Source organism: the organism of the source record quoted next, unplaced genomic scaffold (assembly GCF_019419815.1).
Source record: "Pyrus x bretschneideri cultivar Hongxiangsu unplaced genomic scaffold, Pyrus_bretschneideri_v1 Contig36, whole genome shotgun sequence".
Lineage (NCBI taxonomy): Eukaryota > Viridiplantae > Streptophyta > Magnoliopsida > Rosales > Rosaceae > Pyrus > Pyrus x bretschneideri.
Window position 1 is genome coordinate 3,304,028 of NW_025999679.1, and position 71,294 is coordinate 3,375,321.

At 37.6% G+C, this 71,294-nt stretch overlaps 4 protein-coding genes and 2 long non-coding RNA genes across 10 annotated transcripts; 5 read left to right on the forward strand and 1 right to left on the reverse strand.

The window, feature by feature from the left end:
• Positions 1-2,153: 2,153 nt before the first annotated feature.
• LOC103950455 (protein CHLOROPLAST IMPORT APPARATUS 2-like) lies at positions 2,154-5,140 on the forward strand. The gene is made up of 3 exons (XM_009361664.3): positions 2,154-3,254; positions 4,046-4,201; positions 4,827-5,140. The coding sequence occupies exons 1-3, from the start codon at positions 2,169-2,171 to the stop codon at positions 4,884-4,886; spliced, it is 1,302 nt and encodes a 433-aa protein (XP_009359939.2). The 5' UTR covers positions 2,154-2,168; the 3' UTR covers positions 4,887-5,140.
• A 6,725-nt stretch (positions 5,141-11,865) lies between these two features.
• On the forward strand, positions 11,866-14,141 carry LOC125468069. Its single transcript, XR_007261056.1, has 3 exons — positions 11,866-11,944; positions 12,832-12,990; positions 13,095-14,141. It is a non-coding gene; the product is annotated as an uncharacterized LOC125468069 (long non-coding RNA).
• Positions 14,142-14,212: 71 nt separating this feature from the next.
• Positions 14,213-15,349, forward strand: LOC103950453. Its single transcript, XR_007261055.1, has 3 exons — positions 14,213-14,730; positions 14,947-15,032; positions 15,184-15,349. It is a non-coding gene; the product is annotated as an uncharacterized LOC103950453 (long non-coding RNA).
• A 1,341-nt stretch (positions 15,350-16,690) lies between these two features.
• LOC103950454 lies at positions 16,691-23,915 on the forward strand. Of its 5 annotated transcripts, none has more exons than XM_048591919.1 (9): positions 16,691-16,859; positions 18,266-18,442; positions 19,959-20,107; positions 20,227-21,284; positions 21,759-21,819; positions 21,919-22,025; positions 22,709-22,799; positions 23,224-23,271; positions 23,717-23,915. In XM_048591919.1, exons 4-9 carry the CDS (start codon positions 20,227-20,229, stop codon positions 23,819-23,821), a joined length of 1,470 nt encoding a protein of 489 aa, XP_048447876.1. In that variant the 5' UTR covers positions 16,691-16,859; positions 18,266-18,442; positions 19,959-20,107; the 3' UTR covers positions 23,822-23,915. The 5 variants fall into 5 exon arrangements, with proteins under 5 accessions (XP_048447876.1, XP_048447877.1, XP_048447878.1 ...); XM_048591920.1 differs by having other exon boundaries at positions 18,294-18,442; XM_048591921.1 differs by having other exon boundaries at positions 18,299-18,442.
• A 1,099-nt stretch (positions 23,916-25,014) lies between these two features.
• Positions 25,015-30,654, reverse strand: LOC103950451 (pathogenesis-related homeodomain protein). The gene is made up of 11 exons (XM_009361657.3): positions 30,321-30,654; positions 29,342-29,869; positions 28,724-28,889; positions 28,426-28,549; positions 28,210-28,322; positions 27,829-28,101; positions 27,163-27,393; positions 26,908-26,997; positions 26,551-26,601; positions 26,043-26,297; positions 25,015-25,342 (listed from the first exon to the last, which is right to left on the reverse strand). The coding sequence occupies exons 2-11, from the start codon at positions 29,866-29,868 to the stop codon at positions 25,061-25,063; spliced, it is 2,112 nt and encodes a 703-aa protein (XP_009359932.2). The 5' UTR covers position 29,869; positions 30,321-30,654; the 3' UTR covers positions 25,015-25,060.
• Positions 30,655-50,211: 19,557 nt separating this feature from the next.
• LOC103950452 (putative clathrin assembly protein At5g57200) lies at positions 50,212-54,534 on the forward strand. Its single transcript, XM_018648242.2, has 15 exons — positions 50,212-50,456; positions 50,589-50,658; positions 50,987-51,084; positions 51,256-51,394; positions 51,486-51,613; positions 51,716-51,808; positions 51,948-51,998; positions 52,096-52,161; positions 52,271-52,336; positions 52,424-52,504; positions 52,587-52,664; positions 52,836-53,012; positions 53,109-53,184; positions 53,298-53,416; positions 53,914-54,534. Exons 1-15 carry the CDS (start codon positions 50,367-50,369, stop codon positions 54,325-54,327), a joined length of 1,746 nt encoding a protein of 581 aa, XP_018503758.2. The 5' UTR covers positions 50,212-50,366; the 3' UTR covers positions 54,328-54,534.
• The last annotated feature ends 16,760 nt before the right edge of the window (positions 54,535-71,294 follow it).

The window sequence follows — 71,294 nt, forward strand, 5'->3', positions numbered from 1 at the left end:
AAAACTCAAAGTTTTCAAATTATTTTTATTAGTTTTCCTTACTCTGCTTTCTATATAATTGAAGACTGAAAAATGAAAACAAATTTGTTATCGAACTTTCTTTTATGAATATTAGATTTGGTGTTTGTGGGTGCTTTTTTTTTTTGTTTTGTTTTAATCAGCTTCAGAAAATCTTTTTAAGTTGTTCAATGATTGGGTTGTTGTTGCTTCTATTATTATTATTTAATCATGTATAGAAATTGTGATAATTGGGCAAACTTTTAATCAAAAAATAAAGCTGTGGTTGCATGTGATCCATCTCATATAAACACAAGTTGAGTGGGAAGACTCCAAATAAATTCAATTCTTATGTTTTCTCATTTGAATTAAAGGAATTCCTACCAAGCCGTAGAAACAAAAGAAGAAAAAAAAAACAATCATAAATACAAATTGTAATTATGCATTATTAGAATTAAGCAATTTTTTTTCCCCCAAAAACTAACTAAAATAATAAATGTTACATAATTTTTGTTTTCTTTAGGTAAAACGATATCTTTATTGAAATTAACCCTTAAGAGGCCAAATTATGGATGAATACAGCCCTAATGAAATCTGAGGGTTCCTCGAACCATACTTTTGAGTCATCACTATGTAAATTGGACTTAGATAAACAGTGAGCTACTCCGTTACAACTATGAGGAATATACAAAATCGTATACCTTGAGAGACTGAGACATCCAATCCTAGACATCCTTAGCTATAAATCCAAGACTCGAGAGATCCCCAAGGTATTTCATCTGTAACCATTTGAACAACGCATTTTGTTTTACCCAAACCACTTGAACAAAGTTAAGGTCAGAAGAAATTAAGTTTCATCTATGAATTTATTTAGTTATCGAAATAAAAAAGTTATGATAAAATCAAAACAAATTGTATTTTATCTTCTAGAAAATAAAAGAAGCATGAATTTAATTGATGTGACATTAGCAAGATAAAAGGGAACATTTTTTCTCACCATCTTAAACTTTGATGTATGTTTACCATGCACCTAATCATTTTTCGATTGTTGTTTTACTTAACATTGGTTAACTTTTTTCATAATTTAAAAAGTAACATTTAATATAAAATTTAAGTAAAGTTAAATAAATAACACATAATAAATAATTAGATTAGAAATATAATGAACGTACACTCTAATTATGGTTGCGAGCAAAATGCACTCAAGATAAAATGATTGAAACGGTAAAAAGGTCGCGAGAAAATTAGAAGGAAAAAAGGCAGAAAAAAAGAAAAAGGGTCCCACAGGCAGAACTGCTGAAGCTGAGCATTGTCTCTTCCTGTGTCTCATCTCCATCACTCATACATGGGCACTTCCCCGTCTCACAGTGCCCCTCTGGCCTCTTTACTCTTTAGAGAGAGAGAGAGAGAGAAGAGGAGAGAGCGACATAGAATCTGTCTCTTCATATGCTTGTGCTATATTTACAGGCCTCCCAACGGTTCTTTACTTCTTTTTATTTGGTCCGCCTCGTCACCTACTCTCCAAAAACTCCACCTCTTCTCTCTCTCCCCTCAATCTTTCTGTTTTTGGTGCTGAATTTCCACAGCATATACAGTATTCGATTTTCTTTATTGGGTAACTATCCTCTCTGGGATATTTCCATTCCTTTTCTCCATCTGCCAAGACCCAGTTACTATTTCCCTTGATAGATTAGTCACTTGGGTTTTCTTCTCTCTCTAGGGTTTTGGGACACTTCTTTATCAAGGGAAAATAGAAACATACTATGAACTTTTTGGGGTTTCGTTTCTTGGGTTTTTCTGAAACAACTTTCAACATTTTTCCCATCAAATTTTAATTCCTTTGCTCCAATTTTGCAACTCCAGAAAAAAAAAAAAGCCCGTTTCTCAGGTGTTCTTTCTTTTTTAATCACACAAAAACTGCTTGGCCTTTTCCCACTTTTCATTTCAAAAAAAAAAAAAAAAAAAAACCATTTCTTCTACTTTTAGGGTTTAGGGTTTTGTACCTTTTCAAGTTCCTCTCTGTCCTTTTAAAGCAAGGATTTTAGCAACTTGAATTTCAACAATTCCATGACTTCATCTCACCTGTTGTGCATGCTCTTCAATCCAACAGCCTGAGTTTTGTGTTTCTAAATTCTCCGTCTTCGCCTTTGGTTCCTCGGAATCATCAAAAGATGTCTTCGTGTCTAAGAGGCGGCGGAAGAACCTATGCCTTCGAGCTTGACATAGTCAAATCGCCGTCCACATCAACCTTCACCTCCACCTCTTCTCCGTCCTCAACTCTCTCGGAATCCAGCAACTCCGGCCTCGCAATATCGACGAGAAAACCTCGTACCCCTCGAAAACGGCCAAACCAAACATACAACGAAGCCGCCGCATTGCTCTCCACAGCGTACCCCAACATCTTCTCTTCCAAGAACTTCACAAATCCCAGAAAATTCACTAAACCCCACGACTCTTTCTTCGACCAATCCACAGAATTGCTCCTGCCCTTCAGAGTCATCGAAGCCGAAAATGCCGGGTTCTTGCTCCACCTCCCAATCCGGGAAAAACCCAGTTCCCAATTCGAGCCCAAGTCCCTGAATTCGTTCGAGAAACCGTGCCGGAGTCCCGGGGAATTCGATTCCCAGCCGAATTGCAATTCCGATTCCATGGAGTTGTGCGACGTGTACAATTTTCAAGAGGAAGACTTCGATGCGGAGTCGATTCTCGACGAGGAAATTGAAGAGGGGATTGATAGCATCATGGGAAGTATGAGTGTGAACATGGACTTGGAGGATGAGTCTACAAATGGAGGTGCGCAAATGAATAATTCAAATCCGAACTGGAATTCCTGTTATGGGTACCCAATGGGGCTCGGATTTGGCGGGAAATTCGAATTCGGGTTCGGGTCGAGAAGAGGAGTGAAGCCGTTGAGGCACGTCGATAATGGGAACTGGTGGAGTTTTCCCACCGTCGATGTTCTCGAAATCTCGCCCAGATTCAACAAATCTCAGTCGTGTTCCGCCCCGGCTCCAGCCGCGGCCACAGCCGGGAAGAAGAAGAAGAAGAAGGTGGAGAAGCTGTCGGTGTTGGAAACGAGAACCGCGGCGGAATTGCCGAAGGAGGCGAATCCGATTCCGAAGTCCCCGGCGGAGGAGGAGCCCGGGCTGATGCTAAAACTGGACTACGACGACGTTTTGAATGCTTGGTCGGACAAAGCGTCGCCGTTTTCGGAGGAAATGCCGGGATCTGATGCAGCGGCGGGGAATGATGTATCTGTACGTTTCTCATCTCCTGCCAGGGAATCGAATTCCGGGAAAACTTAAACGTGTTCAAAGTCCGGAGCTTGAAAAATAAAATATAAAAAAAAAAATCAGTTCCCCTGTTTTTTGTCAGTCTATTAAAGTCGGTGTGCAATTTCTTTTGGGCGTTAATTTATTTTCTGTTACCATTTTTGGTTTGATATTTTTTTTTGTTCATTTTTTGCCCGTTCCGTTTTTAGTATTTGTTTTTACTTCACTTATTTTTTCTTAATGTACATGATATCGTTGTTAAAAAAAATATATCTCAATTTCATTATCCTTAAAACTTCACTTACAAAAATTTTGGGAGAACAGTTGTTTAAATTATTCTTCTGACTAATATTATCTTACGTGATACTGTAATTGTAATGAGTCGTATAATTGCATTTGCTAAAAGAAATTCTGAATCCTGACTTAACAATTTTTAAGCTCAAATGACAGAGAAGTCACTTGTATTTTTGCCAATCCGATCGCTTTGCCGTAAGTGCCAAAGTATTTATTAGTCTAAAACAAAGCATAAATTTAATTTTTAATTTACAATTCATTACTTTTTTTTAATCTTTTGGGTCAAAATCAAAGTATTTTTTGTGGTTTTTCTTTTTGGACACAATCATAAATATTTATTATTTTATTGAAGGCGGTATTGGTTATTTTCTAGGGCCATAATCTATTGGGAAGTCAAGAATGTACAATAGAATGACAGAATTGTCCTTGTATTTTTGTCTATAACTTATTATTTTGTTGATCATTGGGTTTGTTTTGGGCAGGCCAGGTTGGCGCATATTGATTTATTCTCGGATGTCGGAGGACTGAGGGAGGCTAGCGTGTTGCGCTACAAGGAGAAACGTCGTACCCGTCTCTACTCTAAAAAGATCAGATACCAAGTCAGAAAAGCCAATGCCGATCGACGACCTAGAATGAAGGTACATTTTTTCTTCTAAAACATTCTTGTTTTTTTTTTCTTTTTTCTTTTTCTACAAGTAATAATAATATATACTAATTTATCTAGACGACGTGGAAAGAGATTTGAATGTGGGTGCAAATGGTGAAGCACACTAATATAGTAGATTTAGCACCGAATTAATGAATTTGAGTCCAAAATAAACGAAAAAGAAAAATAAAGATGTCATGATTCTTACTTTACAACATGTTTCTCATGATTAGTATTTATGTTTTCTTCTCTTTTTTCCCCTCCCAAACCTTCTCTCCATTCTCTCATTCTTGTTAGTAAAAACTTACTTGACAAGTAACTAAAGATCAATGTACACACCATCTTATTAACAAATAGAAGTTCAATTGAGAAACAAATTAGATCGGCCAGACAGAATAACAAAAACTTATTTTGATACAAGTGAGATATTCTATTTTAATCTAATTCGAACTTCGGGGAGAAAGATTTTAACTTGTAAGAGTGCACGTTCCGTTCTAAATAATATGAATACACTCACATCTGCAACACCAAGCCTCATTTTAGTTATACTTGTTCCCTATCATAGAAACTATATTTTTGTTTCAGGGACTGATGTTGGTTTCTTTATTTTGTTTCAGGGAAGATTTGTTAGAAGGCCACATTCTAGCACAAACGTTCAAAGACAAAAGGAAATATGATGATTTTCCCCTTGGATCATGGCCATAGGACACTTTCTGGCCCCCTCTTTCTCTTTCTACCCTTTTCCCTTTGTTTTGTTAATTAATTAAGTAATTAGTTCTCCTGTTTTGTTAATTATTTTGACTTTTATGTTTCTCACACTAGCAAAGAAGCCAAAGAGATGAAGACTAGACTAGTTACTTTTTAATGGGTAAAGAGATTTTGTTGTAGGAGGCCCAAGTAGCACATAAATCAAGTTATTTTAGTTGAAATTATTTTGGGTTGTTATCTTCGATGATAGAGTTTTGGTTTTTATATGCGTATTCATATTTCTATTGAAAAGTTAGATTTGCATTCCAACTATTTTTACAAATGACTCATAATCAATCCGTATAGTTTTACTAACTAGATCTCACGTTTGTGGTATTTCTCTTCTAATATTGTCATGTTGGCTTCTCAATGAAATGAGGAGGAGTTTCTCCTCAAGTTATGAAATTTTATGAAGTGAAGGAAGGCCAACCTCGTTTGTTGTAATCACGTGCACTATTTTGGTTTCAATTGCCATCCTGCATTCCACTCACAATTATCTTAGCTTTTAATATTCAAAATGCACAATGGTTTGCTAATTAGAGCAAGATATATTTCTCTATCGTGTTAATCTAGCCATAAAAATACACTAACATATAATGACCTTAATTAAAAGCAAATCTATCATTATAAAATATAGTTTTTAGGGATAAAATATAGTTCTTTGGGATAAAATAAGTAGTACAATTCATCGCTCATCAAGTGACTTAATATGTCTCAAAATATGTAGCTACTGCCTGTTTGTTTAATTACAGAAGTTTGGTTGTGAGGTTAAGTAGCACATAATGGAGTTATTTTTGTTGTAGTTTACTTGGGTTGCTCTCTTGTATATAATGGTTTCGGTTTTCATATGCGTATAATCTTTGTTTTGGAAAACTAGATCTCGAACCTTCACATTTCAACTGTTTTACATACCTCTTGTAGTGAATCCTAATATGTTTACTAACTAACTCGTAAGTGGTACCTCTCATTCAATTTGAAAACAATTGTGAAAGTTTGAATTGTCTTTCTCTACTCTAGGTGTTTAAGGCCCAATATGAGGTGGATTATAGTGCAAGACAGCTAGGTGCACTCTCTACACTGTTTGGTTTATCATAAAAATTCATGTTCCCTATGTTTTGTTTTTTTTTTTTTTGAACAAATGATAATATCTACACTAAGGGGTGGGGGAGTGGGCTAAGTCTCACACTGGGCTTGTAAGACCCCACATCTCCCAGGGGAGTGGATCCTCTATGCCTTATATGTATATTCCCATCTTTATTTAGCACGAGGCCTTTTGGGAACTTATTGGCTTCGGGTTCCATTGAAACTCCAAAGTCAAGCGAGTTCGGGCGAGAGCAATCCTAGGATGGGTGACCTACTGGGAAGTTCTCGTGTGAGTTCCCAAAAACAAAACCGTGAGGGCGTGGTTGTGGCCCAAAGCAGACAATATTGTGCTACAGTGGAGTCGAGCCCGGGATGTGGTGGGCGCCTGGGCGGGGATATGACAATTTGTTATTAGAGCCAATCCTTAGCTGGAAGTGTGTCGACGAGGACGTCGGGCTGGCCAGAAGTGTGCCGACGAGGACGTCGGACCCCTAAGGGGGGTGGATTATAAGATCGCTCATCGCCCAGGGGAGTGGATCCTTTATGCCTTATATATATATATATATATATATATATATTTTCCCATCTCTACCTAGCACGAGGTCTTTTGGGAACTCAGTGGCTTTGGATTCCATCAAAACTCCGAAGTTAAGCGAGTTCGGGCGAGAGCATTCCCAGAATGGTGACCTACTGGGAAGTTCTCGTGTGAGTTCCCAAAAACAAAACCGTGATGGCGTGGTTAGGGCCTAAAGCAGACAATATTGTGCTACAGTGGAGTCGAGCCCGGGATGTGGTGGGCGCCTGGGCGGGGATATAACAATTTGGTATCAGAGCTAATCCCTAGCTGGAAGTGTGTCGACGAGGATGTCAGGCTGGCCAGAAGTGTGCCGACGAGGACGTCGGGCTGGCCGGAAGTGTGCCGACGAGGACGTCGGGCCCCTAAGGGGGTGGATTATAAGATCGCACATCGCCCAGGGGAGTGGATCCTCTATGCCTTATATATATATATTCCCATCTTTACCTAGCACGAGGCTTTTTGGGAACTCAGTGGCTTTAGGTTCCATCGAAACTCCGAAGTTAAGCGAGTTCGGGCGAGAGCATTCCCATAATGGGTGACCTAGTGGGAAGTTCTCGTGTGAGTTCCCATAAACAAAACCGTGATGGCATGGTCGGGGCCCAAAGCGGACAATATCGTGCTACGGTGGAGTTAAGCCTAAGATGTGGTGGAGGCCCAGGCCGAGATGTGACAGGGCTAGCCATAATAATGTGGTTGAAATTCGCTTTTGACGAGAATTGAACCTAAGACTTTTCACTTTCAAGTGAAAAAGAATACCATTAGACCGTAATACTAAGTAACATGTTCCCTATGTTTCTTTATAACAAAATTCCCTTCTATCGCTAGAATAATTTTTTCTCATTTTTTAAACATGAACTGGTTTTTGAAAAAAATTTCAAATTGTGTCTTTCCTAATTTTCAATTCCCCCATTTTTAATACAAAATTCTACAATTCCAATTTTTAATGGTCTGATCAAAACAATTTCAAGTCAGAAGCGGACCTGACTACAGATATTTTTTCATAAGTACAAGGACATTTAATTAAATCTTAAACTTTATTTTTTGTCCCTTCATGTGCAAAGGAGTAAAGCTCGACTCACCAATCGCCATAAAAAAGTTTAATCTACCTCGCATTATGACGTTGTTTCCCGTGAAACACGTCAATAAAATAATAAAATATAAATTTTTGACCGCATGATTTGAAGGGACGACATGGATTATATGGTTCGGATAAATCCGGATAGACAGATATCCATTTTAATAAAAGAACGAGACGATGCCACTTGGTGTCCTTCAAATTATTATCCTTTCTTCTTTTTCCCCTGCAATAGCAGTCAACACACTCATCAACTCCACAGTCCACTCCATTCACAGTAGCTCCATATCCACCTGGTACTCTTCTTCCTTTAATTGCTCTGTCAAATTTGTTTTATATTTTAATTTGAATTTCTTATTCGACTGGTAAATTTCAATTTCCCCTTGAATTTTTTATTGATTGTTAGATTGTTTAAATTTCGATTGACATAATTTGTTATTCAAATTGGGGGTTTTGCTGGGTTCCGGGGTTGTTGAGCTCAACGCCGTCATCGGGAATAAAATCGATGGACTTTACATATTCGTGTTCGAATTTTCAAGGGTAGTTTTGCATACAATCAATGCGCCTAGGGTTTCAAAGAAACAATTGTATTAAAAATAAAATGGACAAAATGCAAACAAGTGAACTAGGGATCAACCAAAAGCTCACTCAGCCCTCACTTAGTACCACAGTCTAGTGGTATCCATCTGATTTGTAAGTGACAGATCTTAGGTTCGATTCTCGCAAAAGCCGAATTTGAACCACATAATTATGAGGCTAAGCTCACCCCCCTAGTGTAGATAATATTGATTGTTCAAAAAAAAAAAAAAAAAAAAAAAGCTCAATCCATTCCATACAAAAGGGAACCAAAATCTTTAACTTTAATTGGAAGTACTTTTGCTTCTGAAATTTCCTTAGTTGGATCGTAGTAGAACTCCAACCTCTCAAACTCATGTATGCATTCTGGAGTATTCCTTTCCCCAAAACTAAGTTGATTATGTAATTACAGTATTTCGTTTATTTTTAAATTGCTTTTAAGATTTGTCTCCTTTTCCTCATTTTACAACAGATGGCATCTCTTGGAGAAGAGTTCCTTGACCATACCCTTGAATTTATGCGTCTTGCTATAGAATAGGTACTGTTGAGGCTGTAATTTTAAGTTTTGGATAGTAATCGGCGGACTAAATATAATATAGTAGGGTTGACCTGGTGTTTTTGTTTACCAGTGCCTATTAGTGTTGTTCTGGTTCCCATCTTTTAACAAAAATATGTGTTGCTGTTGATGGAAACGCTTTGTATCATTTGAATTCAATTGATGTGCATGTCGCTACTTTATTCCTTTTATGGTTATTTTTTGGGTGATTAATTTTTTCTATGCTTTATGGTATTTAACTTTTATATATGGTTATGCTTTCGTATTTGAAGGCAAATGAGGCCTTGGACAACCTCGAAGTTCCTGTTGGGTAAGATTTCCGATAATTGCATGAACTCTATTTGTCATGCTTTTAAGAGTCTTTATACCCTTGAGCTTTGTACTCACCTGTTTTCCCCCTTTGATCACATTGTTGTTATCTTGACTCTCTTTTCGATCTTGTCCTTTGAGGTATCCGACAATAGACTGAACTTAGCAAATAGAGTCTACAATACTTTTGGAAACCCTAGAACTAAGTCTTCTCTTCTTTTGGCTCCCTCTCTTTTTTCTCTTACCTTTTCAGCCCTTGTCGCATCCCATGTGTAAGTGTAGAGTGCAGTTTACACTCCTGTAATCTGATTAGGTCTCCTAATCTATTTGCGATAGGAAAACACACTTGCATTCTTATTCCGTTTCTGCTTTTAGGATTCCTAATCTAATTGCACATGACAACTTAATTCTCTCGTAATCCTTGTAGGACAAAAACTCTTTTAGGGTGCAATTTGCCTTAGCATTCATAATACAGTCCTAAACAAAATAGTACTCTAAAAATATCTTTGAACCTTCTTTTAGCAGCTCTGGAAATCTTCAAGAACCTTCACCTTGGCAAACTTCTTCTTGCCTCATTGCACCTCAAGTGAGGAGGCTCCACCTTAATCAATCAATAAGATGTCAAGAAATGCTTGATTGTTTTTGCCGGCACTTTCTTTTTAAGGAAATTTGAGGCATTGTTGTCATGCAAACCTTTTCAACCCAAATCTCCTTGGTCACCTTGAGTCTTCCTGCGTTAGTACTATACCCACTCCATAAAACACCCTAATTGTGATAATGTTGATCCCCCTATAGGACATGGCGAATCAACCCCCCATTAAAACTTTTCCGTTGTTGACCATCTTGTAGGTATCAAACCATTCTTTTACTACACACATATGAAATATGCTTCTGGTATCCAAAATCTAACTTGTGAAAGCCTTGGAGCCTAATGTTATACAATGAAGCTCCTCGTCACTCTCTTCTTCGGTGATTGCATTAGCTGAACCTGAGCTTCATTCCATCTTGGTTTTCTTCTCCTTCCAAATCTTGTTGTTCCTTTTCCATTGATCGGGAGAACCACATTCAAAGCAACCTTCCTTCTTCTTTTTTTTTCTTTTTCTTCTTGGATTTTGACCAACCCTTATTGCTATTCTTCTTTTCCTTCGTCTTTTCCCATCCCGTCCCCTCTCCTTTCCTAAGGCATTAGGGCCTTGAGAGCTTTCAATTATGTCATTCACTTTTGCATATGACTGAAGGGGCTTGAATTACGTCTTCAAGTTGTAGGGACTTCTTTCCAAACAATAAAGTTGTTCAAAAGTGCTTGTAAGACGAGGTAGATACCTTTGCAAGATGATAGTCATATCATCATCTTTGTAAGTTTCTTCGATCTTTCAAAGATTGGCTATGCAATTTTGGATCCTGCATACTTGATCTTCAACATCAACTCATTCTTCCAGTTGAAGCCCTAATAGTTCATCCTTGGGAAACAGTTTATTAGACACGGTTTTTGCCTATATAACTTTCTCCAACTTGTTCCATGCTTCCTTAGCAGTCATCGTTTCAGTGATGTTGGCTTGACTCATTTTGTGAGATGAATCTCGATGGAACTCTTAGCCTTCTTAAGAGTCTTCGTCCATGTTGCTTCTGTCATAGTCGTACCAAGGAGTGCATCATCCAACTCCTGCTGTATCAATATGCTCTTCATCATTCTTTGCCAATTAGTGAAGTCATCCTTGCCATCAAAATGTTATAACCTAAGCCTTAAGCTTTTTAGGTTTGTGGTCTCCTTTCCATTGGCCATTGCAGGAACACTTTGAACCAAGCTTTTGATATCAATTGTTGTTATTTTGACTCTCCTTTGGATCTTGTGATGTTTCCGACAATAGACTAAACTTAGCAAACAAAGAATAACTAGAAACACACAAGATTTATACTAGTTCTACCGAACTTTTGTCTACGTCTTCTTGTGATTTCTCTAGGTAAAGAAACCACGACTTCATTGATTAATAATAGAGTATACAATACTTTTGCAAACCCTAGAACTAATGCTTTTCTTCTCTTGGTTGTCTCTTTGTTTTATGCTAGCTTTTCAACCCTTGCCGCACTCTATCTATAAGTACATGGTGCGGTTTACATTCTTATAATCTGATTAGGTCTCCTAATCTATCTAGGATAGGAAAGCACACTTGCATTCCTATTCTGTTTCTGCTTTGAGGATTCCTAATCTAATTGTACTAGAAAACTAGTTTTCTCCTAATCCTTGTAAGACAAGAATCTATGCACCTTAACTTTCCTAATTCAATCCTAAACAAAATAGGACTAAGAAAAAAAGGAACCAAAACCTAACACACATAATTGCTGGAAATCGATTCGTTTACCTTGGGGTGATGCTAGGGAGACCACATCTAAACCATCTATCAGACAAGTAGGTCCACCTCTATTAGAGAGATGATTTAGCTGTGGTTTATTTTCCTTTAGCTTGTTATATATGCTTAACTTAAAAATTATTCTCATTCTGAATTTTGAAAGCAGGCTTTAAGCTCATTTGGGGCAAGAATGTAGGGGTAACACAACTTTTCGCTTTATTAAGTTTCCCAAGCCGAATTAAAAAATGTAAAGTATCATACGCCCATCTCATTTTTTTATTCTTCTCATCACCTTCTTGAAGTTGGATACAACATGCGCTCAATTGCTTCTTTTGTTAAAAATCAAGGCTTATTTTGTATTAATGCATTTTTCTAATCTATAAATTTGATTGAACAACTGTGTGATTGTTGAAGATGGGAAGGTCATAGCCTCGGGAAGAAATCGAACTAATGAGACACGAAATGTAAGTTTACCATTGGTTCTGAAGATGAAGAAGCAATTGTTCCTATTTATCTGGATATTTGTTTTTGAGAATTCTTTTCATTTAGCGAAAATCCCAACACCTTGTCATGTTTCTAGTTTTCTCATAAAAATATTTTTCACATTTCAATTGTGTATCTCATAGGGTATGTTTGGGTGAGGGACCTCAAAATTCTAAGGCATTTAAGCAAGATAAAGAAGAAATGGATCACAAAAAAGTTATATAGGAAGAAGTAGAAAATGCACCACATATGCATTGCAATGTGAGAGGAATTTCTAAATGATTTCTTTCAGGTAGTCATTTGCAAATCCTTTTTACGTGCCTTTTGTAATGCTCATGTGGTGCATTTGTAATCTCTCTCATTTAGCTTTTTGTGATCCATCTCTTCATCATTGGATCCCTGAAATTTGAAAGTTCCTCACCCAAACATACCTTAAAGACTGTTTTCCTTGAAACCACAAGGAAATGATGGAACCCAGTTAATGCATTTACTCAAATATCTTGATGATTGTTCATTGTTTGTGTACTTATTCTTGCATCTTCAATGTGTTCCCCGTTTCAATGTGGTTGGGTGGATCTTCAGTTCGATCATGCTAGTTTACTATTCTTATATTTTTCCTGCCTTCTACTTTGACCCAAAAGTACTGCTCTATGGTTAACTTCTTGGATCAAATGTTTCAAAATATACTGACTGTATAAAACATTCTTTGGGAGTCTTTCTTACATGTATATCGTTATTATAATTTTTAAGATTTGTGTTTGGCACTTGTTTGCTTTGTTTAATGTTCATGAGAACTGTGTTTCATATGTAAGCCTTATGAAATTGGAATATGAGTTTCTTATTTACTATGCTCGTCATAAATTTGCAGGCTACAAGGCACGCAGAGATGGAAGCCTTTGATACTCTTCTTGAGCAGTGGAGAGAACATAGGCTTTCAAAGTTAGAAGTTGCCAAAAAGTTTTCAAAATGTAAACTCATGTTACATGCGAGCCATGCATAATGTGTGCAGTGGCTTTATCATTTATTGGTATGCTCCTTTTCTTATCATCTGCATATAAATGTTGACACTTTTTTTCTCTTTCCCTTTGTCACTTGGATCAATGTATAGGTGACCCTTCCTCCCATGTTTAGGAATAAAGGAAGTATTTTATGGTTGTGCCAATGACAAATTTGGTGGGTGTGGATTAGTATTGTCGTTGCACTTAAGTAGCTCTGAGCCACAAACGAGGTTTATTTCTGAACCCACATCACAAGCAAAATTTGAGTCAGTTTTTGTAGTGTTTTCCCTAGTCATTATTTTCTCTTGGAAATCTTTTACCAACTGTTACCTTGTTTTGATGTACCTTTCTAAGAAACAGTTCTTGGTCCAAAAATTGTAGGGAACTACATAAGTATCTTTACCTACTGTGAATGGACAGATACACGCACCACAAGATTCATATATGAAATGCATTTTATGCATATATGCACATAATTTCCATCTTCAATTTAATATGACAAAACATGAAATCTCTTCACTAATGATGGTGTGTTGAGAATGTCTGATGATATCTTTTCGTTATCAATATTATGCCGAGTTTTATTGGAGGAATGTGCCGATGAGAGGAGTTCGAGTTTAGGCCTTAAAATTTTTCTTATGGTTGATTGTTTCCTCCATATTTAGTGGTAGGATGTCTGCACCTAATTAGTGGATTCTTGATGAGTTAATCAATACGTTCACCTTGTTAGATAGCACAAACAATCCTACCATATAGAAAGAGGATGTTGCCTATCATAGACTTGGCTGTAAGAGGTGAACTGGAAGTTTTTTTTTTTTTTTTTTTTTTTTTTTTGTGATTCCTTAGTTGTGTTAGGATTTTTGGCTTGTCAAATATGTCCTAGTCGGTTTGGGTTTGTTTTAGGAAAATTAGATGAATGTCGATTCTTGTCCTAGAGGGATTAGGAAAGAATTTCAGTTTTCCTTATTCAATTTAGGTTTGGATTTCTAGAAGTCTATTTGGATTTGGATAAGTGTAATTTCCTAATCCACTTCGAAATAGGAATTCAATCAACCTTGGGACATGTAAGCCTGCCCTATGCCTATAAATAGGGTGCGGTAAGGCTTAATTTTTAGAGAGAAAACAGCCAGAGACAGCCGAGAGTGAGATTAGTTCTAGGGTTTGCAAAAGTTCTGTAATCTCTATTATTAATTAAAGGAGCGGTGATTTCTCTAACTGGATGTAGGCAAAAGTTTTGCCGAACCAGTATAATTCTTTTGTGTTTCTAAGTTTTTCTAGATTTGCTAGTTTAGTCTATTGCCGTTGGTTACCTTAAAGAACAAGGTCTAGTGGGCGTGTTTTTCAACAAGTTGTAGATAATGCTGAAGAGGGTGTGCAAAATTTTCTGTATCTTTTTCTTTAGCGATGATGAAAAAACGCAAGGGAAGCTATATCTTTCTGGAGACTGTATTCTATTATTTCACATATGTTTACATGTTATGTCTATTATTGCAAATATGTTACATGTGATATTATTTCAAATATTTTTACATGTTAAGTCTATTATTGCCATGCGGTGCAAATTTTATAAATTATAATCAATGCACTATAATGTTCTTGGCTTCTGTCTCCGGTCTTGTAGCCAATATGATTGTCTCTCAGTCTCACATTATGTATGTTGAATAGTGGTGCAACTCCAGAGGGGAAAGGTTTCAAATGCACTGAAGGGATAATGGCAATAGAAGCAGTCTCTCTTTTTCGCAATTTTTATGAGCAAGGAAACCCTAATGGTATAATTTATATTTTCTGGAGGCTAATCGTTACTTATACATTTTATAGTTTGTCAAATGCTTTACTCATTGGAGGATACCAGTACGTAGTATAAGTTTGATGTCATAATCACAACCTTTGTTAATATTTGTTGCTTGTAACATTCATCATTTGGTTGAAGTATTTGAGCTTTTTCTTCATTTCTTTAACTGATTGTATTGTTTGGTTTCTCTCAGCTCCAAAGCCTCATAGGCCTCTTGCCCAACAAGCAACACAATGAGTACGTAGAGATTCAGTAGTTTCTCACCTCGTTTATTAAATGGTACGGCGGAATCCTTTTGAGTTCATTTATGTTATAATCTGATCGTTTGCTTGCTTGATTGCTTTGCAATTTTTCTTCTTTTTACTTTCTGCTTCTCACCTTTCTCCTGTTTTTTCACTGTTTAATGTAACAATTGTTAATTTGATTTCAGGGGTTAAAAATCAAGTGTAAGACCAAAGCAAGACGTTCCTAAGGTTTGCAACAGCCCGAAATTGGATGTTTCAGGACTTCGGAAGGGGAACGGTTGAAAACTTTGGAAAACTATACAAAATACATATCTCTCTTCTATATTTTCTACTATCACTACAATTATATTTTTTACTTGAATTAGTAAAATTTTGGAATAAGCTTAGTAGAAATGTAGAATTTGAGAATTGGGTTTTGTGGTTTGTGTTTTTCCTTTCACGTCATTCTCACTTATGGTGTAGGCTTTCTAGAAGAACGATTGCTCTTCAGAAATCTGACATGCTATGTTGTCGGTCTATGACTTTACATTTTACATTTAGACGTTCAACTACGTAACGTTTTCATCCAGTGTAAGATTGTGGTAAGAAGAAACTAACTCTTTATTTATTTATTTATTTATTTCATGTTTCAGAAATTTATCAAGAACCAGATTTAACCTGAATTAAGACATTATCAAAGGTTTTCTTTAAAAATATAGTTTACAGTTCAATTATTCTGAATTGTTTTGAATAAATAAATGAAATTAATTCAATTGGATTGAATAAAATGAATTAATTCATTATTCACAAATAATTTTGGTTTGATTTAGTTAATGTGATGTAATGGAAGTGTTGGAGAAGTGGGAGCTTGAGTGATGCAAATTGTTGGTGTCAAGCTATTGAATTCACATGATAGTTTCGAAATGAATGTCGTGATGAGAATTCAACTTAAAAGCTCGCTTGATGTCTAGGATTGACTTGATTTGAATAGTCCACTAGATCCGATGAACGTTGAATATAAATATGAATGTTAACCTACATATTTTGTGACATGAAGGTAGAAGATAGACGCATCGTGAAGTTCCACTCAATCCTACCATTTTTGTGATTATTAGGAGGGATAAGTTTTCTTCATGATTTCTCTTTTTTCTACCTTCACTTGGAAAAATATGTAAGAGACAATGCTAGCAACCTTCTCATTTACCTTCTCGTTTCAATCTTTGCACGTCTACTCATGTTACGTGTATTCCACTAGCATGCAAAACTAAAAATTTAATTATTTTTTAATTAACTAAAGAAAATAATTAAAATGTTAGTTTTTGAGTAATAATGGAGTACATGTTAGCTGAAGGGAAGTGGGAAAGTTGAAATGACCAAGCAATACCTTAAGATGTAGGGACGAAAAGTGAGGAAGTTACAATTTCAAGACATGTGATATACAATTCTAAAGTCCTAAAGAAATTTCCTAGTCATATGATGATCGCATCTGAAATGTCTGTTTATGTCGTATTTAATTTTTTTTGTCTCGAACTAAGCATGTAGAGATACGAGATAGACATGAAGGATATAAAATTGAATATACTAAACACTAACCAAACATACGAGGAGTAAAATGGTGCGTGTTTATAATTCCCATTACTAATTGAGCAGCAACAAAAAAATAATCGATCTATAATTATTGAATTAAACTGGTTAATGGACAGTGCAAGGACAACCCAAAGAATAAAAGTGTTAAAAGGCATAAAACCCATATCCCACTCTGTCTGCGACTCTTCGGTTTGGTTTCCGTAAACCCCTGTTCCTCGTCCTTGTCTGCACACAAACAACAGACAATGGCACCTCTGCAGCATTCTTGCCTTTAGTTGAAAGCGCCCAACAAACGGTAATGTTCTTCCTCTTGCATGTGATGGGCCTTCGATACTTTGCACGTCTATGCGATTGGTGTCCCAATTTCTTATATATATATATATGTGTATATATGTATGTTCTTGATTTTCGTTTAATTTGTTTAGTTTTATATGCTTTACTCTTATCTGCATATCATAGCTGTTCTATAGAATTTTGTGCGATTGATTGCAAACATTGATGCCATTATTATTGAAATTTGTATAAACCCCAATTGTGCAAGGATCTAGGTTGCTTTACCCTGTTGGGTTGACCAAATTGGGTCCATTTACATGCCCTTGCTCCCCATTTATTAGATTTAGTTAACACTGATTTGGTTTAGTTTTGATGTAAGAGAAACGAAAGCGAAATTCGGGTTGGTTTAATATCTGACGCCTGTAATTGGGGTTGAATGTCACCACTTATTGTTAGAACCAGATTTTAGTTCGTCTATGTGGAACAGTTTTGAGTGGTTGATCTTATTAGGTCCTTGTATTTATTTCCCATCCATCTTAATCTATGAAGAAAGACGGCAAAAGTAGAGAATTTCGCAAATTTATTGCCTCCGATCGTAGGGTTAAGGTTTTGTTAAGAGTCAATATAATGCTGTTTGCATTCTATATTTGCTTTCATGGGCTATTCGGCGAGTGATTTATTGTAATTAATGAAACTCGAAAATGTGGTCGAAGTTCAATTGTATGTATCTATCTAGGTTCTGTATTGGTATCGTATGAATAGTTTCATTTCAAGTAATATTCCGTAAATGCAAGGAATCTGTACTTTTTATGCTATTAAAGTACTTTAGTGTTGCGTTCAAGGAAGGATGTGTATCTAAATGTGTGTAGGAAATAAATGTGGAATACGCGTGGTGTTATATGATACTGCATAACGGATGCGTTGAACTTTTAATTTATGTGTGGCACTACACACACTACCCCACCCACCATGAATTTGGTCTTTGTAGCATGCTTCCGTGCTAATTTGCAAAATAGAATGCTAAATTTTAGTCCGTACATTGCCAGGTAAATAAAATGTGGTTATCTAATTGATATGTTTTTTAATTTCACACCTCAAATAGAATGCACAGATTTCTTCAAGACATTAGAGAATATGCTTTGTGATTTGATGGCTTATGCCCACAACCTGACGATGTTTTAGTTATTTTCCAGTTACGAGTTTATTAATGCTTTTGAATCTTGACCTGAAAAAAGGATGAACTAAGATAATGCTGTTAAAATATAATTGGTGTCAATTTCAACAAAGTTTGATGTATCTTCTTGGATATGGCATGCTACAAAGCAATTATTTTTATTCACCAATGTGGTATGGAAAGTATAGTGCCTTGTGCTTGGATAATGTACGTTATGGGGAAGTTATTGCACTGCATCGCTTCTCTTTTTCTAGGTGTTTGAGGTTTTTCCTCCTGAGGCAGAACAGGAGCTTTGAAAACTGGATGTTCAATTCCTTTGTGCTGCGGACGTGAAGATCTTGTGGAGATTTGATTGGGAATAGAATTCTGATGATGAGTTCGGTGGTTGGAGCACAAGGATTGGCTATCACATAGTGGGACTGTAGCAGATTGTAAGCATGTACATTTTGTGCATGATATGTGGTGTGGAAATGCCCCATGTTTGATTCGGCAGGTAGCAGTTGATTTGGTCTATGATTTAACTTTTATGAACTTGAATGACTAGGAACTCGTTTTGGTGGAGGATTTCTTCTCATACTTTAATTGAGTGAAGGTTGGTGGACTTGCGGTCTTGGGGACAGTTGAGTGAGGTGGAGTTTTAATATGGGGAAGCCCTTGGTCTGGAAACTTTGTTAGTGCTCTTTTGGGGCAGGGAACATGATTCGTTATAATTTTTGGTGATTGAAAATTTGATCTAAACGGGCGGGTACTATTTAATAGATGCTATATGTGGAAGAACGTTTTGTTTATTGGTATCGTGAAAATAGTTTGCTCGTAAGAAGCCTTCCTTAAGTATAAGGAATCTTAATTTTCATTTAGTTAGGTTTCCAAGTATTGCAATAGTTTGGATTATGCTCATTAGAGGATTGTGATGATTAGTTAATCAAAAGGGGACGCTGCTAGTTCTGCATATGTTGTTTCTTTGGGGTCTCATATTGATGCTGGGATCTATCAGAAGTAGAGAGGTTTTGTAAGCAGTGCCAATGTGTTTGTTCTTGTGTTTGTGATTCACATGGCATTAGAAGAATTGTAGCACTCTGAAGTATGCTAGTCATATGGGTCTAGGGTAAATTCTGCTGGTGTATGGTTCCAGCAGGCCCATTAGTCTTCAATTTCCTATTTCTTTAAGGATTAGGTTATTTCCTGTTTTATTAGGTTTAGGTCTTGATCAATCACACGTTATGTACCCTTTCCACAGATTTAGTGATTGCATAAAATTGATGGAACTTTGCTTCTCTCTAGGTTTGTGTGATTTCTAGAATTCCTACTGGTGTCATCGCATTCTGTCATGGAGTTAAAGTTATTAAAAGGATTATTCTCTGCATTTGTTATTTTGGAACCTTTAAAAAAGTTTGTTTACTTATTTATGGGGTGGTTGTATTTTATTTTATTTTGTTCAAACTTCTCTTGGAGATGCAGTATGAAGGTGGGGTTTACGCAAAAACGGGTGTTTGAGGATATTTCTTACTATAAGGAAATCAATTAGGGTTTAATCCTTTTTCTTTCCTTGGAGAGAAATTTTATAATGCTGGCCCACCTAAGGCAGCTTCTTAAGTAGGTTTGACAGTAGATTTGTAAGCAAACAGTGGAATCTGTAAGTTACTTTTTCTCTGTTTGGTTGCCCCCTACCTTATTAGAATTGCTTGGTGATAGTAGCTATTGTTGGTGATGTGTTTGTGGAGTACCATTGAGGGTTTCGTCACGCTGTGTGTCTCAAGAAAGTTTGTGTTACCTGTTTGCTTGGACGATGAAGAGTCTCACTTTCATTTTCTGCTTTTTATTTTTCCCTGTCTGCGTTGAAAAACTTATCTTACTTATGAAAGTGAATTCGTTTGGAGAAGTCCATGGAAATGTACATACGATCCCCATTTTTGAAACTTGATCCATTTTTTTCCTTGTTGGAATCAGAGAGGTTGATACGATAGAAAGAAGAAAACTTTGGGGGATGCCTCTTCTGTCATATGAAACTCATATTTCAAACATTTTAGAGAGTGAATCAGCGTGTTACTGTGGTACTTGGAAGCAACGGACACCAGATATTAGTGAGGTGGTTTCAGGTGAAATGTTGATTCTGAGTTCCTTTCCTAGTTCAATTGAAGCTGCTATATTTTGTGTATCTAACCATGGGTTTCACGATGTCTTATGTGATTGGATGCCTGGTGCTGAAACTTGGCAGATGTGTACAAAATGCGATGATCATTGCAGCTGCAGAAGAGCTCAACCAATCTCTGAGAGAAACAAGAATTTTGATGATTCCCGCCCCTTGATTTTTCCAAGAAGCTCTTCCCAGCTTTCAGCAGTCACCATGTCAGAAAGTTCTGCACCTAATCTCGTTTATAAAAGGAGGAAGTTACAAGGAAACCGTGTCACCGTGTTTCCAGGAGAGCGAGAAAACACTATAAGTGGTGATTTTTTTTCTTTTCTAAATTCTGAAGCTTCTACAGTTGCTGCTAAGGAAGAACTTGTATCTCAATTACACCATGAAACTGAAGCTACTCGAGCTCATTCTGTAGCTCCTCGTTTATGCAAGAGAGTTGGTCATGTTTTAAATTCAGAATCTTGTAATGGATGTTCTGCTGGTGAGGAATTAATTTTCAATGAAGCACCTAAAAATAACGTGCAAAAGCTTTTAGAGGTAAGCAGCGTGAATGATAGTTGCTCATCATCAAAGTCAAATATGGAGCATGTTTCAACTTCCGCAAAGACTGAAGTAGATGAAACAGCTGAGTGCTCCTCTTCTAGTGCAATAGTTATGGAGGCTGTGGGAGACCTGTCTGAAAGGGATCTATGCATCTCTATTCTTAGAAGCCATGGACTGCTTGGGGATTCTCAGGTTACCATGATCGGTGGTTCTGCTGAAGACACTGACACCATTAGCAGTGAAATCCATCGCCGGTCATGCAAAATTTGTAGTCGTTCTGGAACCACTTTGAAAATGCTAATTTGTGATAATTGTGAAGAGGCATTTCACATGTCATGCTGCCACTCCCGTATGAAGAAACCACCTATTGATGAATGGTTCTGTCATTCTTGTTTGAAAAAGAAACATAAGATTTTACAGGAGAAAGTGACATCGCCCAATATCACGAGTGTCATGAGTAGGGAAGCATCATCCAAGGGCCAAATGAATCCCATAATCTTAATGTTGAGAGACATTGAGCCGTATACAACTAGTGTTCGGGTTGGTAAAGGGTTTCAAGCGGAAGTTCCTGACTGGTCTGGCCCAACAAATGGGTACGTTTATTCTGTCATTTGCTCTCTTAACTCTTTTGATGCAGTTGAAGTTTATATGTTGCCTTCACTAATTGGATGGATATCCTTGTGAAAACCTCTTGGTTTCCTTGTCTCTCTTCCTTTTGATTAGTCACATTTCAAATGATGTACTATGAAGGTAGCCACTATGTGGTTTATATAGGAGGGTAGGGTAAGTAGTTTCATTTTGGTTTTTGTGCTATGAATCCTTGTTTTCAAAGGACTTAGCATGCCAGGTAGGACAGATCTCGTTGCTTGTGCTGCTTGTATTCCTAAACAATTGGCTGGCTGTCCTGCATAGGCACCTGTGTGGGATCTTTTTTCATCATGTGTTCTTGTAAAGAAAATTTTCATAATCTGCCTTTCCTAACTCTGGTTTGAATCCTTATTTTCTTTCATTTTGCATGTTACTTACAACTTACAAGTTACAACTTCTGTTATTTTGGTTTGATACAGTGATATCAGTGGCATTGGTGAACCTTTGGAACTAGATTCGTCGGAGTATGCTAGATTGCATGTAAGTCCTTGATCTATATTTGTATATGTAATCGGCTTTTTCATTTGGCATGGGAAGTTTGGAAATTCTATGGAGTAATGACACATCTTTCCGTTGTAGGGGCTGAACTGCAATAAACCTTCTAGACATAGCTCTATAGGTAATTGGCTTCAATGTGGAGAAATTGTAGATCGCGCAAATGGAACTATATGTGGAAAATGGCGCAGGTAATTAATTTATGGCTTGTGTTAACGCTTAATTGGAACCTGTGAAGGTCGTGATCTGATTATTTAGTTGGAAATTTTTCTGACAATATGTATAGTACTATATTTGAGTGAAATTACTTTAACGGAGAACATGAAACACCAATATGAATGGATGTTTGCTGTTTGTGACTTGTCAGTCTGAACTCTGAAGTTGTACAATTATCTGAGAGAGAACTCTAGTCCAAGACTGGTGGTTCTTTAGAATTTAGATACTGGAAGAACGCATCGAAGATGCCCTTCTCTCCTTTCCTGTCTGTTGAGGGGTTCTCTCTCAGGGGGTTTTTGTCGGGTTTTCTTCGGTCTTAGTGATTGACTAAGACTTGACACAATGGCACTGGATCACAAATTCCAAACTCCAAACTTGTTTTCTCACAAATTCCAAACTTAATTCATATAGGTAGCTCTAAATTGTTTAAAGTTACACCACAAATCTGCTGGCTGGATTCTTTTTTTATGGCAATTGTCTCGAAATATGCAACTACACAAAATAGTTCATGATGAGTTTTTTGGTATCTTGATGTATTACCTAATACTTATGATCTAAAGTTGTTTTTATCGCTTTTTTTTATCGCTTAATTGCTTTTCTACTTTTGTTCTTGATTATGCTTGACATTTTAACAATTTGGAAGATTCTTGTATATCAGGGCTCCTCTTTTTGAAGTCCAAACTAATGACTGGGAGTGCTTCTGCTCTATCCTTTGGGATCCAAGCCATGCTGATTGTAATGTGCTTCAGGTGGACCTATCACTGACACTCTTCATGTCTCTGTTTATAGACAACGTTTGGATTTTTAGATCGTATCATATGAAACTCTTAGAACTAGAGTAGTAGCAAAAAAAGGGATCACAATTTACACTGCTAGAGATACAGATGGTTGGGATTGCATCACAATGATTGTGCATCTCAACCATCCATATCGAACCTGCTGAGGGTTATTGGGATTTCATTCAGTCATTGGATTTTGATTAAACATGACTGAGATGTAGTCAATAGGGTATCGAGCACTTCACTATTGTTTTAGTATGTCAAATAATGTATTTTGCTTTCTTCACTTCGGTTTTGTCTTTGTTATATGCTTTCTTCACTTCATTATATGCTGGTCTGTCTGGTGTCCATCTTTAAATCTAACGTTATCTCTCTTCTTTTGTGTCTGGCTCAGGAACTGGAAACGGATCAAGTTCTAAAGCAACTGAAGTATATTGAGACGGTATTTTCCAGGCAATTGTTCCAATAAATAAGTTTTTGGATATGTTAGAGTTCATTTTAGTTGTATAGTATGATAAGCAAGTAGTGGTATGTGGAACCAAGAGTACCTCTCGAAGATATGAGACAAGAGTCTTAACAGACAATAACTTTACTAAACTAAAGAAATTGCTGACTTTTAAAGGACCCAATGAACAAAAAGGATAAAGAAAATAGGTTTACACTAGAGTTTCCAGAACAACTATGTTGTAGTGAGTTTCTGGCATATCTAATACTTATACGCTGTTGCATCGTCTCACATTAGCATGCTTTTGTTGAAACAATTACTTGAAATACTATTTTGAATTCTTATATATGCATAATGGGTCGTAGGAGCATAATATATTGGTTTACCTTGTATGATCCTTGTGGTTTATCTTTGGGTTCTTATTATTTCTTATGATGTGTAGCTGAGGCCGCGGTTATCTGCTAAACAGCATACTTTGGATGGAACCAAGAGTGCCGGTGAATTGAAGAAGCCCATAGTAGGTACAAAAAGTATACAAACTCTATGATATGGTGAGAAGTGGTGTAAAAGCGTGTATAGAACCTGGCTCGTCAGTCATTGAACATCTTATATATCAAATCGAGTTAGAAATTTTGACCACAGTTAACTGGATTATGGTTTTTGTAGGCAAGCGCACGAGCCTCTCTCTCTCTCTCTCTCTCTCTCTCTCTCTCTCTCTCTCTCTCTCTCTCTCTCTCTCTCTGTGTTAAGCCTAACTTCCTTTTTAAGTTACCAGTGTTTGTTGTTTGCACAATGTGACAAGTCATTGCTGCATCAAGATATAAATTAAAGTGGTTCTTTTTGAGGTTGCAAAAGAAACTCTGAAACTGAAGGTGCTTTTGTGTAGTCCAAAATTCAGGGTGGAGCTCCAACGGTTATGAAAAGAAAGCAAACGATTCTTCCAGTGGGGAGAAACTGTCTGAGTAAGGTAGCTCTCACATTCGACGGGACTAGTGTGGGATCGGGAGAAAAACTTGTCAGACCACTACTTGATATAAGAGTTGCTCCAGTTAGAATCGCCTAGTCATTTTCACATGTCATTTTTAGCTTATCACATCCTCTTTATTTATGGTTATCAAATTTAATAAATCAAACAGAATCAACGGTCAGGATTAAACATGAGTGTGTAAGAGGCTGAGGCTGAGGCAAGTCATTTGATTTAGTAATGAAAAACTGGATTTTTTCTTTACTGTTTAACTAATTGCCCCCAACAAGAAAGTAAAAAGAAATGTATATTTTTTTTTTTTATTAAGAAAATGATATTCCAAACTATTCTAATCTATAAAAACAACGATTCGAACTTAAAAACAAGGGGTGATGACATAACCTTAGCCGACTGACCATTCACATTTGATCTCTAATTATATAATTACATGTTTAACTTGTTCCAAGTCTCTTTTTTTTGGGCTTTTTTTTAAAAAGAGGGACAACTGAACGATGAATGCGACCCCTAGACTGCGACAATTTCACACAGAATGAATGATGAATGCACACAGTTGCGGCGTCATTCTACTCCTAGTTCATCGTCTTAACTTCAATTTCCAGTTGTATAGCAGTGTGAATCAAAACATGCAATCACTATTGCGTACTCTTCTCCATGCTTCAGGATTCATGTAAGAGAGAGAGAGAGAGAGAGAGAGAGAGTATTCTTGCACAAGAAGCAAAATGATAAACAAATAAATTCTGAAAAGACGGGATGACTGAGGTAAAAAAAATGCTATATTTCATTCAGAAAAATGACAAATTATCAAACCTTTTCCTGCAGTTGTGCTACTGGAACATAAATCACAGTGTGTTCATGCAAGAGAGATTTATTCGATTTCTGCTTTGCTTTCACATTTTGCAATTTCAGTAATTTCTGTCTCATATGTTCTAGCCTACCTTTGGCTTTGCATAGTCTCTCCATTTCCAGCTCTGCAGCTCGACATCCATCTCCACCGCCTCCAGCGATAAGGTTCGCCCGCTTCTCCTTTGTTCTTGTGTTCATAAGCTTCTTCAAGCTCACATCATCACTCGACTCTTTTCCATCCTGTATGAAAGCAAACCAACACATGAGTCAACTTTGTTGTCAATTAATATTTTCAGCAGAGGTAATAAGTAGTAATTATAGGATATGAAAACCGTAAACATCTCTAACCTGCCACTTTAAATTCAATGAAAAATAAGCAGAGACAGGTATATAATCTTTAATCCAATACAGTGAAAACAAAGGCAAGTCATAACTGTGAGAAGGTTAAAAGAAGATATAACCATGTGAACTACTTGAGGAGGCAAAGACGAGGTCCCGAAGAATTATCTGATATCCAGAATTCTTCTTCCCACAAAACCAGAGTTTTGAGAGATAATTGGATGAGAAGGTTGCTTGCATGTATGCAAAAGGGTATATGATTTGAGGATTGTGAAATTGGAAAGTCAGGTAAGTGCAGTTGGTTTCTATTATGGTTTTTGGATAGAAAACACGAGATGGCAAATTTCCGGAAACTCACAAACCTTATTCTGAAGGACAAGGACTACATAACTTCAGGTATATCCAATACATTAAGAAACCAAGCAAAGATCATGACGCAAATTAACTACTTAACTATTTTACTGACAAAATCATGGCTGCAATGACAGCCAAAACATAATAAACCTTAAAATAACCAAAACACTAATGGCCCTGGGATTTGTGAATAAAAAAGGCGCAGAAATATTCAGAAATTTATTTATCTATTATGACAGGCCAAGACCTTGTTGCTCTTTGAAGGTGACCCACACGAAGGGGCTTTCTGTTGACTTTTCCTCAAAGGGCTACTTAGTGATTTTGGATGCTTTCTCCGGAAAGCTGCATTAACATTCTTTGGGGAATGGACCACAGTTTCAGCTAAGGTATCGTCATCTGAATCTGAAGCCATGAGATCCGCAGCTTTTCCAGTCACATTTTCATATCCTGGTTCCTTGGAGATTCCAGGAGTAAAAGCCTGATGGTCTTTACCACTCACTTCCTGTTGCACAAAAGATCCATCAACGTAATTTATTGAGAGACATAAAATCTCAGGAGTTGAGATTTAAGATCCTAACGCTCCATGACTAATTCGGACCAATATACTCTTTGTTGAAAAGATTTCCAACTCCACATTAAACATTTGATTTAGTAGTGAATTAACAAAGAGGCTAAAACAGATGAAAAGAAGAAATAAACAATGGTAGAATTGAAGAAGTTAGGCGTATAAGAAAATACATGGACTAATAGCTCACCTTTCTGGTTTTCAGAGCTAAGTAACGTGCGTTCTTGAACCATTTACTAACCTGAAAATTGCAACGTTAAAGTTATTAAAACGATGGATAAGGTAATACGCTTGTAGCCATCTAATATCCGCAAATACTACAAAACCATGCCTACGCATTTTAACATTCCTTGACTCTCACACCAAAATCCCAATAACGTAGAGTCCAGAAAGACAATGTTTTTGACTGGACGAAAAAAATATCAATAACTTCCAAAATATATTTTCCGTTATCCAATTTGGCAAGAAAATAAACTCATACTGAGCAACAAACTAGTTGATGGTTCAAGAAGGCCCAAACAATCTATAGTTAATCAATCACCATTACCTTCTCGGGATTAAGGCCCAACTCTTTTGAAAGATTGTCCTTGACAGCTCTAGAAGGAAGTTCATTCTCAGAAAACACTTGGCGGAGCTTCTGGAAAAAGAAATTACAGCAGAAGGTTTTAGTCTAGGAAATACAGATATGACCATCAAATTTAAAATAGCTCTGGCGGAAGCATTATGAGTGCAAGTGAAGAGAGACAGATGTAACCAGAGAGAGAGAGAGAGAGAGAGAGAGAGAGAGGGCAAGTTCTAATACCTCTACTGCCTTTCGAGGAATTCGGAAGCAGGATCTTCTAACTTGCGTATCAGAAGAACGTATATTTTTCACTTCTGTATGGTCAATATCTGGATTTCTTTCGCTTTCATAGAGAGTCATAAGGGTGCTGGCCGCATCAGATTCTTTTTCTCTTCGCTTTCGTTTAACAGGACCCCAGTCTTCATCATCACTGATTTGTTCGAGCAAAGGACCATCTTTTCCAAACATTTCCTTGTAGGAAAAAACAAATATGCACAACACAGTGAATATCGGATCATCACCTCAAAGAACCATTGTTATACAGCAAATACTATACCCCATTATTATCCACAAGATATTAATTTTACAATAAAACCCGTAGGAATTAATATATATATATATATAGATTTAAGTACGATACGAGCATTTCATAAGTTGATTATATCTAGCCACATTTTATTGCCAAAACATCCACAATCAAACATATAAAGACTGGCAACAAGCAATTTCCATGTAATATCATTATCTCAAAATTAATAACTATCCTTGTGCCAGACCCAAAAGTGGAATAAAAGTAAAGATTTAAAGGAATTAAGGAATTAAAGGTCATACTAATATTCAAAATTTACCAAAAACAAGTAAAAAAAAAAAAAAAAAAAAAGGAAAAATTTGGGCTGGTATACTCACATCATATAACTTCTTATAATCAACACTTCTTCTCTGTCTGCGGCCAGAAACAATTTCCCCATCAGTAGATTCATCAGAACCTACACTGACATCAGTTGACAATTCCTCTTCTGATACATTGTCATCGCTGCCTCCCCTGCTGATGCTGCAGCTGTTCACATTCCTCTCTGGTTTATAATCATCATCTTCAGAATCATCCGAAGGCCATTCTTCATCTGGATTTAATAAGGAATTCTCACCAACGGGGAAAGTGGCTTCTTCCTTGAAGACATCCTGTATTACATAGAGAGCCATTAGTTACAAGAATTATTAAAGCAGCAAAACCAAAAGTAATTGGGGGTGAAAATTTGACATTTCTCAAAGAGTTAGGCAGTTTCTAACCTGCCAACCACTGTTCATCGGAAAGCAAGTCCCAAGGTGAGCATTGACTAATTCTAGTATTTCCATTTTACAATCGCAAAATTTGCAAAACCAACCCTGCTCTCCTCGAGGAACTGTAGATTAACAATTGAACTTAGAGGTAGCTTTTCCGAAGAAAATATGGTTGGTAAGTCACCAAAGGGTCCAAAGAAAATTCCAAAGAGGTGAGAAACTTACTATTTTCAGTATCCAAGGGAGGATCAAGACATTTTTGGTGGAATGCACAATTGCATGTCCCATCACACAGTATAATATCATTATCAGGGAAAGCTTCGTTCAACTTGCACTTCGCACAGAATATCTAATAGTAACAAAAAAAATGGAACATCAATAAGCATACAGCCAAGATAAAGAGGTATTAGTGGGCCTACGCTTGGGAGCTGTCAAGAGAATCCAGACCTTAGCCAAGATCACAACTGGGGATTCCAAACAGCCCCTTTCGGCATACAAAAAAATAGTAATCTCATGTACTTACATGTTCATGAGAAACAGATCCATCTGGAGCAATAAAAGAATCTGCGATGCTTCCTACTGAGCTCAGAGAATCCAGTTGTTGAATGGCATCGCGGATTCCAAGCTTGCAATTTAAAATCTGCTTATTGGCTCTCTGCAGTTCCAATTCTGGCCTAATCTTTTCTCGACTGTGATATAAGTAAGAAATTAAAATAACTAAACCGCAGAGCCATTTGCTATAGAAAGGAGGTCAAGAAAACAATGCACATTCTAAGCTTAATTGATAATCATCACTTGATATTAATAAAAACAATTGAAATTTTATTCAAATCAGACACTGAAATGTTTTCAGTTAATTTGAGTACATCAAATCTACCAATTGAGCTTCCTGCTATTAAAACGATTGAAAACGTAAATTCAACGAATAATATCAAAACATTAGCTTCTACGACTATCCAGTCTCCTCTCCTCTTTATTAAGATTCTATTTTAACATAAATACCATTGCTTTCAAACCAAGTCTACGAAATTTCATTACTCTTTACCTATGTCTAGCTTACATACTAAATCATTGAACAGAAATGTGTGATATATAAAGCAGAAATTGGGAACCGAAAAGATTTTAAGATAATCTTACATACCTCTGACCCTTCCAACCTTCACCGGCATAAGCATCAATAAGGTTCTGCTCCAGCTTTATTTTAATCAACAGGTACCTTATCCTCCTCTGCAGGCGAGAAGTTTCATCCAACTCCACCTTATCCTTTTTCGGTTTCTTCTTTCTCCTCCTTTTCTCCCCCTTCTCATCAGAGCCATTGTCTGATAACTTGTGGTCCTGAAGTTTCACTGAAGACGGCTTTTTGGAAGAATCTGTATCATGCACTTTATGAAATTCTTTTCTACTCATCAATTTTTTGTTAGTATCATTATTCCTTGACGTTGATGCTTTGCTTGAAGAGTCGGCACCTCTCTTCTTTGACAAGGCTGACGCGATAATAGTCTTGGACGACTTTGGTTTTAGTTTCTTAACACGGGGAACTTTTCCGCCTTTTTTAAAACTTGGTGATGAAATCAGCTTCGCCACGGAACTGGAATAACCAGATTTCCCGGACTCTTTGAGGTTTGATTTCTTTCCAGAACCACGCATATTTTTAACCAATGTATCCATACTGAAAATCAAAACACAAATCAGAATAGCATTGACAAAGCAAGTTTTCTAGCAACCTGGATTTTAAACATATTCGACAAAGTTAATGATCAAAATTGTGGAAAGAAATTCCGAATTTGCGACAGCGAAGTGAACAGAGTGCCTCTTTACAAAGTAGATTAATTAATTAATTCCTGAACAAAGAGAACAACATTTTCAAGAAAGAAAGAAAAATATAGCAAATTAATCAATGAAACAAGGTGGAGTCAAATGCAATCATCTTTTCTGAAGTGGTATATCATGAATTAATCAGAAGCAAGAACTGTGATCTTCTGCCTCCCGATTGGAGGATTTGATTTGGATGAAGAAAACTCAGATCACAAATTTCAAAGATTGGAACAGAGCACCAAACATTTGAGCTTCAAACTGACAGATAAAGACGCAGAGAGATAAAGGTATAAATGGGACCTCACCTGAAAAAGAATGGAGATCTCTATCAACTGTTGGCCTTTGAAGCTGCTACAATACACACACATATATATATATATACTGTATATATACATTCATATATACAAGCAAGAGCTTTGGAATTGTAGAGACATTGATGGGTTTTGGAGTAATTGCTCCAAGAATTTCAAATTTTGATAAAAAAATTTGGGTTCTTTGGGGTTTTTCAATGGTGCCTTTTGGTTAGGACTCGCCGGCAGGTTTTGTTCTCCCCGAAGCGCCACCCGACGGTCTCTCTCTCTCTCTCTGTGAAAGACTAATTAGTAAATAGCCTTCCAGTTTTGGAATTCTCGATATTCGATTAAATCAATCATATGCGGGTGATGTGCATAATAATATACAAGCCAACCATTTAGTAATACTAGTATTCTTCTTTATTTATAAATAAAACGTCTTAGTACTAGCAGCATTCTATATACTTTGGATTGAGACAATGCTATACTACATGTTAGAGCTTGGGGGTGGGCATCAAAATGACCAGACCGATCAAATCAATCAACCCGAATCATATCGATCAATTTGTGACCAAGAAAAAAAATCAAACAACCTAAACATCCAACCAAACTTATTTACTTTTGGTTTGGTTTGGGTTTGATATTTTTAGAACCGACCAAAATCAATCTGAACCAATCACGTATCTTTTAATTATTAATTTATTTATTTTATACATGTAAATTTATTTTAGGTTATTTAGCGGCCCTACCATACACATTATAAGTTGTAATGATTATTAACAATTAAGAGATTTATATGTATTTTATGTTTATGTGAGGTTATAATAAATCGTTTGCTAGCATGAAATTTTATTTAATTGAAACTTAGTTCTATCTAACTTGATGAACTTTTTATGTTACGAAAAACTTTCAATCGAATTGGAATGCATGAGATGTGTGGATGTTTGGAAGATTAAAACTCTTGAAATATTGAACATTTTTTAATTTGTTTTGTGTTGAATAAGCTTAAACCAACCGAATCAAACTGATTAACAATGATTTGGTTTGATTAATTTTTAATGGTGGAATTGGAAAAAGTCAAACCAAATCGAACCATTAAATACTAGCTGGTCTTGTTATATATATATATATATATATATATATATATATATATATATATATATTTTTTTTTTGTGTCAAATTGAATCAAAACGATCTGCGTCCACCCCTATTAGAGCCCCATCCTTCAACTTTATTTCCACCTTTTTTGGTAAATTACCTTTTTTTGATTGCCAATATAATAGCTCTAAAAAAAGCACAATAGTTAAATTACCTTATATACTCATCTCCAATTGGAGATGCTGAAAATGCAAAATGCCTTGAAGCAGACATTTTAGATTTTTTTGGAGGAAAACTCATTTATAGTGGAATGTAAATTATTCATCTTCAACAAAAGATTATTTACATTAAAAATGAGATTGCAAATTTACATTTCTCTCATTGGACTAGATTGTATATTTACATCTCTTGAAGATGTAAATATAGTTTTTACATCTCAAATTTACATCTCTTCATTAGAGATGATTTAAGGGAAGCCAAATATAGATGTCATATTTCAATTTGATGGCTCATGAGGCAAATTGACATGTTGCTAACTTTACATTTCACCCAATTTTCAAAACTCTATTATTTTGTGTTTTACAAGCAATGGTAATAAATATTTACAAGAAGAAGCAAAAGCTAGGGAGATCACACCTCTCTAATAAAGGTGAGACCTACTTATATCGATGGGTTCTATCTCTATTAAAGAGTCAATTCACATGCAATATGTGGATGCAGATTTCGTCCCAAGATAAAATGAGGAAAATCGCACCTGCAAAACAATAATATCATTAGCCTAATTGACAAACACCCTTGAGAAAAAGGAAGGGAGTGTCCGCTAAAGGCCCTCTGATGCGTAAGTAAAAAACAGAACTACTCTTAGTTGAGCGCTTCCAATTAAACTACTTTTGTCACCTGCATGTGGGTCGGAAACACCTTTGGAATCCTTTTGTCAAAACTTATGCATTGGACCTTAGCGCTTCCAATTACTACTCTTAGCTGACTTGGCTAAGGCATTTTCCTGTATCGGAGCTCCATTGGAATAAAATTCTTCTTAAGGACTTCGTACTTGCATTAGACACAGGTGCAGCATAACATACTTGACTTAGTACGCTGGTCAAGGATGGAAGTAATCATACTTAGTGTCAGAGTTTAGAGCCATCCCTTTTGACGATTTCCAAATTGCCCTTTCAATTACTCCCTCAAACGCTGTAGAGCCCATGTTTGAATGTTATAACCCACAACCCTTAGGTTGTAATTAACTTTCCGTTGGCCAGATGGTGTGTTGAACTTTCGGATGATGGGGATATGTCCTCGTAGCCGTGCTGCTGTAACTGCGCTTAATACGGCTTGAGCATCCTAAGTTGCTAACCGAACACTACATAATGGGCTAAATGAGACTCCCCTGACATAGTCACTTTAAATTTTTAGACTTGCAATTATGCAAAGTTGCAAAGCTATGTGTCATTTAAGATTTTAGGGTATCTCCTACCGCACAAAAAAGAAAAAAGAACGAACAAACAGACAAAATTTGCAACACTGTCAAACTTAAATTCTTATTCATAAAAGAATGATGATTTGATAAGGGGGTGTGATTGAATCTGGATATGACTACTTAATATTTTCGAAAAGGAGAATCAAATCATTAGTGTAGTTCTAGTTAAAAGATGATACAACGTAAGTCTACATCGAGGATCATCTTTAATGAATAGCCTGTTGTGGGGCGTTAAAGAGATGAGCTATCCATTAACGTGTCTACATGTAGATAGCGGTGTTAAAATTAATCGTGGTTGAATTGGAAACAGATGGCCTACATATCTTTTCATGTCATTAAAGAATCAAACCATGTGTAGTTGGGAAGAAATGAATTTTTTTTTAGCACGGTCAACGATGCTTGAGGACGTTCCACCTTAAGGTTATCGAAGTTCCCTTCCTTGTTTTGGGATTGCCAACTTTCCTTCCTTTAGGCATCTTGTGTCCCCCATAGATGCAGTTGATGTTGAGGGTAGGCTTCTTCGCTGGACACCGGTCTTCCGCATATCGGTCGAACTTACCTTGATCGTTCTCTTTCGCGGATCCCTTTTTCCATGGTTCTCTACCTGAAAAGTTGTAAGGTTCTTTGTAACTTACCAATAGAGGTGTTGATCTTTATCAAAGTCTGCTAAATATGTTCCATCGTGGATGGAGGACTAGTTGCGGAACCTTTGTCATTTCCCAGGATGCTTGTAGCTTTAAGGATTTGGTTACTCGTACCAGGAGTAGCGAAGATGTTGGGAACTGGATATTCTGGAGGGAGTGATGAAGGGGCCGAGGATTGGATTGTCTCCAGTCACCATGTTAACGTTAGCGTTAATAGAGCTTTCTTTTGCATACATGCTTTTGGTATAGTGATTTGGTTTGGAGGAATATGAGTTCACTCTCAATGAAAGCACCAATTGTTAAAACCAAATTTGCTCACCACCGTAAAGGGTGGAGATGCACAAACTTGAATAACCTGTAAAACAACAAACAACAATCAGTAGCCAAGGACTGGTAGGATGCTAGCCAAAGGCTCTTCGACGGTCAAGTTAGTAAGAAAATATATGAGACATGAGCAATAGGCAAAAGAATAAGGGCGCAATAATTGTGTATTCAGAGATGAACCCTAGAAGGGTGTATTTATACCAATCGAGATAAAGACCATTTAAGAAATGGAATCCGTATTATCTAGGAGTAGATATTACATTCTCTTAGAAGTATTATTACTTGCGACGAACACAAATCCTAATCCTTAGATTGTAAGGATTCCAAGAATATAGGAAACATGGTTGATTCTTTACTAGATTAGCGGAACAAGCATGATCAATCTCAAGGAAGTTGCCAGACTTCGTCATTGCTCCGGAATAGGATGATGGTGGCATCATTGCTCCATATGTGTAGCTTCACTACGGGAGTTGTTGAGTTTGTGACCGAACTTTTGAGGTACTAGTATTCCAATCCACCTTACCCTGGTTTTGGAAAATTATGGTCCTACAACACACCTATAAAGGCTTGAAGCTTCACACATTTATTAAGGACACTTCACACACTTATAAAGGCTTGAAGATTCACACATTTATTAAGGATGGAAGCTTCATACACCTATAAAGGCTTGAAGCTTCATCCATTCATTAAGGTTGAAAGCTTCAAACACTACGAATGTCTCAAGGCTTTGCACACCTTCACCAATTATTAAACTCAACAAAGCCTGAAGCACTGATGCTCAAGACTGGGATGCAAGATCTATTTATGTAATTTCTCCCACATTTTGTCACTCAAGCTATAAATGTAAAGAAAAAAGCTTCAACCACAAGCCTTAAAAAAAGGCTTGTAGCTTTAAAAATGATTCCTCGACGACTCAGAAAGATTAAGACACCTCTTTCGGTAACCCTTCTTGCTCGGAGACTTGGAGGGACTCCTATTATATGCTACTACACTTGAAAGCTTCATGATTACTCAATGATTTTGATTTTTCAAGTCCCCAATTCTAATACTATATCTCACCAATTTTGAAACTACCAAATACCGATCAACTAAATAACTTCAAAAACCTATTGAAGAGTTCATCCAGAGACATCCTTAAAGGCAGACCAGCAAGATACATCATTTGCTGCAAGCATAAATAAATTGATCTGTCCTTTCAATAGTCTTTGTAAAAACCGATATTTAAACTTCGTCACTTCCTGTGATTTTGATAAAGAAAATATCACCCCTCCCTAAACTTGTAACCATTATTTGCTAACATGGCATGAGCATTTGCGGTATAATGAACACTAAAAACACTTGTTTCCCATAAAATAAAATAGAGAGTAAAAATCAATGGACTAAAACATCAGTAAAAATTAGGGATGTGCCATCCACACACCTATTTTTACTTCATATACGCTTTCTAATATGAGGCCTATTTTTTGTTTACTTCTACTATCCAAGTGGTGTTGTGTAAATGACTGTTTATTAAGAAAAACATGGGGATTGTAATGAAACATCTGAGTAGTGCTCACCAGGATATCCAATTAATTAGGTTAGTTTTTGTTTACTTGGGATTCTTAAATTTGATTTTAGGGATTTTAATTTGAAATATAGAGTACTAAATAATCGAATTAAAAATGCACGGAGTACTGAAATTATTTATAGGTTTGTTTTATTTAGCTTAAAATTAGACCTTTGATTGTTGGGTTTGTGCAACTGTTCTGCAGCTCAGAGGAGTTAGACCAGGGAACAATGGGCATCCCTGATTGGAAAACTAGTAGTAGACTGACACAAAGGTGTTTGCTTGCAACCCACTTTCGTGCTATTAGTTTTGCGTTTTACAATCAATTTCTACTTAAACATTTGTCAATTTTGCAATTTTGTGTAAATCTTGCATGTCAGGACGACACATCGTACGCGAAATGTGAATGTTTAGGGGTTACCTAATCTAGATTCTGTTCTCCCTGGTCGATTTCTTTGGAGATTCAATGACTCACAATCATGGATGGATTCTAAATAGTATGCCTCTGATCCCTTTTCTTTTTTATTTGTTTCTAATTATGCAATCTTTTAGCCTTCTTTGGATTGCAGTATATGCATACGGTGGGATAGTTTCAATTGTAATATGATTACATGAAGAAAGCACTCATATAATGATTTGAAATAGGACAAAATCTCCCAAGGTTGTACGTAATGGCATGTTCAATCACACTCATCACATTTTGCTCATGGAAACGTTTGATTCCATCACTTTTTGCTTCCAGATTGGCAAGCCTGTTTTCACCTCATCAAAAATCTCTTTTGGAATACAAAATTAAGGGGGAAAAGGCATTATTCAACTTATGAGAAAGCGAATTTTAAAACAGGAAAGAAAATAAAATGAGCTGATTTAGCATGGTTTTGAACTGAATAGAGAGATTAATAAGAACACAAGATAGATTCATTGCCTGTTAACTGATGATATGATGAATTCTGACTTATTTAATGGTTATCTTCCGCATGAATTGTAACTTTGAACACTTAGTTTACATGATAATTCACAGAATTGGAACTTACTTTATGCACCGACTTTGATCATGGTCTCTGGAACTCCATGGTAATTTGCATACTTAATATAAGTATGTAAACAAATTTATGCACCAACCCTTTTATTAACAAGTGAAAAATCATGGAGTTCCAGAGACAGTGATAAAAAACATTTTGAGTATAGCAAGAGAGTTTTTCCACATTACCAGATAGTAAGACGTTGAAGACCTACTCAGATGACCATTCACAGACCACTAGGCTTTCCACCAATTTCAATGTTACGACTGAAAAAATGTCTAAGTGGAAGGACTTCAGCAGACTCCATTGCTTCCCACTTCAAGTTCATGACTATGTCCAAGAATGGCCTAACAATTGCCTATTGTTCAGGTAAATAGGGGGTGCCTCTTTTTCATCACCTTATGTTAGTACTCAAATATTGAGTAACGTTTTCTTAAGGCGGTAAGAAAGCAAGCGCAACGTGTGGCTTTAAATTACCATCCACCATGTTCACAACCAGAGCTGGCTTATGGATTGCCTGGAGAAAGGATCCAATAAAAAACCGGCACCGCTCCATGTAGATAGCACACCCCTATATAAACTTTACATGGAGTTCCAGGACCTGGCGCGTTCACAATTTTCAACTGCATAAGTCATTTTTCTAACTTTCTATTAGCCCTTTTATTGTTCTGATTTTTAGCAAGAGAATCCTTCAACAAATCCAACTATAATTTATTCACATTAACTTCTATTTTTCCAATTTGTGACGGAGAAATGGAAAACACCTATATATCAGAAGAAGAAAAGAACCCATTAGATTAAAGAAGTTCAACACTACTTATTGTTTCTTATTATAAATTGAATTGTAAATAGATTTCCACATGTATATAAGTAATATATCTTATTTTATATATATATATATTAAAAACTTTCCATATGTTTTATACAGTTTCAAAACCTGCAGCACCACGAGCACTCTAGCTAGTAATCTAAACTTCCAAAAATACTCTTTTTATACTTGTTTTGTTTGGACCCCTATATGATCACGTTGAACACCTAATCTTGATCGAGGAGACTAAACCCAATCCTATGGCGGTGGCAGTGGTGCTTCACAATGGAGAAGTTTATTTGTTTTAAAACCCTTTAGAGATTCTTTATTGTACGCTCGCTTTCGTCTATGAATATGTTAATGACACCAAAACGCACCAAATTGATAATATTCAGGCGACTTAGTTAGCTTGTTTTCTTACATTTATGTTGTTAGTTCATAGTTATTTTAGTATTTTAAGCTATTTTCGTGTGTTTATAGGTTCATATGGCTAAGGTAGCAAGAAGGTGCATTTTGGAGCCTTTTGGAGCAAAATTGGACTTGGAATGGATAGCATATGCTTGGAGAAAAAGGAATGGACGAAATTGAAGACCTAAAGATGTTAGGATTCCTAATCAAAGAAGGATTCCTAATCAAAAGAGGATTCCTAGTCAAAGAAGGTTTCCTACTTGAAGTAGGAAAGTTAAGCCAAGGTTTCCTATTTTGGTTTGACCTTTCCTAATCCTAAAAGCCCTAAGTTCCAGCAACATTGAAGTACTCTTATGCATTTTAGGGCACAAACTAAACTTTCCTTGCATCCTAATTGTCATTGTCGTGCCTTCCATAAAACTGCCTTTCCTTGCGGTGCAAGAGGAATGCCTATTCCCTATTTTGTGTCACAAGATTACATTCCTTTTTAACCATAGTCAATGCCGCACCTTAGCTTCCTATTCTATCCTAAATCCTTGCTTAATTTCAGCCTTAACTCACATTCCCTTTCCTATTCTTTTCTTGCCGCAAGTCACATTCATATTACCTTTAATTTCTTATTTTACTTACTTATTTTGAGGGGATTCTGACCTTTATGGCTCTTGGACAAAATAGCTAAGTTTAATTGGCCTTCCATAAGCCTTTGCCGCACCCATATAGATGATTATTCATTCATATTCACCCATTCACACAATCTGCCATTCATACACACAGAAACCAACCTTTGCCACAGCTTTCCTCCATTCTTCCACCATTCCCATACTTCCATGCCTTCAACCAAACACTCATACACCATTCCTAAACCTTTGTTGCACCCCCTACCAACCTAAATCCATTCTTAACCCATAAATCCATCCAAAATCACCCCTAAACTCTTGTGCCACAACAAAGCAAGGAAGAAGAAGAAGCCTTGGACATTTGTGCATTCAAGTTGAAGTGTTGGAATGTTTTTAGGTGTAATCTATCTTTTGTTTTCAATGTTTAATTCAAGTTTTCTTTGTTTTGTTGTGAACATGAGAGGCTAAACCCGTTTTAGCTAGGGGAGGCTTTGAAACCATGATTATGTGTATGATATGAATTGATTAATTCCAGTTGTGATTTCATAAATTGTGAATGCAATTTACTTAACTGTTTGATGGATAACTTATTCTTGTATGTTGATTAGGGAGGCCTACTTAGTTTGCATGCTTGAATTTGGTGCTAGAATATAAGGGAGTTTCACATAATCATTACAAACTTATATTCATAAGTAGTTAAGGTTGTCTTCACAATCATGTTAAATAAATTCCTAGCATGAGTATCATGATGTCATAGTTACAAGTGCTTTGTCAATACTTATGATTTTCATAGAACGTAATGATCTTTGATTGTATCTCTATTATGATGTCATGTAGGGAACTTTTGAAGAATGTTTTGGGTTGTCGTATGACGTCATCTAATCCAATAACTAAAGGAAAATCTGAGGGTTAATTAGTGATGTCACGGTTAATCTGGGGTGTTGAGGTTCATGGTTTATCGAAAAAGCAACTGGAAATCAATTTGTGTTTGAATGTATCATGCGTGGAAAAGTATCCTCTAGCTATCTAATCGTCCATCGTTTTTCTCAAATTCGTCCAAATCTTATTTAAGTCTTTTAGTTACTTGTTTTTATTCTAATTTCGTCAAAAACCCAATCCTCTTTACTTACTTGTTTCAAATCTGTCCTAAAGTGTGTTTTTGAGTATTTTGAGTCAAAACCAATTCTATTTTCGTCCAAATTGAGTCCTAGAGTCTAGTTTGAGTCTTCTTGATTGTTTTGTGTTGTTTTGAGTCTTTTGATTTATTTTGAGTCATATAGGTTTAGTTAAAAGTCTTTGAGTTTGTTTAAGTGTTTTTAAGCATATTTTTGTATCTTTGAGTTAGTTTTCATTAGATTAGCAATCCCTCCTAATCCTCGGCCTAGAATGATCCCTACTTATGTCTTTACTACAATTGTCAAAAAGAGGGTTTAATTTGAGTGCTATTATTTATCACATCAAATTTTTGGCGCCATTGCTGGGGATTAGCAACTTTGCTAATCCCCCGTTGTTTCTTTTTGTTTCTTTTTCATATATTTTGTTTCAGCTACTGACGTTATGATCTTTTCTTGTAGGTACTAGTTTATGACTCTTAGTTCTCAACCTATTCGTGCAAACATCTTGGACTTTGACGACGATTTGGAGCGCACTTTGAGAAGGAAGAGGAAGGAGCCAGAACTTAACCCATCAAGTTCTAGCTCGGCCTCACTTTGAGGAGAAAGAACAGCCCACGGCAAGGGAGGAAGAAGAGGTACAAGTCATGGTAGCGGACAATTGTACAATCAAGGAGCTTTCCGCCTCGGGAATGGACAATGCCGCACCATTATGTATCCAATACCCTAGGGCGGCTCAAGATAAGACCGATGAATTTGAATTGAAGTCTAGTTTGTTGCACCACATCCCAAAGTTCCATGGGCTGTCCATGGAGGATCCAAACAAGCATTTAAAAGAGTTCAAGGTGGTGTGTTCAAGCATGACTCCAATTAATGTTGATAGCAATATTTTGAAGATGAAGGCCTTTCCATTCTCTCTATTGGAAAAGGCCAAAGATTGGTTATACGAATTAGCACCCGGAACGGTCACTTCTTGGGATAGCATGAAGAGGGCGTTTCTAGAGAAATTTTTTCCTACTTCAAGAGTCATTCTCTTAAGGAAGAAAATTAGCGGAATCCAACAAAGTCAAGGAGAGTATTTTCTAGCGTATTATGAGCGTTTTAAAGCCTTTGTTGCATCATGTCCTCAACATCAAAAGAAGGAGGAGCTTCTACTTCAATATTTCTATGAAGGCCTTATTCCAATTGAAAGGTAAATGCTCGATGCTTCGGCGGGAGGTGCATTGGTGGACAAAACTCCTATGGCAGCCAAGACCCTAATTGCAAACCGTGCTTTAAATGCACAACAATACGAAGGAATTGGGCAAAGAGACCCCCCACAGCAGCAAGTACATGAGGTAAGTTCCTAATCCGACATTCAATCTCAATTAGCTAATCTTACTTCTATTGTGTCTTAGATGGCCGAAGGAATAAGGATATAAGGACCAATTGTATGTGGCGTGTGTTCTATCCAAAGACACCATTCGGAAAAGTGCCCTCAATTGATTGAGAATGGGGGATGGGAGAGTGCAAATGCCATTGGATTTCCAAGCCAAAATAAGCCACGGAATGATCCATATTCCAACACATACAATCCGGGTTGGAGAGATCATCCAAATTTCAAGTAGAGAGAGCCTCAACGACCTCAACAACAAGGAGGATTTAGGCAGCAACCCCCGGGGTTTTACACCAAGCCATACGCCCCCAATCAAAGCCAAACACAACCTGCCCAAACCAATCAAGGTACGTCTTTGGACAATGATACACTTATTAAGTTACTAACCAATTTGTCTCAGGGGCAAGAAAATCAAAACAAAGCGATGCAAAACCAAGACAAAAGGGTGGACCACTTGGAGAAGCAAATTGGGCAGATAGCGGAGTTTGTAGGGCAATTCCGAGACCAGGGCAAGCTCCCTAGTTCAACCATTGTCAATCTAAAGGGAGGGTTCAAATCTGCCAAAGCAATCACATTAAGAAGTGGAAAAGAAGTTGGCACTAATCCAAAACCACCCAAATCAAGCCCGAATGAAGATGAAAAGCTGCAATTGGAAGAAGATGAGCCAAGCAAAGCCACAGCAAGGGTAGAAACACCCTTACCACAGCCACTTAGGGACCCCAATGCATCCACTTCATCTAATTCGGCCAATATAGGTAAGTTGGGTTCAAATTCGATTAATTATAACCCCATTCCACCCAATGTTCCTTTCCCTCGCAGATTTATGCAAGCAAAGAAAGAGGAGAATGACAAAGACATTCTTGAGACGTTTAGGAAAGTACAAGTCAATATTCCGCTCCTAGATGCCATCAAGCAAGTGCCCAAATATGCCAAATTCTTGAAGGAACTTTGCACCACAAGGAAGAGAGTTTCGAATAAAGAGGTGGTTAGGGTAAGTGAAAACGTTTCCGCTGTTTTACAAAGAAAGTTACCTTCAAAGTGTAAAGATCCAGGTAGCTTTACAATCCCTTGCATTATTGGTCAAACTAAGTTTGAACATGCTATGTTAGACTTAGGAGCTTCAATTAACGTCTTGCCATACGCTATTTATGCATCCATGAACCTTGGTGAATTGAAAAATGATGGTGTGATTATTCAATTGGCCAATCGATCTAATGCCTATCCAAAGGGAGTTTTGGAAGATGTTTTAGTGCAGGTGAATAACTTGATCTTCCCGGCAGATTTCTATGTTCTTGAAATGGAAGAAACCACCCATTCCACATCATTACCGCTTTTTCTTGGGAAGCCATTCATGAAGACAGCCCGCACTAAGATCGATGTGTTTAAAGGAACTTTAACAATGGAATTTGATGGGGAAGTGATTGATTTTAATATTTCTGAAACCATGAGATTTCCTAATGATGATCATTCATGTTTCTCTATTGATATCTGTGATTCATTGGCACAGGAACATCTTGATCAATTGCATGATGATGTACTTGAAACGGTCCTTACAAGTGGAATAGAATCGACAAATCAAAGGGCAGCACCCATATCAACCCACGGCACAAATTTGGACTTCCATGCCGTGCCTTTATGTGAGGATGTAATTGAGGTGGTGGCTGCCCTAGAGTCATTACCACGACTCAATGGTAAGTCTTCAATTCCAATTTCAACTAACAAGTTGCTTCCTTCCATAGTGCAGCCACCTACCCTTGAGCTTAAACCGTTACCAAACTACTTGAAGTATGTTTTCTTGGGCGAACAAGAGACATTGCCCGTCATAGTGGCCTCCTCACTCACGGCACAAGAAGAGGACAAGTTGGTGAGGGTTCTAAAGGAGCATAAAACAGCCATAGGGTGGACTTTGGCCGATATCAAGGGCATAAACCCTACTACATGCATGCACCGAATACTCATGGAAGAGGGAGCTAAACCATCAAGAGAAGCACAATGCCGATTCAACTCTCCAATGATGGAAGTCGTGAAGAAGGAGATTATCAAACTCCTTGATTGTGGCGTCATCTATCCTATCTCGGATAGTTGTTGGGTTTCACCGGTCCAAGTAGTTCTAAAGAAGTCCGGAGTGACGGTGGTGAAGAATGAAGAGAATGAGCTTGTGCCCACACGCATCCAAACCAGTTGGAGAGTTTGCATTGATTATAGGAAGCTAAATGCCGCCACAAGGAAAGATCACTTCCCTTTGCCATTCATTGAGCAAATGCTTGAAAGGTTAGCCGGTCATTCTTTTTATTGTTTTCTTGATGGGTATTCGGGATATAATCAAATTGTCATAGCTCCGGATGATCAAGAAAAAACCACTTTTACTTGTCCATTTGGTACTTTTGCTTATCGTCGTATGCCATTTGGTTTATGCAATGCACCAGCCACTTTCCAACTATGCATGGTAAGTATATTTTCTGATTATGTTGAGAAGATTATTGCGGTATTCATGGACGATTTTAGTGTGTTTGGTGACTCATTTGATGATTGTTTGCATAATCTCACTTTAATCTTGAAAAGATGCATGGAAACTAACCTTGTTTTAAATTGGGAAAAATATCATTTTATGGGAAAACAAGGCATAGTTTTGGGTCATATCATCTCTGAAAAAGGAATTGAAGTTGATAAGTCAAAAATAGATCTTGTACGTTACATACCCTCTCCTACTTCGGTGAGAGAGGTTCATTCTTTTCTTGGACATACAGGATTCTATAGGCGATTTATCAAGGATTTTTCCAAGATTGCACAACCCCTTTGCCATCTCCTACAAAAGGAAGTGACTTTTGAATTCAACGAGGAGTGTGAGAAAGCATTCAAGCACCTCAAGGAGATGCTTACCACGACACCAATCATAGTCCCACCAGATTGGAGCATGCCTTTTGAGCTAATGTGTGATGCATCCGATTATGTAATAGGGGCTGTTTTGGGCCAAAGGAAGAACGAGCAACCACATGTTATCTATTATGCATCCCGGACCTTGAATGATGCTCAATTGAACTACTCTACCACTGAAAAAGAACTTCTTGCCGTTGTGTTTGCTTTAGATAAGTTTCGTTCATATTTACTTGGCACTAAAGTTGTTGTATATTCTGACCATGCAGCTTTGAAGTACTTCTTCACCAAAAAGGAGGCCAAACCAAGTCTAATTTGTTGGATGCTTCTCCTCCAAGAGTTTGACATTGAAATTCGAGACAAGAAAGGGAGTGAAAACGTGGTGGTTGACCATTTGAGTCGTTTGGTGTGCATAATGAGTCTTTACCCATCCAAGAGACATTCCCTGATGAGCAATTGCTGTCCATTAAGGTAAGTGAACCTTGGTATGTCGATTGGGTGAACTTTTTGGTGTCAAAACGTGTTCCAAGCACCATAACCAAGCACCAACGTGATAAAATCAAGAAAGAGGCACGGTTTTATGTGTGGGATGACCCATATTTGTGGAAATATTGTGCGGATCAAATTCTTCATAGATGTGTGCATGATTGTGAGTTTAATTCAATTTTAACTTTTTGTTACACTTATGCATGTAGAGGACATTTTGGCACACAACGCACATCCCTTAAGGTGTTAGAATGTGGTTTTTATTGGCCTACAATATTTAAAGATGCTAGAACTTTTTGTTTAACGTGTGATCGTTGTCAAAGAATGGGCAATATAGGTGCAAGGGATCAAATACCACAAACACCCATATTTAATGTTGAAATTTTTTATGTTAGGGGCATTGTTTCATGGGTCATTTTCCTTCTTCATATGGTTTCACTTATATTTTGCTTGCGGTTGATTATGTCTCAAAATGGGTGGAAGCAAAGGCCACCCGTACTAATGATTCTAGAGTGGTTGCATATTTTATCAAAACTAACACTTTGCTAGATTTGGGATGCCAAGAGTGCTCATTAGAGATGGAGGGTCTCATTTTTGTAATCGCACCATTGAGGCATTGCTCAAGAAATATCAAGTCACACATAAGGTTTCAACACCTTATTATCCTCAAACCAATGGCCAAGCCGAGGTGTCCAATAAAGAAATCAAGCAAATTTTGGAAAAGACCGTTGGGCCTACAAGAAAAGATTGGAGCTTGCGTTTGGAGGATGCATTGTGGGCTTATCGTACGGCCTACAAAACACCCATTGGGATGTCACCATTTCAGCTTGTCTATGGCAAACCTTGCCATCTTCCCGTGGAGTTAGAACACAAGGCACATTGGGCTATCAAAACATTTAACAAGAACATTGATGCGGCTGGAATTCATAGGAAGCTTCAATTGAATGAACTTGAAGAGATTCGGCTTGTAACTTATGAGAATGCTTGCATTTACCAAGAGAAGGCCAAGGCTTCCCATGACAAGATGATTCATAGCAAAACATTCTACATAGGGCAAAAAGTTTTACTTTTTAATTCTCGCCTTTGTTTGTTTCCCGGTAAGTTACGTTCTAAGTGGATTGGCCCCTTTGTTATTACTAATGTTTTTCCATATGGTGCAGTTCAAATCCAAAGCTTGAGGAATGGCCAAGAATTCAAGGTGAATGGGCATCCTTTGAAGCCATATTATGAAAGTGTTGAAGGGCAGATTATGGAGGAGGTAAACCTCCATGCCGTGGGTTCTAATTGATGCTAAGAAGAGAGTTTGTCCAGCTACAAGACGTTAAAGCAAGCGCTTCTTGGGAAGCAACCCATGCATTCAACTAGAGAGGACTTAGGCAATCCAACAATTCATTCCAAACAATCAGATTTGCGTTCCTAACTCTCTCTCTCTCTTTATTGCTTTTATTTCGTCATGCTAGTTAGTTTATGTTGTTTGTTTGAATGTGAGTCTTTGTGTGAAACATTGAGGACAATGTTTGATTGTGGGGGGGAGGGGGTAAACAAGCTATTTTTGCTTGATTTTCATGGGATTTAATCACCTATCACTTTTAATGTTGTTTCTCACTATTTTTAAGGGTTTTTAGTGTGTTTTGAAGTGTTTTTATGTGTTTGGATCAGAAAATACGAAAATTTTACAAAAAAATTTCTTTGAAAACCCAAAAAGAGTTGTTTTTAAGTTGTTTTTGTGTGTTTGTTTGTGTCTTAGGGTACCTTCCAACACAATGATGAGGATTTGGTTTTTAATTGCATGACTATTAAAGAAAGTTACAAACATGGATGGAAGTTGATTTACTCTTTGGTTTATGCTTGGTTATAATTATAGTTTACGAATTTACACGTAATCACAAAGAGAAAATCAGTTTTTGTAACATGCTTGAAGGAAGGAACTCAAACTAAAGCTACATCCCTGAGAGACTCGAGCCTAAAACGTTCTTTGGAGAGTATAAATCTGTGATTTCTTGTTTTCTAAAGTCATTGCATGATCTCATCATTCTTTGCTTGGTTTCTACTTAGAATGCATTTCATCATTATAGTTCCAAATACTAGAACTCATGCCCATTTCATTCAAAGCATGATATTGATTGCATAACATACAATAAGATGAAGTTGTTAGTTAAACCAAATCCAAAAAGCCTAACCCTTTTGCATATGTATTGTAGGATTACCCCTTTTGAGCCTTTTCAAGCCTATTTTCTTTGTTAGCCCCATTATCCTCACCTAGCCTAGATTAGGACTTTCCATACCCTTGTTCTTAAAGGATAGTGAAGCATGACTTAGAACGAATTCCTTTTGATTAACATATTGCAGAAAACAAGTGTGGGGGAAGGTAATAGGGCACGGCAAAGAAAGAAAATAAAGAAAAAATTCGTGGAAAAAGAAAAAGAAAAGAGAAAAGTGGTAAGAAGAAAGAAAAAGAGTTGAAAAATAAGTGAGAATGACCTCACAAGTATTGCATGTTGAAGAAAGGGTCCAAAAGTTTGAATTTTACCCTAAATGTTGCATGAATCTTCCCTTGTGTTTAAAAGTTAATTTCTGCCATCAAAAGTGAGTTTAAATGTCAATTTCATTACTTTGTTTCCAATTGTTTTAAGAACCTTTGTTTATCCTTTACCCTTCTTTGTTAGCCAATACCTTAACCTCATTACAACCCTCAACTTCTATCTTGATGTTATGTGTTCAATATGTGGAGTTTGAAATTGGTATGAGCATATGGAATCACTGGTTCTCATTCTAAGTAGTAGCATTCCATTCATGAGATCATATCCATGTCATTGTCATAATTCCAGAAAATGCTTTCTTTGTTATAACATATGTGAGTGTTAATATACATGTTTACATCAATCTTCTCACATATACCTAGTATAGGGTGTGTAGTCAGAAAATCTGTCTGAAAATAGAGAGCATTCTAGTGAGGAATTGAGGGAATTCTCCAAGGCATGTTACTACTTCCAAAACGTTGTTTTAATTGATTAAATGTGAACTAGTAAGTGGTAACTATGGTTAAGTGTTTGCTCAAGTGTAAAGGAAGCTAAAAACCGTGGGAGTGATGTTCTTTAATGTGTCTTGTTCATTGGAAATCCCTGAGGTATATGTTGGAAGGTTTAGAGTTTGTTTTGTTTTGCTCGAGGACTAGCAAAAGCTAAGTGTGGGGGAATTTGATAGGAGCATATTTAGGCGACTTAGTTAGCTTGTTTTCTTACATTTATGTTGTTAGTTCATAGTTATTTTAGTATTTTAAGCTATTTTTGTGTGTTTATAGGTTCATATGGCTAAGGTAGCAAGAAGTTGCATTTTGGAGCAAAATTGGACTTGGAATGGATAGCATATGCTTGGAGCAAAAGGAATGGACGAAATTGAAGACCTAAAGATGTTAGGATTCCTAATCAAAGAAGGATTCCTAATCAAAGGAGGATTCCTAGTCAAAAAGGTTTCCTACTTGAAGTAGGAAAGTTAAGCCAAGGTTTCCTATTTTGGTTTGACCTTTCCTAATCCTAAAAGCCCTAAGTTCCAGCAACATTGAAGTACTCTTATGCATTTTAGGACACAAACTAAACCTTCCTTGCATCCTAATTGTCCTTGTCGTGCCTTCCATAAAACGACCTTTCCTTGCCATGCAAGGGGAATGCCTATTCCCTATTTTGTGTCACAAGATTACATTCCTTTTTAACCATAGTCAATGCCGCACCTTAGCTTCCTATTCTATCCTAAATCCTTGCTTAATTTCAGCCTTAACTCACATTCCCTTTCCTATTCTTTTCTTGCCGCAAGTCACATTCATATTACCTTTAATTTCTTATTTTACTTACTTATTTTGAGGGGATTCTGACCTTTTTGGCTCTTGGACAAAATAGCTAAGTTTAATTGGCCTTCCATAAGCCTTTGCCGCACCCATATGGGTGATTATTCATTCATATTCACCCATTCACACAATCTGCCATTCATACACACAGAAACCAACCTTTGCCGCAACTTTCCTCCATTCTTCCACCATTCCCATACTTCCATACCTTCAACTAAACACTCATACACCATTCCTAAACCTTTGCCGCACCCCCTACCAACCTAAATCCATTCTTAACCCAGAAATCCATCCAAAATCACCCCTAAACTCTTGTTCCGCAGCAAAGCAAGGAAGAAGAAGAGAAGAAGAAGCCTTGGACGTTTGTGCATTCAAGTTGAAGTGTTGGAACGTTTTTAGGTGTAATCTATCTTTTGTTTTTAATGTTTAATTTAAGTTTTCTTTGTTTTGTTGTGAACATGAGAGGCTAAACCCGTTTTAGCTAGGGGAGGCTTTGAAATCATGATTATGTTTATGATATGAATTGATTATTTCCAGTTGTGATTTCATAAATTGTGAATGCAATTTACTTAACCGTTTGATGGATAACTTATTCTTGTATGTTGATTAGGGAGGCCTACTTAATTGTGAATACAAAATCATATTTTTTTCGACCCTATAAACATATGACATTGTAAAATTAAATTGAAACACCATGTAGCGGTCAACTTGTTTCATGTAGGGGTGGGCATAAAAACCGCCAAACCGCAAAACCGCATCGAACCGTAAGAAAAAAAACCGAAAAAAACCGTGTTGACCGGAAAAGTCAACTTTGAGTGAAAAACCGAACCGAACCGTTCAAACCGGTTCCGATTCCGGTTTCGAATGACCAAGAACCGGCCGAACCGAACCGAACCGTTTTATTAATAATAAATAAATAAATTATATATACACACACATGTCATGGTATAATAGGTTGAAAAATAGGTTGAAAAATTGTGTACAGGAGCTGCTGCTTCTTGCTTGCTCTCTGAAGTCTGAAAACTTGCAATTTGTTTCATCATTTTTTTGTTTGTTGACTGATTGACCAGTGCATATGTATTTTAGTTGTCTCTTTTTGTTGACTTGGTGCCACTACCAAAGACATTTGCATTAAAAAAGATGTGGTGTATGCAACTTTATGTAATCAGTTTTAGAAGATGTATTTGAATGCATAATGATTTGGTGTTCAAATAATTTATTATTAGGAACCGTAAACCGGTAAGAATCGAATCGGAACCGGTGTAGACCGAACCGTAATGTTCTAGTCATAAATTTAAGTGGAACCGCACCGAATCGAACCGTTAATATATTTCGGTTCCGGTTCCAATTTAGGGGTGGAACCGCACCGAACCGCACCCTGCCCACCCCTAGTTTCAAGTTCTGCTCAGATTTTAAAGTGGGTGGTGTAGGTGGTGGTTCACCTTATGCTTCCAGCCTGTCCTCCCATTCCACACTCTAAACCAGCCTGTACTTGGCATTCGGTAATCAATCAGAACCTGATTCCAAACAGAGGAAAATCTCCATGTTGTGTACTAAATTAATCCAAATGACCAAAAACACCATCCTCTCCCCACCAAGCCATAAACCATCATGGGTATTTTAGTATTTTCCGAAGCAAGAAAGATACCCGCCATTTTCTGTTCTCGAAATCAATCCAACCGCCACTTTCTAACATCCCTATGCTTCCATGGCTTCTCTTAAGAAAATTACATTTATACAGGAGTGTGGTATCCACACATATCATTTTACTTCTCACACATCTCTTGATAATTTTTGTTCATTTATTTTCTTCAATTCATCCGATCAGGCGGCCGAAAATTAAAAAAGTGTGTAAGAAGTAAAATGAAATACGTGAATATCACACCTCTTTATATAACTTGAAAAATAAAAGGTATTTAAATTATATTATTAAAATCTCAAATATTATAATCTTGATCAACGAGAAGACAACTTATATAACATAAGTATACTATCACAAAATTTGGATTAATGATACAATACAAAATGTGAAGAAAAATAATATAAAACGCTACGGTAACAATATATCCATTTCAACGACAAACATGAAAAAAAACAGGAATAACAAATAGAGAACAGAACTACAAAAATACCGATATAATAATAGTCCTTCCAGTTGCGCACATTTTGGAGGGGAGGAGAGAGTCGTTGGTTGTTTTTGTTGTTGGAAGCACTCGGTTTCGGAAGAAGAAGAAGAAGAAGATCATCTTTCACAACCACCACCTTCATCACCACCATCTCCTCCTCCTCCTCCTCCTCCTCCTCCTCCTCTTCCTCTTCCTCCTCTGACATCGTATCAATGATTGGATCTCTCTAACCCCAGCACATTAAAAGTGTTGGTGTTTTTGAAAAAACCCAATAAATAAATATAACGAGTTTTATTTTTTATGGGTACTTTTCAGAGCTTTAGGAAGGCCTATGGAGCTCTGAAGGACTCTACCAAGGTTGGCCTCATCAAGGTCAACAGCGAATTCAAGGTGCGAAAAAGAACCGATTTTGATTTCTGGGTTTTGTTTTGATGAGCTTTGTGATGCCATTTTGGTTTTTTTGATGACATGCAATATTTGGTGAAATGTGGGGATGTCTGAACTTTTTGTTGTTGTTTGAAGGATTTGGATATTGCCACTGTGAAGGCCACCAGTCACGTAGAGTACCCTCCAAAGGAACGTCACGTTCGAAGTGAGTTGATTTGTCTCTTGCATTTGATTTCCTACATTTGTGGATTTATTATTTGGTTGTATGATGAGGATCTGAATCTGCATTATAAAAAGGGTGGTGCTTTTTCCGGCTTTCGGATTGCATGTGAATGGTAAAAAGAAGTGTGTCGATGACACCACCCTGTAAAAATGATGGTCATCAGATTTGCAATTGTGCTCATTGGCCTTGCACTTGCTATTTATGATTCTGTTCTTGCATTACTACATTAATGAGCTATCTCAATTCAGTCTTATTCTAATTCCTGCTTAATTTTTTGGTGTACTTTTGTTTTTATTGTTCTGCTGCCTAGAGATTTTCTCCGCGACTTCAGTGACACGTCCACGTGCAGATGTAGCATACTGCATTCATGCGCTGGCCAAGAGATTGTCCAAGACACGGAGTTGGATTGTAATGTCCTTCTTTATTCCTTCTCTTCTTGTTCTTGTTCTTGTTATCGTTGTTTTTATTTTCGTTCATAATTGGTACGACATGCATATAGGAAAAGTATGATCAGTAGCAGTAGCAAATTATTTGTTAAAATCTAACAGATCACTTAATAAGTGAACTTACAATCTACAGGTTGCCATAAAGACGTTGATAGTTATTCATAGAACATTGAGAGAAGGTGATCCTACCTTCAGAGAGGAGCTTTTGAACTATTCGCAGAGAGGGCACATTCTCCAAATTTCCAATTTTAAAGATGACTCAAGTCCCCTTGGTAAAATGATTCCGCCTTCCATGATTGTATTTTATGTAACATGTGGCCGATGTTGTAACAGTCCCTTCTTACACCAACTTGTATCTTGCAGCTTGGGATTGCTCCGCCTGGGTGAGGACATATGCACTCTTTTTAGAAGAACGGCTGGAGTGTTTTCGAGTTTTGAAATATGACATTGAGGCAGAGCGTTTGACAAAAACGTCGCCAGGATCAACCAAGGTGTGGTTTGTGTTTGCCATTTTCATGATTTAAAATTTTGTTGCCTCACATTGTTCTTCATGATCAACTTTAGTATAACAAAGATACCATTAACTCCACCAGGTCCATAGTAGAACACGAACACTGGGTGCTGATGAGCTGTTGGAGCAGCTACCTGCACTGCAGCAACTTCTTTTCCGCCTTATGGGTTGCCAGGTACTGATCTGGCTTCGTTCTTTATAGACAAATGCTTTAGTTGGTCCATGATGACATTAATAAGGATGGCCTTGACGAAACAGTCTGAAAGAGCCATTTATCTTTAGGTCGGAACTTCTGATTTGCTCTCATTTTGCAGCCCGAGGGGACAGCTTATAACAATTACCTCATACAATATGCCTTGGCTCTGGTATGCATGATAGATATCCTACGTTCCTTGAGAAAATATAATATATGCATTTCTACAAGTTGCTTCTGAGTTTCAACATTGTTTCTTCTCCACGTAGATATTGAAAGAGAGCTTTAAAATATACTGTGCCATCAATGACGGAATTATAAATCTCGTTGACATGGTAAGGCTCTACTGGACCCTTACGTTTCTCTGAAATGAATCGGGTTTATATGATACTTTCCATTTTTACAATTTTCAATTATAAAAACTGGAGTTACATGTTCATGCAGTTCTTCGATATGTCAAGATACGATGCAGTTAAAGCCCTCAATATTTACAAAAGAGCTGGCCAACAGGTATACAATGGTACTTTGTTTTTCTCTCTCTGGAGTTAAATTAACAAGGATCCCCTCAGAAGCTGTTTTTTCTTTACCGAGCTGCAGGCTGAAGGGCTTGCTGATTTTTATGAATACTGCAAGGGTTTGGATCTTGCTAGAACTTTTCAGTTTCCAACATTGAGACAGGTTCCACTTCGCTTTCTACTAGAATAATTACGTTGATTCCATTGCATAGTCTCTCACACCTTTTCTTCTCTACACTAAACAGCCCCCACCGTCATTTCTTGCAACAATGGAGGAGTATATAAAGGAGGCGCCTCAGTCAGGTTCCGTTAACAGGAGACTGGTGAGATAGCATCCATATGAGTATGAACATTTGAGTACTAGATAAGTGTGTTCACATGTTCGTTGCATGCTAATTGCTGTTTACAAGCTGTATATAAAAGGCTCATGATTATTTAAACATTTGAACTATCGGTGTTTTATTCAAATTTCTGATAATTTTGTCCGACTATAGGAATACCAGGTGACAGACGAGCAGCCTCAGAGACCTGAAGAACCTCCTCCTCCAGAGCCTGAAAAACAAGACGAAAAAGTTGAGGAGCCACTGCCAAAAACAGAGGAAGAACCCCAACCCAAGGAAGAGGAAGTCGAACCTCCTCCTTTGATATCAACTGATGACACAGATCTGCTGGTACGATATTGTATACATGGGCATGTACCTGTTTTCTCTGATGTCAATTTGTGGATATCTGCCATTTATGTTGTACTTTTCCTTTTCATTGTCTAGGGTTTAAGGGAAATTAATCCAAAAGCTGCAGAAATCGAAGAAAGCAATGCCTTAGCTCTTGCCATAGTTCCACAGGGTAAGTATTGTTGTATGATATCTTTACACATGTCTGCATTGTCAAATTTGAAGATTGTTCGCTGATACATTATGAATTCTGTTTTATAAGTCAAACCATTTATACATTTGCAGGCAGTGAACAAAAACCTGGAGCGTGTTTCAATGATTTTGCTGGGACTTCCGGTTGGGAGCTAGCACTGGTGACCACACCAAGCAACCATACCAGCCAAGCGCCCATAGACAGAAAGTTGGTTAGTCTTCTTTGCTTTCCAAAAAAGATTTTATTTTTCTGCCCTTTCGTTTCCAGTGCAATGGTATGTATACTACTAGCTCTGGTTACTCCTATACAGCTTGGGATTTGATTTCTTTCAGTGTTAAGTTTGGCGACTGCATGGTTCGGAATGCATGCATAATCACTTTCGCACTTTCCTCTGAATCACGGAACTGAAGAATCTGAAATCTAGCTTGATCTAGGGTTGTGTAGTTAAGTATATGCATCATAATTTTAAATTGCAGTTGTTTGCGTCGCTGAATTCCAGCTCGAATGAGTTTTCAGGCCTCAATCACTTTTTCTGTGGTAAAAAGGAGGCCAGAGGGGGAAGGGAGGTTCTAACTCTTATTTCAGTGTGGTGGTAAATGCACAATAACCACTGGAGCTACATGCCACTGCGATTCACTAACATTTATAGATTAGTATTCATATTATTATTTCTGTGTATTGATGAGCATGGGTTGGGTTTTGGTTTAGGCTGGTGGATTTGACAAGCTATTACTTGATAGCTTGTATGAAGATGAAGGTGCCAGGAGACAATTACAACTCCAGAATGCAGGGTATGGTTATGGTGCGACGAGCTTGCAAAATCCATTTGAACAACAAACACAACAGCCCGTACAGGACCCATTTGCAATGTCCAACAGCGTAGCACCCCCAACAAATGTGCAAATGGCGCTCATGGCGCAGCAACAACACGAGCACCAACAAATCATGCAGCAGCAACAACAACAATACCAACAACAGCAAAACATGATGGTGGTACCTCACCCGTATTATTCTCAATATTCCCAACCAATGCAGCCCGCGGGCTCTTCAAACCCGTTCGGAGATCCATTCAGCTTCCCTCCGAGTACAACGTCGCATCAGGGAAACCAAAACCTAATATAGAAGACCACTTATTTCATGATTTTATTCCAACTATTTTTTTCATTCTTTGGAGTAATAGTGTGACTTTGATGAGCTCATTCTTTTTTTAATCTGTATATTGTTTCGGTGGGCCATTGACAACAACGGAATGCATATCAAACGACCTGCTATTTGGATCAAACATTTGCTTGTTGTTCAGTGTTTACGGATGCGTATCAGAAGTTCAACATGTATACACAAATTTCATCAATGCAAGTTCGACGTTGAGTTGCATTTCTTCCTTATTACATCAAGTCTCGGACCGAGAACTTAAACCTTTTTCTTTAGCACGTTGAGTTGCATTTTCATTCATACAGTGTGTTGCATTCCTATTTAATAAAATTTCTTATCATTTGACAAAAAAGAGGAAGAACAAAGACCGTGTGTGTGTGTGTGTGTGTGTGTGTGTGTGTCTATAGTTTTACCGACTGTGTCACAATGGTATCCTGTTTTCAAAGAGATCGTATGGTTAAACAAAGTAATTCAAAATTTCACACAACTTGAATGTTGTAGGCCTATTTGATTGAACTGTAAAAGGATAGAGAGGGAAAGGGGCCCATGGCAACATAGAGAGAAGAGAGATGTAATTCTGATGTGTGTGTTGTATCACCCTCTTATGCCTTTATTTATAGTAGTAGGATAGGTAGAATCCTTATCCTAATACAATTACATCTCTAATAGGAATTAAACTACTAAAGGGAATATACAAGATACTCCTAGAAACACTAGGATTTATACAATCACATTCTTAATCCAATAGGACTACAACATTCCCCCTTGAGTGTGTAAATACTCAAACAAAACATCGCATCAGATCTTTAGCAGATAAGGTAGAACAGTTGATGAAGTTGTCGGCATAATAGGTGAATGCGAGTCTCAAATATAAGAAAGTAAGTATGCATGGATAGTCAACCTCACAAAACCTCACTATGGTAAAACCTAAGGTAGGCAAAAACCCATAGACTAACGAGAAAAGTGAGAAGTATGCAAAATGTCTAAAACAAACATCAAACAGGACAAAAGTAGTGAACTCAACGGAGTATGATCATCCTAGGATGCGTGCTTCATCAAAACCTCGTTAGATAGCAAAAACCTAGTGGGAAAAATGCTCTTAATCGTAGGAAATGTTTTGATGTTGTTGTTGCTGGTGAGAATAAAAAAACTTATGTGCTATGTGCTTGGTGTTGTCTCCCTTGATGTATCCTTTCTTTAACTGCTTGATACATGTTGCATTGTCTTCAAAGCTTCGAATATGTTCCATGATTGCTCTCAACCAAAAGTACTCACGCGATGCTTCATGTAGGACGAGAATCTCAACATGGTTTGAAGAAGTTGCAATTAGCATTTACTTGGTAGACCTCCAAGATATAACAGTGTCTCCAACAGTAAAGACATAACCCGTTTGAGAACGTGCCTTATATGGGTTAGACAGATAACCAGCATCTGTGTAACCAATGAGGCGAGAATCAACCCAAGGACCCAGGGGGCGGCGGCTTCTCTCGAGGATTCATGAGTGTAGAACAAGCCCAAATCCGTCGTACCCTTAAGGTAGCGAAAAATGTCTTTAACATCATTCCAGTGTTTGTGTGTGTCTTTAACACTATTTTAGTGTCCACGTGTAGGCTCGTTGTTGTATCTAGCCAAAAGATTAACAGCAAAGGAGATGTCGGGTCTAGTGCATTGAGCCAAGTACAATAAAGCACCAATTGCACTTAGGTATGGAACTTCAGGCTCCAAAATCTCTTCATCATCCTCCTTAGGACAAAAGGGATCTCGTTTAGCATCTAGAGTCCGAACGACCATAGAAGTACTCGAAGGCTTCGCTTTATCCTCATTGAAACGTTGCATCACCTTCTGGGTGTAGTTCGTTGATGTACTAAGATTCTATCTGAATAATGCTTGATCTCCAGTCTGAGACAATACTGAGTTTTCCCAAGATCTTTCATCTCAAATTCCAATTTCAAGTGAACGGTAATTTCCTCAAGCTCTGCGGGAGTTCCGTTGAGGTTCATGTCGTTGACATAAATTGCAATGTTCGTAAATCCGGAATGTGACTTCTTAATGAACACGCATGGGCATAGTTTGTTGTTCACATAACCCTGACTTGTCAAATATTCACTCAGACGGTTATGCCACATCCGCCCAGATTGTTTCAATCCGTAGAGTGATCTCCTCAATCTAATTGAGAGGGTGTTCAGTGGTCTATAATTATTTGAACCAGTTGATGGAAGTCCTTCTGGAACTTTCATGTAAATTTGTGTATCTAGATCTCTATAGAGATACGCGATTACCACATCCATAAGCTGCCTATTCAGTTTTTCGGAAACTACCAAATTGATAAGGTAGCGGAACGTTATGGCATCTATTATGGGGGGAATACGTCTTCTCGTAATCTATCCCAGGGCGTTGAGAGAAACCTTGAGCGACGAGGCATGCTTGTATTGCACTATTTCATTCTTTTCATTACGTTTCTTCATGAAAACCCATTTATAGCCCACGAGCTTCACATTGTGGTGAAGTAGGAGCTATGGGCCTAAACACCTTGCGGTTCGTAAACGAATCGAGTTCGACCTAGATTTCTTGTTTCCAGTTTGACTAAGACATTCATCAACAAAACATGGTTCAAATCGTTAAGTATGATGTCAGAAGCAACTGTATACACGAATGCATTATCGACAATTATCTCGTTCCGATTCCAAACCTCATCCAATACTGTGTAATGGACCGGAATCTCACGATTCTCAAGAGGCAAGGTTGTCTTGTCTAAGACATCACCATAATCTAGAATAACCTCATGCGTTGGAACATATGAGTAAGCAATGGTCAGATTCAGACTAGGGTGACTAGTTTGTGCTGTTTTCCTCTTCCGGAGTTATGAATCCTTTGGACTAGGAGGCCTGCCATGCTTCAGGGTAGGAGTAGATAATTGGCTAGCCACTAGTATACTTTGCCGTGTAGGAGGTACGGCCACCCCACCCTTGGGGACGGTCTGGCCTTCCAAGGTGGTGTTACAACGTACGTTAAGTACGTCGATCCTTGTAGGTGTGTTTGCAGTGGGTATATGTGATCTCATCACCTTTGCTAGATTAATAAAAGCATCTGGCATGTTTTGAGCAATGCTCTGAAGATAAAAAATATGTCGCACTTTAGTTTCAGATTGAGGAGTGCGGGGATCTAAATGAGACATAGTGGGAGTAATCCACGACAATTTGCGATGTTCTACATGAACGTTAGTGATCTTATCTTCCTAATGACATGAAGACTGTCTCATTGAAGTGACAATCTGCAAAACGTACGGTAAAGAGATCTCTTGTCAAGGGCTCTAAGTAATGAATAATTGATGGCGAATCATAACTGACATAGATTCCTATTTTTCTCTAAGGACCCATTTTGGTACGTAATGGCTGCGTTATTGGCACATAGACTGCACACCCAAACACATGTAAATGTGAGAACCAACTGTAACGGTGAATGAGGTTGGGTAGTGCTGGGCCTTAGGCGGACCAACATAGCTGTGTGCAAGATTGCATGACCCCAAGCAGATACCAGCAAATTGGTTCGCATAACCAAAGTTCGAGCTATCGTTTGAAAATGCTCTATGAAAGCTTCTGTCAGACCGTTTTGGGTGTGAACATAGGGTAGATGATGTTCAACATCAATCCCAACAGACATGCAATAATCATCAAAAGCCTATGACGTAAACTCTCCAACATTATCTAGTCGAATCGACTTGATAGTGATAATCAGGGTGGTGAACCTTAAGCTTAATAATTTGTGTCAAGAGTTTCGCAAACTCAGCGTTGCGTGTGGACAATAAGCAGACATGTGATAATCGCATTGATGCATCAACCAACACCATAAAGTATCTAAATGGTCTGCATGTTGGTTGGATAGGTCCACAAATATCCCCTTAAATCCTCTAAAGAAACTTAAGGGGGTCGTGAATAATCTTTGTAATTGAGGGTTGAATGTTCAACTTCCCCAGGGAGCATGCTTTGCAAAGCGGATGGTCATGATAAGATTTCAAGAGATGCCCATGTGATACTTTGAGGATTCGGCGCATCATGTCGCGTCCAGGGTGTTCCATTCGATCATGCCAAAACAGGAGAGTGTCCTGGAACCTAGCCATAGGGTCGGCCATGTGGTGTGTCTCAAAGGCTTGAATGGTTGTTATGTACAACCCACTCAGGAGACGTTCCAGCTTCTCCTGAATACGCTTCTGACCATATTTGTAAGAAGTGATACAAATAAATTCAAAACCATTCTTTTCAGTGGTTTCAACATGATATTGATTATCTCGAATATCTCTAAAGGTCAGTGACATTTTTTCGGAACGTGGATAATAGAGTGCCTCTTTAATGGTTAATTCAGTACCCTTGGACAACATAATACGAGCCTTTCCGTATCCTTCTATCAGGTTCAATAAGCCTGAGAGGGTTGTCAAAGGTGCATTCTTAGGTACGAAGTTAGTAAAATAATGTTTCTCACGCAATATGGTGTGCATGGTTGCACTATCAGCCAGACAACTAACTTCTCCACTAGTCATACCTAGAAATAAATTAATTGAATAGGTCACATGCATAAATATAATTCCATTAATTCAATTAATCAATTCGATAAGTAATATCCATAATTCAAAACAAACCAAAACCAAACAAATAATTCCAAATACTTAGAAAAATTGTCCAAAAATTAAACCATAAACCTAAAATTTAGTAGGTGTTCGGCCACTCCTAGTGGGTTCAGCCACTAGGGGTGTAAAAATACCCTTACATGTCTTAGAAAAATAAAACTTTATTATTCCATAGGAGCGGATGCCTTCTTAAAATCAGAAACCTCCAGAGTTGTAGCAGCATATTTGGGATGTTCCACATGCACAAAGTTAGTCTCATGATGGGACTGATACTTAGTAATAGCCTCGGGGTTAGCTCGGCATACGCATGACCAATGATCCTTTGATCCATAGCGATATCATATGTCTATTTCAGTGGAATCCAATTGAACGGTAGTTTTTCCCTTGTTCTTGAAGTTTGGGGCCTTAGGGGCAAAGGGTTGGTGCTTTTGGGGAAAATTTCCTCCCTTGGGTGGGCCTCTGTTCAGTGGACCTTGGGCCTATGGTGGGCCTTGCCGCCCATTACCACAGCATGTCGGTTATGGCTGCTATAATTGGACGCATGAAGCGCGGCGTTCAAGCTAATAGGTCGAGCTTGATGATTCTTCACCAAAAGTTGGTTCTGCTTTTTAGCAAGAAGTAGAACAGATATCAAATCCGAAAATTTGGTGAACTTTTGTGCCCTATATAGTTGATGCAGGACAATATTGGTGTCATTGAAGGTCGAATAGGTTTTCTCCAGAAGATCTTGTTCAGTTAAGTCGTCTTTTACAGAACTTAAATAGTGATCAGATTCGACAAAGTTCAGAGTTATATTCATTCATAGACTTAAAGTCTTGGAAGCGTAAATTCTGCCAGTCATGTCTTGCTTCAGGCAAGTAAATGTCTTTTTAGGGATCAAAACGATCTGCCAGAGCAAGCCAGAGGGTACGTGGATCCTCCTTTACGAGGTACTCGGTCTGTAGTGCATCATGAATGTGTCTTCGGAGGAAGATCATAGTAGTAGCTTTTTGAGCTTCGTCCACGGGTTCATCAATGGTAGCTCTAAGACTCTTTGTAGTAAGATTGAACTTTACGTCTTGAACTCAATTCAGGTAGTTTCTTCTAGAAACTTCCAAAGCAGTGAAATAGAGCTTGTTCAAGTTCGACATGTCCCTAAATAGAGGGTACAACAAAATGTGGTTAGCAGGTCCTGGAGCAAACTTTCCTTTTCTTGTCATTCTTCTGGCTTGATTTTTCTGAACATACTTATATCCTTGATGTAGCCATCATGGGAAGTTGAATTTGACGCTCTCCTTGCCAGCTCTTCAAGGACGGTCGGTCCCTCCGTCGCCACAATGGGTTCGACTGAAACGAATGTCATTGCCAAGCTACATATGCTCTTATCCCTCTTGGCCTCTCAAATCCTTGAATGCAAAGGCCTTGATTCCGTGGGAGAATGTTTGAATGACCTTGCACCCGAGTGTCTTCAACCCTAGAACGAACCCGAGAATATTTTGGTATATTCGAGAAAGCTCTTCGGGCCGAAGGCAATTTGAAAGCTGCAACGGTTATTCAAGAAGCTCTTCGTCCAAGGGTCGAGGTGCTAAAGGTAAAGAAAGAGCAACTGGTCGATCTTAACCGTCAAATTGTCGAACTCCAAAGTTGAAGTTCAATAGTTGCTTCTGAGCTTGCAAAGGATTTCGAGTTGAGCAAAACTTGTTTGATCGAATACGTGGCTAGCATGAAGCGGATCGAGCAGTTGAAGATGGATAAGAGAAATCGACAAGCTGAGGTCATAATGGGCGAAGTAAGGTGGTTAGAGTTGAAGGCCGTCCTTGAAGCTTTTCTTCCTTCATCACCCTAGAACTGTTTAGTTGTAAACTGGTCGACCAGCTCTACTTATACACATTTTCCACGAACTTAATGAAATGAACTTTTATTCTCGCATCTCCCAAGTGACTGGATAATATTTTATCAAAAATTTTCCATTGATTGGCAGTTTATGAATTAGACCAGTTCGATCTTTAAGGTGGTATGCCCCTTTGCTGAGAACTTTATGTAGGACGAATGGTCCTTCCCAATTCGACGACCATTTCCCGAATATATGATCTTTGATTCCTACGGGCAACACTGTATGCCAACCTAACTCTCCTTCACTGAACGTTTTTTGTCTGACTTGTTGTTATAGGCTCGCTCGACAATCTTTTTCTGTGCCACCAACAAATTATAAGCATTGGGCCAAGCTTCCTCCAGGTCTTCTAAGTCTTGTCTCATGAATTGATTGTATTCGGTGCTGAACATACTACTTTGTTCAATTGCTCGCAATGAATTTATACTTAACTCGACTGATAACATCATGTCTTGTCCATAAGTTAGCGCATACAAGGTCGTCCCTGTTGCCGACCGGAGCGAAGTTCGATATGCCGATAAAACCTCGTTTAGCTTTAAATGCCACATACCAGGCTTCTCTTTTATCGTTTTTTCAAGAATTCCGATCAACACTTTATTACTTGCTTCGGCCTGTCCATTTGCTTGTGGGTAATACGGCGTGGACTGTTCGAATCGAATTTTTAAACTTGCCGTGTACTCTTTGAACCTGTTGGACGTAAAGATTGTACCATTGTCCGTTATAATTGTCTTTGGTACGCCGAATCTGCTTACGATATTTTCTTCCACAAAATTACAAACCTCTTTAGACGTTAACTCGGCGTATGACTTTGCTTCGACCCATTTAGTGAAGTAGTCTATTGCAACTAGTATCCATGCATGCTTAGCTGATTCGCACGACGTAATTTTGCTGATTACGTCCATGGCCCATCCTCTAAACGGCTAAGGTTTGGTGACCGAGTGAAGTAATTTGACCGGGACTCATTGTATAGGCCCATGAATTTGACATTCTACACATCGTTGTGTGTACCCGATACAATCCTTCAATATACAACGTATCTTGCGCCCAGATTGATGAGCCCCACAAATTCCTTCTTGTACTTCTGTAATTGCTTGGGCAGCCTCCCACAGGCCGAAGGATAATAACAATAAACCATCTTCACCTTTCCGGTACAACTCGCTTTGATACAACACATAATTTGTGGTAAGGACCCTTGTCCTACAGTTGTGTTTGTCACTGGGGTTATCAAGATATCACATGATTGACCTTCTCCCGTCATCTGGTAATGTCTTGACAATGCACGCGTCTATAGGATCTCCTTGTTCTAACAACGAAGGTAAGGACATCACTTGTGTACAGATCACGTGATCGTGTTGGAGAACTTGTTGATTGACCAAGGCCAGGTGTGATTGTCGTACTATGGGTATCGCCTGACATAGCTCGCCCCTAGAAGTTGTGCACCAAAGGCTTTTGAGCCAACTCGTCTGCATCGGTATTTCGAATGCGGGAGATGTGTTTGAACATGATACCATCAAACAACTCATCCAAATAGCTGGCAACCATGTGATAGGGTGCCAGAGTACAATTCATGCAGCGAAAAATTCCATTGAGTTGGTTAAGCACAAGTTCTGAATCGTCGAGGACGTGTATGCGGGTTGCCCTTAAGTCGGGAAGAACGTTGAGGCCGATGATAAGGGCTTTGTATTTAGCCTGATTATTTGTGCAATCTAAATCAAGCTTAAGAGAAAAATACCAGCGGTGTTGATATGGGGATTGAATGACGATTCCAACACCAGCCGAGGCTGAAGTACTAGAACCATGGCATGTAGGCCTACATGGCACGCATATCGAGTAATTAATGAGCTAACTATGTCCTTTAGTTGTGTGCGGGGCGTGCTAACTCGTCGATCGAGCTTGGTCGAGGAGTAAAATGTGTTGATGTCGTATTGGGCACGCTGCTAACTTCTTGATCTTGCGACTGCGGCTAAGGAAGAAACATGTCTCGGCCTTCGAGTTCAAGAGCTTAAAGGCAAGGCTCCTAGTTCTGCGAAGTTCAATATCAAATTCAGTTTTCAATGTGCCGAATGGAGTAATCTGTAACACCTCACTTCGTTAAGAAGGCTAATGAAATGACCTCTGCCAATAAGGATTCGAAAATTCTTCTCGACTGAGACTTGGATAGATAACCAGTTGGCCTTGACGCAGTGTTATTTATTCAAACTGAAGGTGTTTTGCAGTCGGTTGATTCTACGACAACAGTGTTGTTTATCCAAACTGAAGATGTCACTGGTTGCTTTTACAGTGCTGTTTATCCAAACTGAAGATGTGTTGGCAGAAAAAGAAAATAAAAATCTCAAGGTTGTTGAGAAGTTTCACGTAGAGCGAGAGTTTGCGCAGGGCAGTTTGTGTGTTGAATTAGAGGAGCTTGAATGATGCACTCCCCTCTATATATATAATAGCGAATCTACTCCTGGCCAAACCAGAGATGTATTCGAATTAAAACTCCCAAATCTATTCTGATTAGGATTCGGCCAATCCTAGTTCTAATAGGTTATCTGAACTAAGCTTCTATAATGAATTAGATTCACTCCCGACTTCTCAGCGTCTTCAATTCTGATACCCCTTTGTTGTACTAGGACTTGACTTCTTCGCTCTTATCCAAATCAATCTTTCTTGCAATAAGACTTGGCCGACCTAATTGGGCGGCTTATGATAGCTAGACGACCCATAGTATTTTTGAAAGAGCATTAGGCTGAACACAAACCTAAGCTCGGCCTAATAATGTTATTTTGGGTCCAAACAGATTGTTTGAATGAAATTTTCTGTAATCTGAATGCAGTTAAATTAAATAGCAATTGGATTGTTACATGTTTAGTTATTTTGTGATGAAGCATTTGTATATCATTGAGTTGTTAAGAAAGATTTAATATTGGTTTTTTTCAAAGTTTACAGCTTTTCTAGCTAACATAAAGTTAGGTTTTGATTCTTTTAGAAAATTTGTGTAACCTTGCTTTTAAAACTAAAATGACAATGTGGTTTCCTCTTTGAATTTGTTTTCATTTTACATTTTTCGTTGATTTGTTTTTATCAAAAGTTTAAAGAGGGGGGTTAGTAGTTTGTGAAAAAAAAAATAGTTCTTTAATTTTTTTATATATATTCTTTTGAATTTTTAATAAAACTTTGTATAGTCTGAATGCAGTTAAGTTGTAACGACCCGTCCTTAAATATTACGGTTTTTATAATTTTAAAATATGAAATTATGAAAATGCCCTTCGAGGCAAAAACGTTGACTTTTGTTGACTGCCTTGGCGTATCCTTATTGTACTCGTTGTCACGAATGCGTGAGCGCCAGCAGAATTGAATTTAGAGCTAGAATGTGGTTTTTATGGAATTCAAAACATATGGGCATTTTGGTAATTTTATGTCCCGTGAGATATTTTCTTGTTTCGTCCTTTCTCACTTTGTTTGGTGGGCCCGTGGGGCCCACCCCTATTTTGGGTTGTCTTTCAGCCTACTCTTTATTCTTCCCCTTTCTTATTTTCCTTTTACCCTGTGAACACTCTAGAACTCTTTCTTTAATGTCTCTATCTCTAACTACGATACTCTCACTCTCTCTAATTACCGAGAGAACCACCCACACCAACACCAATTTCCGAGTGAAATCCATATCAATATTCCCTGATTTAGGTGTAGTTTGACCTATGGATTTGAATGGTGGTGCTGCATGTGAAGATCAAGTACTCAAAAATGAAGAAAGCTAACTGTTCCCTCTCGGTGAAAAACTCTTCGACGATTTGACCTGAGGCTCGATGAAATTGAGGTGCTTCAGACTCAATTCAACCTTCATTAAACCTCAGGAACAACTTTTGTATCCTGCATGTTGAATTTTGGCATGAAATTCTTGGGATTTAACCCCAAATGCCCTCTGTGTTCATGCCCAGAAATCCGGTGACCTTCTTGGTCATTTTTCCGGTGAACTCGAGACTAAATCTACATCAATCGCCAAATCTCAACCCTAGGTAACTCTCTTGACTTTATCTGTGAAGTTTGAGGTTAGATTTGAAGGACTGGAGCTAATGCATGCTTTGTATTTTCTGCCCAGGAACCAACGAAGCATCATCGGTGCCATTGCAACTAATCGAAGACCAATTCATTCCAAATCGACGACTGAAAACTGGTGAACTGTACCAAAGTAAACTCGATGACCCTGAGTTCCTTTTCACCCATGATTGTTAGAAATTATTTATTAGGTGAAGTCTCTAATTTTATTTGAATCATTTTGGATTGGAAATCTTGACGATCACCTGTGCATGCATATGTTTTTCCATTTCCAGACACTGGCAAGGAAAAATACTGCGAGTTCGTGTTGAATCTGAAGTGGATTCAACCTTTCAACTCCTAGATTTCGATTATAGGTAAATTCTAAACCTTTTGCTGAGCTCTAGATTGTGTTTTGGAATTAATTTTACATGGGAATGGAACTGATACAAAGTCTCTATAAAGTTATGGGAAATCTGCGATGTCCGGCCAACTTCGGTCGACCAGGGCAGGTACTAACGATCTCTAACGGTATCAGGTGCAATATAAGGGATACAAACTTGGACAATGCACCTATTATGGATTATGCTCGCATTAACGGTGAGTGGATCCCTTCTCAAATTGCATATTTGATAAAATATTAGGCTTGCATTCATTCTACATTCCATGAATTAATTACATTTTATGATATGCTTTACGGATTTCTATATTTATGATTTTGGAGAATTCATCATTTATTCGTCCTTATGAAATAGTTTTGGAATCTATCTACTTAAGGTTTATAAAATGGTATGTTTATGGAAAATACGTTTTTGGAAATTCTTATGATTTCAGATGATGAGATTTTGGAATTCTAAGCTTGGTATGAGATTTTGAGATACATTTTTTGTGTTTATCTAGTGGGTTATCATACAACACATACACACAACACAAGTATGTAGTCTATGGCCATATGACACAATTGATATTTATGACATACTCCTAGCTTCACTAACGAAACCAGTGTTGGATAACTTCACTAGCTACGGCTAGTGTCAGTGTGTTATGTATATATGTATATATTTCTTCTCTGGTGTAACCTAGAGTCATACAGCTTCACCTTCGGATGATGGGGCCTACCATGTTTCTTCACTGGTGAACAGAGTGTCGCTATGCCTTCATGTGACTATGATACCCCTAATTGAGTATATCATTGTTATGACTTGTGAGATTTTTGGGTTTTGCCTTTGGACGTTTCGATACCACTTTTAGAGATGATTTTACTGCTACGAATATATTTTGGCATGTTAGAGTTTTGGAAAAACTTATATGTAGTGTTATATGAGTTTAAACAGAGGGTTAGTATGTTCAGAAAGAAACTGGTTTTCTTATTATTAGTATTAGAAATATAAACTTTGGTCCACTCATCCTTTGTTTTGCGCCCCCTTAGGAGATAGAATCGAGGCATTCGATCCCCGCGTCTGGGCATTTCCGTTTAGGTATCTTCGAGTCTTTCCTGTGTAGGACCCACTCCTTTGTTCGTACTTTTTATAATAATTCTTTCATATTATTTTTTATTAGTTATATGCTCTGAACAAGGTTTTGCATTGGTGTATTTCTTTCTAATTACGTATTTTAATTGTTTTTATGTTTAAAATGGCTTCGTCATCATTGGACATTGGTTAGTATGTGCCTGTCCTAATATTTGATGATATCGAGGTCGGAGCGTGTCATAAGTTAAACAATGTTTTTGCTGCATTGTATTTACTTTTCTAAATGAAACTAAACTTATAGTAGTGTTGCGTTTCTTTTTTAGAGAATAATTTTTTATGGCATTGAAGGTTTATCAAGTGATGTATTTCCTTAAATTGGATAATTGTAGTATTGTATATTTTAGGTGCTAATTTGAATTTTCAGTATTTGCTTCAATTGGGTAATTATGTGAAATATTAAGCAGCTTTAATATTCTTGAATAATGTTTGAGTATAAATTGAGCATTACGAATGGCAACATAGTTTATGCATTATTGACGATGTTCAATTGATCTCTTTTTTGGTATATTGTAATTATCAATGTGATTTAGTGTAGTATAGCCTTAATTTAAGTTCACTGCATTCTGAGTCTCTGACCAATGTTGAATAACATTCTTGGTCTTTTCAAGTACTATGTGTAATGAATGTAAAGCTTGGATACCAGTCTTACTCATGTCTTGAGGTGTTTGCAGAGAAGGAAAGGTTTAGCTTTTTTCCAATAAATTATGCAGAGTGTCTTGCATGTTATTAAATTGATATAGGATTTGTTGGTGAAGGAAGATTTAGAGCCTTCATCTTGACATGAAAATTATGTTTTGGATTCGATTGAACGATGAATATTTACATTTATTGATGGTGTTTAATTGATTTCTCTTATAGTGTATTGTAATTGTCAATGTGATTTACTGTAGTACAGGCTTAATTTATTTACAATTTTAAAACTTAAAACCAAATGGATGTCTATTAATTGGGTAAGATTTAACCCTCGACCAGGTTGAAATCCCCAGTAAGGTTTTTATTGAGGTCAATGTTATCCTCAATATTGTACGTTTTCTAAATTCTATCAATGAATATCGTATTTTTCTCGAAAGTGGTGATATCTAACAAGAAATAAGTTAGAAGAAAACAATTTTGAGTTACTTGAAAGAAATTGAAACAAAATGGTTGACTGGTGTCACTATAAACAGAATTTCAATTTTTATTTGTCTATTTAGGGAAGTGTTATTGGCACTCCAAAAATCTCATTATACACTCCTAACTAGTGTATTTTTCTTTTCAAATATAGAAAGTTTGGAATGTTGAATGAGATTTTTGGAATGCTAATAACAATTCCCTTTACTTTGTCGGTCTTAAAAATCAATATTGTAATGCAGTTGATAATTTGAGCTTTCAGTGTTGACTATTTGCAAATTTACAAAATTTGTATTCAATTTGATTAGCTTTAAATGGAAGATGAAGTTCCAACTCTTCTTGATCAATTACTGCCATATAAAAAAGTTAGTGAAAATTAAAGTCCGTGTCTATAGAATATTGAGACCACGATTTCCAAGAATGACTGATAAATATACAGGGCTGCACTGTGACACACCCCGATCGAGATCAGGGCATGCTGGCCGTCACGTGGAAGTGACGTAACCATGTGCACAGTGCGGAAGCTAATAAAATAATAAAAGTAGTACGAATAAATAAAATCCAGCTTTACACAAAGTAAGAACATACATGTGCAAGCGTAAGTGTGAAAAACAAAATTCAAAGCTCGCAGACCTAATGCAGTCCGGGAGAAACAACACTACAAAAACACACCCCAAAGGTGGTCCTACACTGGTGGTAATCTGTCAGATATGCCGAGGAAATCCTCTGGGAAGCCACCACAAGTACTAGCCAACTAGAACCTGGAGGGGCGTAAAACAAAAAGTGTGAGTGGGCAAAAACAAAGCTTTTCAAAAAACCATTTCATAAACAAGGTTCTAACCCCTCGCCGTAAAACCTGTATACTTCCCAGAAAAATAGAATATACATATATATAAATCATGCTCAGAAATATGCCATGCCAAAAGCCTCGAAATAAAATGCAAGTGCTCAGGTAATGTCAAAGCAATGTCATGTAATCTGTCAGCCGGAGTCACCTAAAGTGACCTGTATGGCTGAAACTAGAGCTCAAATCTCCATCTTACTAACTATACTTGCACACGAGTCGGAACCACCTAAAGTGGTCTGTACAACAGGACTGGGTGTAATATAAGTACGCTCAAGTGCTACAATCACGTGAAGGCTGGGCGAATAATCGCGGGTCACCTACGAGTCGGAACCACCTAAAGTGGTCTGTACAACAGGACTGTGCACCTAACTTGGATCCAAGATGAGCGTGTGGTGCGAGAGGTGAACATCACGTGAAGGACTGTGCCCAACTCTGGGCGGGAGCACTAACACCGGGGGTGCAGGTTATGAGCTCTCTATGCATCTCAAATCACTACTGAACATAAACATAAACATAAACCATAACTTACCTGGCACTTACCTGTGCGTCCACAGCACCAATACACATATATATATATATGCAACTAATAATGCGTAAATAAATGGCAACAATAAGCATGGCATATAAACGAATAAACGTTTCATTTCACTTTCTAGGAAAAGTATAAGTATATAGGTATATACGGAAAACCAAAAGCCCACTCACTGGTATGTAGAAGGGTCGTAACTCCCTTGCCTCGAGTGACCGCGCTCGTCCTCGGGATAGGTCTCACCTATATGCAAAACAACTATAAAAACGTTAATTTTAAAGCACATAACCCACATCATGAAATAACTTCTCATACATTGCTCAAATGGGGTGTATGAATACACCAATGTGATCTACTCAACCTCAGGAACATCCTCATATTTTTAGAAAAATTTTCCACCGCCCACGCGCAGGCACGTGCCTGGCACACTAACGGCGTCAGTTAACGCCGTCAGGAATATTCCGTTAAATCTGACGAATTCCGTTAACGCCGTTAGGAATATTCCGTCCAAACTGACGGAATATTCCGTCATCTTCTCCGGCAAAGCTCCGGCGCCGTCGCCGGCCCTGGAAAATCGGGAAAACTTTAAAACCTTGTATCTCACTCATTTTTCAACCAAATTTCACAAAATTGGTACCAAAATGAAGCTTACAGCAAGAGGAACAAATCCATACCACTTTCAAGCACTAAAACACACGGAATCTCTCCGGGAAAACACCACCAACTCCGGCCAAGCTTGTAACTCACGATCCCGACGTCCAAAACCTTCAAACGAACCACCCCGAGCCTCCTAAGGACCTCACCAAGCTTCCTACAAGCTTGAAATTCCCAAAAACACAAGAATTAACGTGTGCATGAACAGTGACCAAATCGGGGTATCCCGAGTTCGACATGAAAACGAAGGTATCCTTACCTGAAATGGGTATGGTTGAACTCCCAAGGACCTCACGAGCACGAATATGTAATTTGTTTCCTCGATCTGTGAAGGTTTGGATGGTTTTTGAGTGTGTTCGTACATATGGGGATAGAAATGGGAGAGAGAAAGGGAAAGGGACAGGGTACGGGACAGGGAAAGGGGTGAGGGGATGTGGGAAGATGTGTGTGGTCCATAACCAGCCAAACAAAACCCAAAACAACCACACAACGAAACCAACATACTAGGGGCAAAATCGTCATTTCACTCCTACGGTTCGAAAATCCAGAACGGGCTGTCACAACACTGTATATTGATTGATGAAAAGGTGAGCAGTTATTCTTTAATAATTTTAACTAATAAACATTTGATATTATGTATCAATAATTTGTTATGGGAAGTGTTATTGGCACTCCAAAAGTCTCATTCTACACTACTCGTAAGTGTATTTTTCTTTCCAAATATAGAAAGTTTGAAGTGTAGAATGAGATTTTTGGAATGCCATTAACAATTCCCTTTGTTATTTGTTTTAATTCGTATGACATAATATTTCTGCTTTCTAGGGTAAAGAGTGTGTACTAATCTTTGTATTCTTTGACTTTATATTGTCAAATAATATATCAATTCTCATACTAACTCTGTACAACATATGAAATTTTTTATACATATCCATCCCGTTTAAAGTGTTAATTACAATTGTAAATTGATTGTCACTGTTTACCATGGAGATTGCTGTTTGGAATTCGTCATTTACATCTTTTTCATCTTATTACAAGTGCAAAATTTAGCATGATTTACTTATTCAATGCATGTTTAACAATTTTATTTTCTTGCATTTTCCCACACTGAATTGTCAAGCAATAAGTGATTGAGGCGTCTTCTAATGAGATAGACTATGAAATCATAGTGCTAAAAATTGAAGCAAATGGTTGCTATGAAATTATGAATTTTTGTACTAACAAAATGAGAGACCAGTATAGAGTGGTGCCGCATGACACTTATATTATGTTTACTGCTAAGTCAATTTTTAACAAATTGGCGAGTGTCTTTCCAACTATTCCCCGCCACCAATTCTTCTTATAAGACTATAATAGGTTGTATCCTCGCCTAAACAAGCTTGGTATCCTTATAGGCGACTGTATATATAACATTTTCAAATTTGAAAATGTTTCTTTTAATCAAATTTGAAGATGTTATTGGTCACGTGGTTAGAGTCCAGCGTTTAGAGCCAATACAGGTCAATCAGAGAATTTATCACAAGTGTGATATGGTCATACAAAATATCAGGTTATCTCTTCTGCATAATAAAATTTTAAATTATTTTGGCTGTCTATTATATCTATATGGTACACATCTAAAATGCTCTTTTACCATTATGTGTCCTTGAACAATTATATACTTCTCCTAAAAATAATTTAACGCATTTTTAAATTATATAAGGTTTTAATCAGTGTTTTTCAATTTTTTGTTGATTAGCTTATTTCACATAGAAGAAGAA

Excerpts from the sequence above, each read along its gene's own strand:
- LOC103950452 (XM_018648242.2), top strand. The coding sequence starts at position 50,367 with ATGGGTACTTTTCAGAGCTTTAGGAAGGCCTATGGAGCTCTGAAGGAC. Across the intron at positions 51,085-51,255 it reads CCAAGACACGGAGTTGGATT|GTTGCCATAAAGACGTTGAT; the intron begins GTAATGTCCTTC and ends TACAATCTACAG. Across the intron at positions 52,665-52,835 it reads GTTCCGTTAACAGGAGACTG|GAATACCAGGTGACAGACGA; the intron begins GTGAGATAGCAT and ends GTCCGACTATAG.
- LOC103950454 (XM_048591918.1), top strand. The coding sequence starts at position 20,203 with ATGCCTGGTGCTGAAACTTGGCAGATGTGTACAAAATGCGATGATCAT. Across the intron at positions 22,800-23,223 it reads CTGATTGTAATGTGCTTCAG|GAACTGGAAACGGATCAAGT; the intron begins GTGGACCTATCA and ends TGTCTGGCTCAG. Across the intron at positions 23,272-23,716 it reads AACTGAAGTATATTGAGACG|CTGAGGCCGCGGTTATCTGC; the intron begins GTATTTTCCAGG and ends TATGATGTGTAG.
- LOC103950451 (XM_009361657.3), bottom strand. The coding sequence starts at position 29,868 with ATGGATACATTGGTTAAAAATATGCGTGGTTCTGGAAAGAAATCAAAC. Across the intron at positions 26,602-26,907 it reads TGGGCCTTAATCCCGAGAAG|GTTAGTAAATGGTTCAAGAA; the intron begins GTAATGGTGATT and ends TGCAATTTTCAG. Across the intron at positions 25,343-26,042 it reads CACCTTCAAAGAGCAACAAG|GATGGAAAAGAGTCGAGTGA; the intron begins GTCTTGGCCTGT and ends GCTTTCATACAG.
- LOC103950455 (XM_009361664.3), top strand. The coding sequence starts at position 2,169 with ATGTCTTCGTGTCTAAGAGGCGGCGGAAGAACCTATGCCTTCGAGCTT. Across the intron at positions 3,255-4,045 it reads CGGCGGGGAATGATGTATCT|GCCAGGTTGGCGCATATTGA; the intron begins GTACGTTTCTCA and ends TGTTTTGGGCAG. Across the intron at positions 4,202-4,826 it reads ATCGACGACCTAGAATGAAG|GGAAGATTTGTTAGAAGGCC; the intron begins GTACATTTTTTC and ends ATTTTGTTTCAG.